Raw genomic sequence first — 72,089 nt, 5'->3', positions numbered from 1 at the left:
GTCTTCCTAGAAGGGCACCAGTCTTATTGGATGGGGGCCCCATCTTTTTTAAAAAATATATTTTTTAGTTGTAGATGAACACAATATCTTTATTTTATTTATTTATTTGTATGTGTCACTGAGGATCAAACCCAGTGCCTCACACATGCTAGGCGGGTGCTCCACCGCTGAGCCACAACCCCAGCTCCTGGGGCCCCACCTTTATGACCCCAATTAACTTGAACTACCCTCCTGAAGGCCCTATCTCCAAGGACAGTTCCAGTGGGAGTTAAGGCTTCTGCATCTGAATTGTGGAGGACACAGGGAGGAGATGATTGAGAAAGGAGAAGAGCCCCCGCCCTTACATAACTAGGGTGCAAGTGCTGGCTGGAGGGAAGTGGAGAGGGTGGAATTGGGGTGTGAAATGAGTAAGAGGAGCAGCGGAGCTGAGCTGAGTCACCTGGTATCTGATCTAGGTCCCTTCGAAGTGCTCAGGCCGGCCGGGGCTTCATGCTTTCAGTGCCTCCTGTAGGAGAGGGCAGGGGGCAGCATTCTAGCTGTGGGGAGAGGGGTCAGGATGAACTGCTATGCGGGAGAGACCCTGGTGTTTCTCTGCCAGCTCTCAGATCTCTTTATTCAGAGACCTTTTCCCTTTCATTAAAAAAGCATGGGGCTGGGTATATGTGGCTCAGTGCTAGAGCACTTGCCTGGCATGTGTGAGGCCCTGGGTTCCATGCCCAGTACTGGAAAAACAAACGTGGGATCATTAATTTATCTGAGGCATGGCAGGTCTCAGCACCCGTTGTAATATGAATGCGTCCTCCAAGGTTTCACGTGTTGGAAACTTAATCTGCAAATTCATACATTAATGATATTTGGAGGTGGGGCTTTGTGAGGTAATTAGCATTAAATGAGGTCCTGAGTTTGGAGCTTTCACAATGGAAGAGAGATCCAAGCCAGCACGCTTGCTGTGTCACACCATGTGATGCCCTCCTCTGTGATGATGGAGTAAGAAGACTTCCCCAGACACCAAGAAGATGTCAGAGCTATGCTGTTGGACTTCCCCGCGCCAGAACTGTAAGAAACAAAGTTATTCTCTTTATAAGCTATCCAGTCTCTGATATTGATATTTTGTTATAGCAACAGAAAACGGACTAAAACAACACCCAAAAGTGGTGCGCCTGTTCCCACGATTGGTGCACTATAATCCATGCACACCCACACCATCATTTACAACTAACCTACATGGATATTTGTGTCTATCCACCTGAAAGAATTAAGCAGAAAGAAAGAGGTGACGTATGTCAAGGAAAGAGAAATGGAAAGAAAATGAAGGGAGAATCACAGAAGGAAAGATGGAAGGCAACGGGAATGCAGAAAATGAACTTCTGGGAGTGCTGCTATGCAGGGATTCATAGCCCCTTTCAGTCCTCAGGTGGCTTGAGGTTTAGGAATCCAGAAGGCTTTACACATAGGCTTGATTCTCTAACTTGCAAGGAATCTGGACCATTTCTCAACCACGTTGCCGTTCTCAGAGCAGCAGGCCTGGCTGAGCAGTCAGGGCCCTAAATCACTGCTGGCAGTGAGCAGCCTAGAGCATCAGCCCAGGATGGCAGACAAACGTTATCGTTTCTACTCATGACAGGCCCCAGAAAAAATAAGGTACACTGCTCTGGGAAGTTAAAATGTTAATTTCCCAAAGCGCACAGCGCACGCGCGCACACACACACACACACACACACACATACACACACATTTAAAAAAAAAAAAAAAAACAGTTCGACAGTCAACTTAGGAAATACCAGATATTTTCTTTTCCTTTGTAAATACACTCACAAGATGCATTATCAAAGGAAGGACTAGAGAAAGCCCTAAATGAGAGGAATAGGGTGGGGGAACCTGTAATTTTGTTTAGGACTTCTGATATCAGACTACACAGCTGTTTAATTTGTCATTGTAGCCAAATTAAATAAAGCCAAGGATGGAGTTGTTAAAACTCCCAGACCACATACATTCTCCTTCCTTGTAGGAAGCATAAATTCTCCTTCTAAGTGATACTTCCTGGAGCAGAGATGGTCTCTACGACTAGATGGCCACCTTCCAAGTCAAGCAATCGCTTCTAAACAAGTCAACCAACGTGCTCTTACTGGCCTGGTCTCCCTGGCAAGCCAACACGTGCCTCCTACCAAGAGTTCAGCAGATAGAAACAAGCTTGTAGGCCGCGTGTCAGAGCTTGGACAAACATAGGTTTTGTTCTTCAGGTTTGTAGTTGTAGCTCGGGGGCTAAAAATTCACTGTTGAACTTTGGGTGAACCTGTTGTGTGTAGCAAGTGTGTGTGATGTGACACAGTTGAAAAGGCATCAATATTCCCGATCTATAAAAATGAAAGGTTTAGGCAGTGCCATTATAGCCTGAGCTGTGTTTCCCCAAAATTCATATGGTAAAAATCTGAATCCCCAGGACCTGAGAATGCAACTGTATTTTTGGAGACAGGACCTTTAAAAAAAGTAGTGAAGGTTGCATGAGGTCTTATGGGTGGGCCCCATCCAATGTGACCTTATAAAAACAAAGACATTTGGGACACACCTATCGTAGACAGAGGGATGACCATGTGAGGATACAGCAAGAAGAAATCATCTAGAAGCCAAGAAGAACCTGCCCCTGCCTTGGTCTGGGACTGCCAGCCTCCAGAACTGTAAGAAAATGAATTTCTGTGGTTTAAGCCACCATGCTTCATGTTTGGCTACAGCAGCCTTAGAAACTCATACAGATGGATACACTCTTCAGAACAAGCCAATGTCCACTCCCTCTTCTTTCTAATATAACCCACTTGTAATAAAATGTCTACTCTTACAGGACACGAAGCAAGGTGGTCTTACTACCCCAGCACACAAGCACAGTGTGAACCATCTAAGCGATTGTGTTTGGCTTATTTCTGTCACAGGGATACACAACCCAACAGGCGTGTGACCAAGTTCAGACCAGAAGGTGTGAGGACAACTTTCCTGGGGGCTTCTAGAGTTTTCTCACTCCTTATGGAGAGACGCTGCAAATACCGGTCTCCTTGTCCTTCTAGAAATATCTGTGTCTAGATAGGCCACCTGAAATTCCTGCAGCTATTTTGTGGCCTAGCAGGGAACCAGCCTGCAAGCACAATTTCCCAGGGATGGCGAAGAGGAGGGAGGAGTGATGACACCTCTCGCTGCTATCTTAGGCAACCTCCAGCACTTCCCACTTTGGGACTTCCAGTGATGGCAGATTAAAAAAAAAAAAAAATCCCTTTCTATTTCAGCCAGTCAGAGGAATTTTCTGTTGTATCCAAAGACATCCAAGCAGATCCTCTGCAGCCCTGCGACTTCCTAAGAGCCGTGTTCCTAAGGCCACAAGCAACAGTGAACATTGAAGGAGAACCCTACAGAGGTTACCTAGGTCACAGCCACATGGGGTACTCTGATACCGCAATATAGTAACAAATGTGTATTTGATCCCCTATTCCTGACACTGGAGCTCCTTTGAAATTCCCTTGGAATTTCTTGGGTGAAAAGAGCAACTTTAGTTCTAATAAGGCAACTCTTGGTGGGCTCCTGGTTGGGGCTGGTCATCGGAAATACCAGGTCATGATTAAGAAGCTTGGAACTTTCGGTCCCACCCTCCAACCTCTGGAGAGAAAAGAGGAGCTGGAGAGTTAATAGTCAGTTGTACCCATGTGATAACGCTTCCACAAAAACCCGACATGATGGGTGCAGAGAGCTTCAGGTGGGGTGAACACGTCTTCCTTGCGGGGAAGTGGCACACACCACCTCCACAGGACAGACAATTCTGCACACAGGACTGTCTGGTTTTCCCCTTGCTACCTTTTCATTTGGCTGTTTATTTGTATCCTTCAGCCTATCTTTTATATTTAACCAATCAGCCTTTCTCCCTGAGCTCTGTGAGCCGTCAAAGAAAATTATCCAATCCAAGGAAGGGTTCAGAAAACTCCAACTCACATGAAGGGCATTTGAAATCATAGGAGGCCTGGACTTGTGATTGGCATCTGAGGTGGGGGGCAGTTTTGGGGGGGGGGGGTTGAGCACTTAACATAGGGATCTGGCACCAACTCCCGATCCACAGTGTTGTAACTGAATGCAGGACACTTGGCTAGCATCCAGAGAGTGGGAACGTTGCTGAGTGTGGGAATAAAACTCACTCATCTGGTGTCTGCAAGTATTGAGAATTCTATGAAAGTTTATAAGGAAAAATGTTTCTACGCAGATTGGGACTATTCTTAGTCCCATTTAAAGAAGGAGCACAGAGGTTAAATAACTTGGTCCAAGCCACTTGGACATGAGGTCAGTATGTGAAACCTGTCAGATGTGTGATCCTTGTCCTTATTCTCTGCCAAAAGCTTGGGGAAAATACCAATTTTCCAATCAGCCAGAAGTCCCTAGAGGCCATGGGAAGAAAATCCGTGGCCATTCAGAAAGCGTCAGTTTAAGATAACTATCTTTTCAGAATCTCTTAAAGTCCTTTAAATTCTAAATTGCTGCAAATTTTTTGGAAAGAGCTGATAAGAAACAAATCTCGCTGTACAATGGATTCTTCATCCACAGCAATGAATCCCCAGCTAATTTCCCCCACCTCTTCTTAAGAGATTGCAGAATCTTCCAAACGAAATGAAATTACACATTGACACTCCTTTCAACAGTCTGAAGGCACATGACCTCAAGAGTAACTTCTTACCCAGAAAAGTGTGACATATTTAAGAAAACTCATGATGGAAGGAAGTTTCCAAAATAAAAGAGAGTTCTGGAAATTTTTAAGGGCAACTTTTCTCAATTGTGGAGGAAAAAGACAAGCTGTTGTCCGGTTGTTTGGACACAAAGGAACTCTTTCTAACTAACTGAAACATGGGGCGTTTATTTGGAGGATACAGGAATATCATAAAGAAGCCAAAAGCAGGAATACCAAAGAAAGTCCTTAGGACCCAAGACTGTCCTCCTGCCTCCTTGCCTTGTTTTTTTGTTTGTTTGTTGGTTTGTTTTCTTTGTTTCTCTATTTTGTCACTCCTTTATGATTCCAGTCCATTCTCTGTTCAACACATGCTCCCATCCCGTCATGACCCAACCTGGTCCCCTCAGATCTCAGTTCCACACATATCATCTGAGGAGGTCAAAACCCACAGAAAATAGTGATAAAAGCCAGTCTCAAAACACCAAAGGTCAAATGTTCTCTCCAATATATGGAAGCTAACCCATAATAAGAGAGGGTAGGGAGGCCAAGTATAGAAGTTCATTGGATTAGATAAAGGGGAATGAAGGGAAGGGAGAAGGGATTGCAATAGTAAGACAGAATGCACTCGACATGACTTTCCTGTGCTCATATAAGAATACACAACCAGTGAAACTCCACATCACGTACAACCACAAGAATGGGATCCTAAATTGGAATGGGTTGCACTCCGTGTATACGTCAAAATACACTCTACTGTCATGTATTACTAAAAACAACAACTTTAAAAAACCTCACAGTAAGCTCAGTAATTCTCTCTGTTACCTGCTTTCAAATGTTCTGGGGAAGGTCTGATGGGACCCCCCCCAACCCCAGCCTCTGAGTGATTCCTCTAAGTCAGTTGTCCACCACTTGCCCAACTGGCTGGGGATGGAGAAGCAAGAATATGTAAAAAGAGCAAGGCTACTGGAGTCCCCTGATGCCCCTGTGGATGAGGACCACAAGGCAGAGCCATGACCCCACCATGAGACTTCTGCTGTACTTCATCTTCAGCCTTTTCTTCCACTGAGAGATTCTCTGGAGAGTTTTAATGATGCCATTGTTTCACCCCACCCACTTCTTCCATTTCTCAAACCCAAATGTAAACAGTCAGGAGAAAGGAGAGAGGGAGGTGCTTGGCCCTGTGCCTCAGTTAGGGAAGCTGGACCCTAGGGTGGTGTTTCCTCCAGGAGAAATATGGGGCAGGAGTGCTATATTGTCTTCTGCCTGCGGGAGGAAGCACAACCCTGGCGGTTTCCTGGACACTTGTCCTCAGTTAATTAGCACTCTCATCATTAGTATCAGCTCAACCTCAAGGTCAAGCCTTACATCAGTGCTGGAGGCTCAGGTTTCTCAAACCCCAACCCTGAATGTATAGCAGGAGCGGAGCAGTACGCTGCTCAGGGCCCTGGCTAAAGTCTATCACCCACCCTGACTACAAAGAGAATTCCTAAAATGGAAAGATCGATGTGATACTCCCCTGCTCCAAGTCCTTCACAGAACCTTCTCTGTGGACATAATACAAGTCTCCCCCACGTGGCCTACAGGTCCCTGCACACACGGCCCAGGACCACCAGCCTCATTTCAAGCCGCTTGCCACAGACACAGCCCACAGCCTGCCCTCACTGAGCCATTTGCAGTTCCCCAAGGCCCACTGTGCTGTCCCTCTTGCTGCACATTTGCTTTACACTCTTTCTAGTGCCTGTGACACACCTCTCCTCCTAGGCCACCAGCAGCCAAGCCCCTGTCCCTGTGGTGGCACCATAACACCAGGATGGAGTTGTTAAGATTCATATCCATCTCTTTCCATTGAGTCATTAAGTCCTTAAAGACCAGGACTCTGTTTTTCTCAGGGGCAGATCTCTAAGGTCAAGGGGTGGGGGTGCTAGTGCATCAAAAAATGTTGGAAAGATGTTGGAGGAAGGGAAGAAAATAGAGACAGACAGGAACCAGCTTGCAGAGAGGGCCCGTGAAACAAAGGCAAGTGGTTAGCAGACCCACCTTCTTCCATCTGCAACAAACCTGAAGGCTTCCAAAGCCCTTCCACAGAGAACAATCTCATCTGATCCCCACACCATCCCTGTTAGGTGAACAGCACTTAGCCCCATTTTACAAGGAGAAGAGACCAAAGCAAGAGAAGTAAAGTGACTTAGAAATGTGTCATTAGGTCTCAGCACCCAGACCCCAGAGGATGCCTTCCTTCCAAGAGGATCCTCCCTGGCCAGCAGGGGTGCACCATGTAAAGATCTGGTGGGCCCTGCAGGGCTGCAGGCGGGCAGTCTCGGGGCCTGGAGAGAGTCCCAGTGCGCACAGCCTGGCCGGAGCCAGAGCCTCCACGCTGCCCAGTCCCGGGCACGGCACAAACATTGCTTTATTCCCGCGTCCAGCAGCCTGACGCCAGCTCAGCTTCCTCCTGGCCCCTGTCTCTGTCCTACATCTGGGGAGACGGTGAATAATCCTTCCTTTCTTTCTGGAGCTTGTTGCCTTCAAGGTATTTATAGACTGCTCCTGGCCCTGCTGAAGCATCTTTTCTCTCTGGTTTAAATTTAGCTGCCTTTGTCTTCTCCCCCTGACTTATCTGCTGATGCCGCCCGGGTTTCCTCTACAGCCTTTGTTCTCCCTCTGTTGGCTCCACATCTTCTTTCATCTGCTGAGCCGAAACAATCTCCACAAAGAGTTTCTCCAAAGCCTTATGTAACTTTCTCCTCCACGCTCAGACCTCCCCAGCAGCCCCCTCTCTGCCCACTTTCCACTTTCTCTTGAGCAGCCTCCACCTTTATCTTCCCTCAATCTGGCCCATTTGCAGAAAGCGAAAACAGAGCCAGGCCGACGTGCACACAGAGCCAGGCTCCAACCACTTCCTGGTCCTCTCTGGGCAGAAGCCACTTTTACTTTTTAAAGCTGCTACTTTGGAAGCTCCTATCCTAGGTCAGAGTCTCACCTCCCGGACTGGATTTGCCTTATGTGCTACAAAGTGTGTCAAACACTGACCCGTCTTTGTTCTTTTGAGGTCCTGAAACTGACTGTAGGACAATCTTGTCTTAGAGCTGAAAAGAACAATTGCTATTAAATGCAGAATAGGAAAGTGCACTGTTTGGCTTCTAAGGATATTTTATAGCTATAAAGTCGATTAAGGTGAAGTGTCCAACTCCAAACCATTCACCACGGGTCTTCAATTCTGTGGCTCCAGGATGAGGCAGGCAAAAAGACAAATCATTAGGTCTGGCCACAGATGTGAGGACCAGCAACATACCATCAAAAGGGACCACCATTGCACATTATCTCACCTTCTGATTCATCCAGAGATGTCAGAAATCTGGACTTTTAAATAATGGAAATTAGTGCAAATTTTTAAAACTGTTTGATCAGAATGCAATACACTGCTCTAGTCTACATATCACCACACACTCTCCCCTTCGTGTGTCGTCCTTGCTCCCCAAAACCTCCACTGCCCAGGCTCTTAGACGAAATGGCCCTGCCAGTTTCATTTAGCATCTCTGTAGTGCCCAGTACTATTGCACCATTTCTATTCCTCTGCTATTCTGTAAACTGGGGACTGAACTGAAATCAGCTCTAACTCGAGCTCCCATTTCCTCCCTGTCTTCTGTGTATGCTTGACAAGACTAATGTTCATTTTCAAAATTGTCTCTCGGAAGATCTCTGATGGTACATCAATCAGGATGAGCTAGGATATGCTGCAGAAACAAATATCATTAAAGTCCCAGTGGCTTAAATCACAAAGTCTCACTGCTGACCTATGCTATAAATCTATTGTGGGTCAATCAGGGATTCTGCCCCAAGCCACTCTGGGACTTAGACTAGTTCCAAATGTTTGCCATCATCATGAGAATAAGTACAACAAATTTTACACTGACTCTTGAACCTTCTCCCTAGAAGTAACGTGCATACCCCTTCTGTTGACATTTCATTTCCCAAAACAGATTGCTTAGCCATATCTAATTTCAAAGGAGGTTAAAAAAAATGCTACTATATCATGGGCCTGAAAGGTGGGAACATGGAAGCATTCGGTGAACAAGACCAAGTCCCTCTTATGGTATTTCCACTTGGGGGAAAGTTTTTAAATTGGTTTTATTCAATAGTTCTGAGTTCATTCATTTGCCCATTTAATAATAATGACTGAGCAAAGCCCAGGGATGGGAATTCTGAAATAAGAACTGGTCTCTGACTTCAGCATCCGTGAGTTGTTGAGGGTACATCCATAGATCCATATCAAAACTCAGAAGCAAGGTACAGCACAAAAAAAAGTGCCTCAGGTGAACACAAACAACGTCCTGAGCTTGGAGAAGGCAGCAAACACAGAAAAAGTAGCATCTGAGAAAATCCTTGGACTAGGGAAAGGTAGGCATGAGCAGGAAGGGTCTTTCCTCTCCTCTCCCCACCACACACAAGTGGCCACACTGGCGGTCCCAAGCTCCATCTCTCCACTCCAATATTTGTAACCACAATGACAGATCAAAAGGATAAATAAGTTCAACTTCCTGCATAACAAGTCCTGTACCAGTGCACAGGAGGCAGGCAAGGACAAACAAATATCACATACAAAGTGACCTTACTTCTGTATGTGGTTCCCAGCCTGGACGGGGACCAATCGCTAAGAATCAAACTTAAGCTCCTCCAATGACTTGCCAGATGACCTTGGGCAAGTCACACCCCATGTGTTTCCTCATCTGTAAAACCTGGATAATAACAGTACCTACCTCAGAGGGTTGAGAAGAAAGCTGAGTATGTTAATACAGGAAGCATAACAGGTAACAGCCGCTGGGCACACGGTGAACGTGGCCTCAGTGGTAGCCGACATCTTCCTCCTGCAGTTAGCATTGGCTCAGTCCATTTGCTGTCTTGTTGTGGGCCCATAGCATTGACTAAGATTCTTTTCCACTGTTCCTTGAAGGGACATTTCATCTACATAAAAACACCAGGCAACAGGAACAGCCCTAGAGCGACCCTGAGCACTAGTCCCCCTGAGCACGAGTCTCCACTCCATCTCTGCCTCATCACCAATGAACCTCCCCTATAAACCTGGTTTCATAGGTATCCCACCCTCAAATACTCTGTGAACATCCATCCAGAGTCACATTCCCATAGGATGTCCCACAGAATACAAATCCCCCAAGATGAACCACAAGGGCACAGAAGAACTGTGTCATGTGCTCTGCATGGGAAACTCCCTCTTGGAGATAAACAAAGCACACAGCAAAAACCTACTTCGTTCCATTTAATCCAGCATTTTCTGGGTTAAATTCTGGCCATCATAATTTTATTTTGAATTTTACACACTTTCAAACCTACAGTGCAAAGACAAGAACTATTTTGTATTCGTCCACTTATCCACAGAAATGAGGATAATGCTTGGGTGTCACAGGCAGAAGAAAGAGTCAATAAATTGAACTGAATTTGTTATGTAACCTTAGGGAAAATATTTCCTCCCTGGGCTTCAGTTTTCCCATTTTTTAAAATGAGAGAATTAGAATAGAGAGTTGCTAAGATTCTTTCAACCTTGGTTACCAGCCACCCTTTCATTAGATGTTTTTTTTCTTTGCCCTCTGCCTGGTCATTATTGAACCTCATTATTTTATTCAAGATAGGAGCAAAGGCAAAACAGTCAACCCCCACAAGGAAGAAGGCAGCAGAATCTCGGATCAAAGCTGACACTTACTGCATGCCAGCCACTGTCCAGAGGGCTTTATAAGAACGACCGCACCTTGTGGGAACAAGCCCATCAGATAAGTACCATTATTAAAATCCTTCTCATTTTAGTAAAAAGACATTGAGGTGCAGAGAGACGAAGCTATTGTTTAAGTAACTACCCAATTGGCAGAGATGGGACTTGAATCTATTTATTTAACTGGATACTCTTAACCACTAGGCTGCACAACCTTCAGGATGGCATAGGGTGTAGGAATCCCATGGAGGAGAGTAAGAATCCCTAAAGAGCTGCTTCATTTCTTCAAGTTGATGCAATCTGATGGCCAATGTGACATTTCTCCGATCCTTTAATTCTCTTACCCTCAGCTTTCATGAAAGCATTTTCCCTGCATTTAATTTTATCTATTATCATCACAATAATAATCATCTACAATACTTCTAAGAAGCTTTTTCATATTAATTATCAGACACGATTCCACACAGGCCACCTAGGGCACACAGAGAAAAAAAAAATTACCGTGATTATTTCACAGTTAAGGAAAATGAGACTCCAGGAGGCAAATAAATTTGCCTGAGACTCCCATACCAGAAATAAACGATGGATCTTGAATTTGAACCCGAAATCTTTGGATCTCAACAAGACAATATTCAGAGATTCCACAGGATCCAGGACATATGGCTCCCAATGTCAACTCCAGGTTCGGAGAGTGGGCAGAGGTAAGTGAAGATATAGGTGTTAACTCAGGCAGAATTGGAGATGTAGGGCCAGGAGAGGAATCCAACTTGACAAGGAAGGAGTAGGTTGGGGAGCAACCCCACTCTCCTTTTCAGTGTTGGTGAGGGAGGGGTACCGCGCATTCAGGATTTAAGGTGATTTTCATGCACCTGCTCTTTTGTTACTTCATTTTCTCCAAACGTTCACCTCTTCAACACGATTCACCTGCCATCTTAGCAACCTTCAAATCATGGACCTGGGATAGCTCATGCATTCACCTACAAACATTCACCAAGTGCCTACAGCATGCCCGGTCACTGCATCAGACACTAGAGACACTGAAATGAGTGAGACATGTACAACGCATCAAAGAAAGGTGTGACTGAGTCAGGCTCAGGAAGATTTGTGGGGGAGGTACTGAGCCTGGATGGGTATGTAAATAGCTCTCTAGAAGGGTTGACATAGGCCAGAGCAAAGGATGGGGTGAGGATTACTTCCCAGGCAGAGGGAACATCATGTGAAGAGATTTGGAATGCTTTCTGATTGAAGCACAGGATGCATAGAGGGGAAATGCCAAGAACCGTATCTAGAAAACAAGGTATGGCCAGATCTAGAAGGGGCCTGAAGTCCAGCTGAAGCCATTGGACTTTGTCTTTCAGGCAGTGAGAGAGCTTTGAGTGTCAGAGGCAGCCTTTCCCAGGAGGCTGGGATGGTTTTGAATGTATTGTTGGCTTTCTCGTCTCATACCAAGTCCCCCCAAGGCTTCAGAAACTAATTCAGAAATTGTCGTTGAAACTAGGAAGGCAAAGATCAAAGAAGAGAGAAAAACAACATTTCTCTGGGTGAAAAGGTAACTATAGCTTGAGGAACAGGGGCACCATGCTGTGGATTCAGGGTGCCCACAGGAGTAGGTAGAGGTCTCTAGCCCTTGCCTAGAGCCCAGGAGGCTGGTAGAGGCAGGTCTTGAAGACAGATCCCCCTCCTCTCCCCTCAGTGTGACTTCGTGTATGGAAAAGGACATGACTACTCATCGGATGTCATTGCTCATGAGATCAGCCACCAGATAAGAAAAGTAATTGAATGGAGGTGGTGAACACCGTGGGCCAAAGCCCAGACAGACCCTCAGAGCGCTCATTCCCCCCAGCCTTGGGGAGTGCTTACGCCGAGTGCTATGCACACACCCGGCACAAGGAGGCAGTGTGGGCCCATGGTCGACCTCAGCCCAGGCACTTTGGAACTGAGAGCTGGGGACAAACAAAGGAGGAAAATGGATCCAGTTAACAAAACCGGGAGGAAAGGAAAGGGAGTATCTACAGCTCTTATAGAAGAGGTCTTCCCCGGGGACATATTCTAATCCAGGAATCCAGTGCCCCCAACATTACTACAGGCCTCTGACAAGCAGAATTCTGACCGTTCCCAGCCCTTGCTGGTTTCCTTGGACGGGCCCTTAATTCCCACTGTACCTGATGGCAGCCTATTTCCCAGTTTCCTTATCCCTGCTTTCCCTCACACACAGGATGCTCAGGCCAGCTCTACTCCCATCCAGGCTCCCCATTTGTACCTCTGTCCGCGCTGTTCTTTCCAACCTCTTAACTTCTTTCAAAAGATCCCTCCTCCTGTTTCTTCTGACCTTACTCATCTTAGCAACACCATGAAGCCTTCCCAGCACCACCACCACTCTCAGCCACCTCGAGAGAGTGAAGCTTCGTTCTCTCCTGCCACCCCCAGAGTATTCTCTGCTGCCTGTTGGCTACCTTGTATGTAGCCATTGTACATATGGCCAGAAACTACTTCCGTGCTTCTGAGGCCATTCCAGATGGGGGCCTTGCTCACAGGAGCTACTCAATGCATGTCCACGAAAAGAGGATAAGTTCTGTCTGGGAAATGGCCAGAGATGTCCCTGCCTGTCGGGTGAATTTCATTTTTCATTTTAGAAAAGCTTCAAGACAGAGGGGTAGATCAATTGGCGACTAGTTAACTAAAGTGTGGTTTGTCTATTCTACACAAAACTGCACAGATCTCTGAGAGAATGAGAAAGTCTGTAAATGCTGGTATGGACAGCTGCCCAAGATATATAATTTCAAAAATAAATTTAAAAATAAAGTGCAAGCTACAGAATAGTATAATGTTTGATGGTAGAAATCAAGGGGGGAAAAAAAACAACAAAATTTTATACACACATATAATTGTACATATATACAAAAACTCTGAAAGAATATATAAGAAATGCTAACAGTGATTCACTCCAGAATGATTAGAGTTGGGAAAATGAAGAGTTTTTTTTTCTTTTTTATTTAAATCCTATGATTTTTTTTTTTTTTTTACTTTTTGCAATTGATCAATTTATTTAATGAATATTTACGTAAGGCATTGCTCAAGGAACTGGGGTACTTGGATATTGTTAAAGGACATTTATTCCTCCTCTAATAATTAAACCAATTTAAATTAAAAGATGGAGTGAGAATTCCAACCTTATTCTCCCACTGAAAACAATGAGAGAATTGGGCAAAATATATGAGATAAATGTTTTCAGGCATACACCATAGGCAGCCCAGGACTGTGATCCTGGAAAGGTGACCCCACAGTCACTGTCTCTCAGACTGGATACACTTCTTTCTATGATGCAGGGAGGGGAGCCCAAAGGGACTGGCCATCTTGCCCAGCCAAGACCACAGACATAAGGCTGAAGCATCTGGAATTTGTAGGGTCAGGTAGCTATGCAGAAGAAGTACCCAGGACACCTGTGGCAGGCTTGGCTGTACATGAAAAAGGCAATATTTTACATAATCCAGCAAAGAGAGTCTCATGAGGCGTAGAAGCCAGATGGAAATACCAAAGTGGAGGAAACTTATTGAAACCTTACACATTTAGTTAAGACCCCCAAAACCCAGGCTTTTAGAAAACAAAGATCATTCCTTAGAGCAAAATCAAGTCTGGCCAAACCAAATAGATTCACTAGCAATATAACCACCTTCCACAATAAAAACCAACCCCCATAAGATTAATTGTCATCAAACAGACTTTATGCAACATATCATCCAAAATGTTCAGTATATGATTTTAAAAATTAATGTAGAAAAAGGAGGATTATGTGAACCATAATCAAGAAAAAAATTTTAAAAAGAAGTCCTGAGATGACCCAGGTGTTGAAATTAGCAGACAGCACTTAAAATAGTGTAGATAGATAGATACCCAAGGACTTGTGCTGGGGATGTAGCTCAGTGATTCAGCACTTGGCTGGCATGTGCAAGGCCCTGGGTTTTATCCACAAAAAATAAATAAATCCAATTTTAAAAATCTTCATAATGAGTGAAAAGTTAGGGAATCACAGGGAAGGAGTGAAAAGTAATAAAGTTAGTGATTCTAGATTGGAAAGGTGTGGTACAATACATCACACACACAAAAAAAAAAAAAACACTGAAACAAAGTAAAATTCTTTTAATGTGCAGAATTCCAGGGACTTATGGGAAGATAGCAAGGCAACTCATATACTTGTAATTTAAGGGGAAAAGAGAGAGTTAGACATTTAAAAAAAGAAAGTAGGAATGACAAATATTTTCCCAAATTTTATTTTTGAAAAGTCAACTTGTAGATCCAAGCAACTCAGCCATCTCCAAATAGGATCAACATAAAGAGAACCTGCTGAAAACTAAAACTTAAAAGAAAAATCTGAAAGCAGTCAAAAAAATAAAGAAAAATAACACAAGTACCAACAGATTGCTCATAACAAACAAGAGAAGCAAGAAGATAGGGGAACAACAACTTAAAATGCAGAAAGAACAAGAAATGTCAGCCCAAATCACATAAACAATGAAAATATCCTTCAAAAATTAAAGTGAAATTAAGTTATTTTTAGGCGAACATAATGTGAGAGAATTCATTGACAGCAGATTTGCACCATCACAAATGCAGAAGGAACTTATTCAAGCTGAAGAAAAACTGTACCAGATGGAAATTTGGGTCTACTAGAAAAAAAAATTTTATTATGGGGTAAATTACATATGTGTGTTTGTTATATCAATAATAACACAGAAGATGGGTCAGGATACATGGCATTTTACTATTCCAAGGTCATAGATTTTACAAGTAATGAAATCTTAATAAAAAGTAGACTTGCTAAATGAAGGATATTTGCAATGCTAAAATAAAATGCAGAGTTATAGTTAATGAATGGATAAAGAAAATGTGGTATATATACACAATGGAATATTACTCAGCAATAAAAGAGAATAAAATCATGGCATTTGCAGGTAAATGGATGGAGTTGGAGAATATAATGCTAAGTAAAGTTAGCCAATCCCAAAAAAAAAAAATGCGGAATGTTTTCTCTGATACAAGGAGTCTGATTTATAGTGAGGTTGCGGGGTGGGTATGGGAGGATTAGATGAACTCTAGATAGGGCAAAGGGGTAGGAGGGGAAGGTAGGGGGCATGGGAATATAAAAGATGGTGGAATCAGATGGACATCGTTACCCTAAGTACATGTGTGAAGACATGATGGTGTGAATATACTCTGTATACAACCAGATATTTGAAAAATTGTGCTGTATATGTGTAATATGAATTGTAACGCATTCTGCTGTCATATATAACAAATTAGAATAAAAAATAAATTTTAAAAAAGCCAAGAGAAATTAAAATGGACTGCTAAATACTTTTTTGATGAATCCAAAAAAAAGCAAGTAATGAAGGAAATGAGACCAGTAGAAACAAATAGAAAACAAATACCAAGAAGATGGATACAAAAACCAACAGTATGATTGAGTATTCTAGTCACAAAGGGACTGAGTCCTCCAGTTATTCAAGAGGTTGGATTTCCGGCATGGCAGAGTAAGGAGAGCAGCAAATCCACTTCCCCAAAAAGCAACCACAAATATACTAAAAGCAAAATTGTCTAAACAACTCTTTCAGAGCTCTGGAAATCAAACAAAGTCATACCCCAAATAAAGTTCTCATTCATTAAAAAATGACTAAATGTTGGGTCCAGATGGAAAGACTTTCTGACATTTGCATTTGGAGCTAGGGCTGCTTTCAAATCCCCCCCTTACCCCATCCATCTGGGGCAACAAGGTTATTGTACCCCAGTGGACTGAAGGTGAGAACCAGTAACTTCACTCTGGAGGGGACCCACTTGGATGGAAATGGAAGGGGAGACGTCGGCCAGGATTGTCAGTAAAAGGAGAAATCTTGGTGGGCGAGCGAGTGTGGAGAGCCAGTGGTTCTTCTACTCCCCGGAGGCTGCTGTCCTCTAGAAGCAAGAAACAGACTGAAAGGAGACCAGAAAGTTAGCAAGGAAATCCAAGAAATAAGACTGTCCTAAAGGAGCGCAGGAAACACTCCATATTTTCCCGGCCGACGAGGACACTGAGCACACACGGGGAAGATACTACATGGCCCCGCTGAGAGTAAGAGCCAGGGCAGACCTGAAGCTGTTGAACCTGGACAATCCACACAGCATGTGGGAGTCTTACCAGAGGGAGGTCCTCCCTACCACCCCACCCCACCCCACGAGGACATCCAGGTCCTAATTCCAGAACCCAAGACTGTTACTTTCAGGTAAAAGGAAGCTCACAGACGTGATTAAGGGGAAGGACCTGGTGAGGGAGAGACACCTTGGATTATCCAGACCAGCTCGATCCAGTTTCGTGATTCCCCAAGCAGGGAATGTTCTCAGCTGGGTCAGAGAAGGGAGATGTGAGGACTCCACCTGCTTCTCTGGCTGTGAGAGGCAGGAAGCAGGCCCTGAGCTAAGGAGTCCTGGTGCCTATAGAAACTGCAAGAGTTAAAACATGGATCCCCCCCCCATGAGACTCCAGGAGGGCAAGGCCCTGCCAACAGGAGCAATGAAAATTCTAGAGAAGTTCATTAGTTGTCTGCAATAAAAATCCATTTGATTAACTTCATAGCAGCATTTGGATGACAGAAGAAAGAGTAAGTAGACTTGAGGAGAAGTTACTAGAAATCATCCAAAATGGAGGACAGAAAGAAAAAAAATAGATACTGAGGAAAGATAAACAGAACCTTTTACTTATTGTCTAGAGCTGCCATAACAAAGTACCACAAATTGGGAAGCAACAGAAATTTATTCTCTCACAGTTCTAGAGGATTACAGTAGGCCTATGCTCCCGGGTCTTCCCCTTGAAGACCTTAGGGGAGAATTCTTCCCCGCCTTTGGACCTTCTGCAGATGCAGGACAGGCAATCTTGGGATTCCTTGGCTTGCAGACTCATCACTCCAATCACATGTCATCTCTTCCCTCTGTACCTCTATCCAAATCCCCCTCTTCTTATAAGGGCATCGACCATTGGGGTTGGGCCCACTATGACCTTGCCTTGATTTGATTTACCTCTGCAAAGATCCTACTTTCCAATAAGATCACATTCTGAGATCCCAGGTAGACATGGACGTAGGAGGGCCATTATTTAACCTGGTAGAGACATCATCAAATATGCCAACACACTGTCAAGCAGTCTCAAAGCAGCACCATGGTGACCAACAGGAATACAGGAGTCCCTACTACAGCTACCATCATTTCATAAATTAGACCAGCATACAGGCAACAATTACTTATGCCGAAGCAAGATCAGTCAGCATGATGTAGGCTCCCAGTGTTCCTAGCTCCACAGGACACCACCAAACCTGAGAGGCCAGATGACAGACAGGTAGCTCAGCAAGTGGATTGCTGCACTATTGGGGAGCCCCCTCTAAACTACAGCCAGCAATTTAATAGACATAGTCAGAAGGCAGTGACTCTACCCTGAGGAGGATCAACATAGAAAGTCCTGTACTCTACTGAAACAGGTGGTAGGTGAGAACCAGCCTGTGGCCTTCTCCTGCAAGTTAAGGAGATGCATGAAAATTTTCTCAAGACAACTCCCCCACCAGCCTGCTTATCTCCCTTCATTACAGTGCTGAAAGGAAATGACACCAAATGGTAACTAGAATTTATCAAAAAAACTGAAAATAAAAAGCACCAAAAAGGGTAACATGGGCAAATATAAAAGACATACACATATATAAAATATGAAAGTGTATCTGTATTTTTCTCTTAACTCTTCAAAAGACACAAGAATTTATAAAGCAGTAATTACAGCAAGGAATTGCTGGATTGTAGTACATAGCGATGTCACACGTGGGACAATAATAGCACAAAGAGGGAGAAGGATATGGGGTTATGATGGAGAAAACTTTCTGTATTTCAAAAAACTTGTTAGTATTAATATGGAGTTTTCATTAATTTATAATGTGATTGTAACCAATTAAGAGCTATGTTATAGTCCCCCAGAAATCACTCAACTGCATTCCAACTGAAATCTAAATTTCATGAAGAGACAGTCGTGTGAACATCAGGGAGAATAGTAGTTGAATACAGGTGACAGTGCCAGAGCCTGAGGTAGGAACAAGCTTGGTTTATTGTAGCCTTCACTGTGCCTGAAGATGTTGTGGGATTGGTGGGGAGGGAAAGGAATCCAGGAGGTATGTGATTGGAAGGTAGATACATGGCTCTGTAAACCAGGTGGACATGTCTACATGCCATGTTATGTGATAAGAGGTGAAGAGAGGGTTTTAAACCAGTTTCTGATATAATGTAATATACATTTTAAAAGAACATTCTCACTTCAGAGGGGAATCTAACGCACAGGACAGTGAGGAGAGATGCAAGGAGGCCTCTTAGGAATTGCCAGGAGAAAGGGGTAATGGGTTAGGTAGAGAATAGCGGAAGGATTCAAGATGGAATTTGGAGGGAGAGCTAACTTGGAGATGGACAGGACTTGGGGTAGGGGATAAAATGGAGAGGAATCAAGGATGACTCCCGGATTTGGAGCTTGAGCAACTGTTTGGCACTGTTTAGGGGAGAGAGAGAGAAGAAGAATTAGAATTGATCAGGGAAGAAGAGGTGGGAGGGGTGGGGTCAGAGTCCTGTTTTAGCTCTGTGAGTTTCACAAGACTTCCCAAACTTCTTAAACTACTTACGAAGTCCAGTCAACAATATCAAGATGACCCCATCCTCCAGAAACTCATAAGTCTAATGGGAAAGAAGAATGAATGCATAAGAATCCAAGAAAATCAGTAGTAATTTGTCTTAAAGATAATAGTGCGTATTCTATGGATAATAGACATGGATAACAGCATGGCTGGGCATTGGCATCTTTGGAGGCTCCGTGGAGCAGGAAGCCTTGGAGATCAGATTCCAGGAATGGCAAACATGAGTTAGCACTCTGGGTTGTCGATAGATTCCAGGCAGAGGGGAAAAGCCTGAACCCCGCTTCTCCAGAAGAGATCCAAGATCTTAGAATTCTTAAGTTCAGCACGTGTGTTAGAGGAGGAAGATGGAAGACCCTGGAAAAGCAGATTAGAATCAAATTTTGAAAGACTTGGAAGGCAGGCTGGGTGATGGGCTTTATCTTGTTACCTAGAATGGATAGGGAGACAGAAAAGAGGCTGAAGGGGAAAAGCGATTGTGTTGAAGGTATGTGACACAGCCACTCTGGAGACGGTATTTGAAAAGTCGAGGTGATGGACGGCCGAGACTGGGGACAAAGAGAAGGAAACAAAAGAGGAAGCCAGCTCCAGGATTGTCCCATAGTCTGGGTGAGGGGTAAGGGAATGAAAGTGAGACACAGGGAGGGTTGGTGATAGGGTTTGGAGATTGATTGGATGTGTGTGTGGGGGGGGGAATCCAAGATAACTCAGAGATCGAGCCTGAGTGTCCGGGAGAATCACAGGGCATGAGCCAAGATAAGGGACCTGGGAGGAGGCACAGGACAGGGAGAAACTGGGAGTGAGTTTGAGTTTCTGTTTATCTGGAAGTGCCAACAGGACATAAGTTTTCAAGGGGAAGTGATCAATCAATAGGTGGACATTCTGGCCCATGTTCCAGAAATGGATCGAACCTCAAAGTAAAGATTCGGAAATCCTTGGCACCTTCAATGATACTTAACTGCGCAGCCGGAGCTGAATTAAATCTTGTACGTAATCACCTCGGTTCCTCAGCCTAATGAGGTGAATATTATTGTTGCCATTTTACCAATGAGACAGTTGACGTTCTAGAAGTTGCTCCACGTTACACACAAACCAAGTGGCAGAGTCAAGATCTGAACTTGTCCACCTGGTGCAGCTCCACACGGTAAAGCCAGGAGAGGAGGAAGGAGGCTGTGGGCTAAAGAGGTGACCTTGATTGAGTCTGTTCAAATGTCCATGGAAACAGTAGGGCCAAGTGGACCTTAGAGGTCACTGGGTATCATTTTCCTAGTTCACAAATAATGGTGTCTGAAGCCCAAGGTCACGATGTGACTTACCCAAGGTCACCATGTGTCAGTAACAAAATCAGGTAAAACCTGGGCCTCCTGACCAGCCCTGTCCTCTTTCCACCACACCCCAGTGCCTCCACCAGACAAGGTATACCCTCATCCCAATGAGGCTCAGACAGGCTTTCCCTTGGCACTTGGTAAAACATCTGAGCTGCAGGGTCTGTACACGGTCCATTCCACCTCTCCAAGTCCCTCTTTATCAGGTTAACGCAGCCCCCAAGCCAAGCTGACACACTCCCTTCTCAGGGCTGTCGTGTTCGCTGGTCCCTCCACCTCAGACCGTCTCATGGCCACTTTCTTCTGATCACTAAGTCCCAGTTAATTGGACAGCTCCTCACAAAAGCCTGCTCCAACCAGTCAACTCAAATGAACCACCCCCACCGATCCCTGCTGTTGCCCATGATTCTCTTTTGTTCACGGGGTTGGTGGCTCTCTCCAAGCGCTTCATCTACTTGGTTGTTAATATTCCGTCTCTGCCTACCAGAGTGGGCCAGAATGTTCAGCAACCTGGACTGTAGCCCCAGAACTTGAAGCAGAATTTTGTAGTGTGGCTGCTGAATGCATTCAGTGGAAGGAGGAAGGGAAGGAAGAAGGGAAGAAGGAAGGACTGGACCCCACGTGTAGACAGAGGAAGCAGGAAGGGGTTCATGCTGTGTCTGTACTCACGAGGGACCCACCACCAGACCAGGCCTCCGTGGATCCCCCACCTCTTCCACCATATATGTCCCCGTGGACTGGGGAAAGACAGAGACCCACCTTCAGAGTAAAAAGCAGAAGACGGGCCTGGACATGTGGGAACACAAGGCCCAGTACCACACGTCTGTCTGCCTCCCTCCCCATCGCTGTCTTCTTATCTACTCCTTCCCCTCTTAATGCCCACCCTGGACCCCTGGCCTGTGGACCATGGCTCACTCCACCTTTATCTCTCCTCTGTGCCCCTCCTCCATCTTCCAGCTCCCAGAAGCCTTTTCCTTTTCATCTTCCCCATCCCCTTATCTCGCCCTCGCCCCCCAGCCCACCCATGGCTGCTTCCCTTTGGCTCTCCAGCTTCTTATCAGATGTCCCTCCCTCCATCACAGTCCCCTTATCTGCTCATCCCTTCGCCCACACAAGCTGCTAATTTTTTTTTTTTTTTTCACTTCTGGATAGAGGCCCACAGTAGACAGCTTGGAGTTTGCATTCCAATCTCTGACAGGCAGGACAGGGGAGTGAATGGCAGGCCCTCAGAGTCAGGGGAGAGGGATTTCCAGCAGCAAACGCCCTGATTTCACGTACAAACCCAGACAAGGGCTTTGGAATCGGCCTCTGCAGCTTGAACCTCTTCTCCACCACACATTGAATGAAAGATGGTAGACAAATCATTCCCACTCCCCTGAATCTCCGTCTGTAGGGCAGGATTTAAGAATATGTCCCTCTGGGGATCCCTGGAGATGGAGCTAACATGGTGCAGGACAGACGTGGGTGTGTTATAGAGGTACTGGGCTCACCTCTGCAGCCATGCCCCTGTATGAATTCTTGTTGTTCCTCCTGCGACCCTCTAAGGAAGAACTTGTTAGCATGGATTTTCTGCAGATGATGGAACTAAGGCCATGGAGAGGGTGAGTGACCTTCCCAAGGTCACAGAGTCTGGCTCTCAGTGGATCTTCTCAGCCTTCCCACCCAGCAACAAAGCTCTCAAAACAGGCAGTAACCTCTTGGCACCCCCCACCCCAAAATTGCCTGCGATGATTCTAAATTCCACCACGCAATGAAGCCTGCAACAGCCTTCCCCCCTCTCCCCATGCACCCCCGGAGCATCTGCCCCGTTGTTCCCAGGACAAAGGGTGAAGGTGAGAACTGATCTCAGAAATGGGAGGGTCAAACTTTTTCCATTAGGACCTCAGGAAATGACTTCAGCAGCCGCTTGGCCGGTTTTCTGGTGTTAATCATTTTCTCACACCCAAGAACCGCTTGCCACCTCCTGAGCCCTACTCTCCCTGACTATAATTAGGGATGTCACCTGGGTGTTGCTGTGGAAAGTGACACCGAGAGTGAGCGCCCTTCGCACACCTGCTCCGGGTGGCAGTGGCAAGCCCAGCCCTGGGCTCAGTTTGCCCAGCGGGAAGCACGGGTGTCATTTCACTGCATAATGGAGCAGCAACAGGCGGCAGGAGCTGTGGATGATACCTTTCGGGCCAGTGCTGGCTGTTAGAGAAAAAAAGATTTGGGGATCATGGGCTGCAACCCGCCCCCTTACTTGTGAGTGAGAAAACTAAAGTCCAGAGAGAAGCGAGGCCTCCCTCAAATCACACAGCACTACCTCATCAGCATGAAAAGCTGGATCTTCTGCCTGCCCGGCCCTCGTTCCCTCCTCCCCACATTTAGGATAGTAGTTCTTAACCTGGGTTCATTTTGTCCACTCAGGGAAAATTTGGTCATGTCACAAGACATTTTGAGGTGCCCTGGAGTCCTTAGAAGGCAGGGGTGCTGCTAAATATCCTATAATGCACAAGACAGCTCTCTACAGCAAAGTCTTGCACACCAAGAATGTCTAAAAACCCTCCAGGTCAAATCCATGGCCACCAGTCACATCAAATGCCCTTTTACAACTGTCCATCTGGTCCTCTTTGGCAACTGTTGGAACTGGGCTACAAAACATTCATAGGCAACATTGGTGCCCATGGGGGACTGTGGAGCCCTGTGACGCCTAAAGAAAATAATTCCTGCCACTGTCCTACCTCTGTGCCTTTGCTCAAGATGTCCCCACTACCTGGGAGGCTCTGCCCTGACCCTGTCTTTCTTTACTTTTTGTTTGTTTGTCTTTGTTTGTTTGTTTGTTTTTAGGAGTGGAGCACTTAGGAGCAGTGGACCACTGAGCCACATCCCCAGCCCTATTTTATTTAGAGACAGGGTCTCACTGAGTTGCTTAGCACCTTTTGAAGAGGCTGGCTTTGAGCTTGCAATCCTCCTGCCTCAGCCTCCGGAGCTGCTGGGATTATAGGCATGCACTGCCATGCCTGGCCTTGACACTGTCTTCATGTACCACATCCCAATCACCCTTCCAGGCCTGCCTGGTTCTGCTCCCACAGGAAGTTGCCCTGGTTTCTCCCGCTGGGGGCCGGGGGCGGGGGGCATCTCTCAGTCTCTGAGCTCCAGCAGCCCTGGAGCAGAACCTCTTCAGACATTCAGAAGAGCTCACCTTGGGTTGTGTGCTAGTGTTTGTTAGCGTTAGGAGGCAGTATAATTCAATGTCCAACCTGGGGGGTCCAGAGTTTGAAGCCCTGGGTTCAAATTCCAGCCACTGTACCTTTGAAAGCTACTAACTACTCTAAGCCTAACATTCTTTCTCTGTAGAATGGGGTTGTGGGTGTTAATAGTGCCTGCCTTATAAGATTGCCATGAAAATATCATTAGTTAATCCATGTAAAGTACTTATCACTATCTCTGACAAAAGCTTGGTGTGTAATAAATGTCATTAACCATCATTACTAGGCAATAATTAGTCTTGTTCCTAACTAGACCACGGTCTCCTTCCCAAAAGGACTCTCTAGCCTTACCCTGATCCCACTGTACCTTAAACATGACCCTGCAAACTAAATCAATTTTTGAAGAACTAAGACAGATAAGAAACGAACAGAGCCGTGATACTTCATTGCCCTAAATCATGGTCACATCCAACATGCATGATCTCCTTTATGTCCAGCTCAAGCCACTGCTTTAAGATGCTGTGACCCATGCTCACAAAGAGGAGAAGAGGGAGGAGAGGAGATCCTGATGCATATGCCACCTGTCTGATCACAAGGACAAACACTTGCAAACACTTAGGTGAGGAAGGAATACCCTACAGCAAGACACTACCCTGTACCAAATCACACCCTGGTAGGCCACTGTCCTGGGCAGCATCATATGATGCTCAGCAGCATCCTTTACCCAGGAAATGCCAGTAGCACTACCACCCTCCACAATAAAAAAAAAAGTCTCTAGGTATTGTTTGATGTCCTCTGGGGACAGTCCCCATTTGAGAAACATGGTCTGGGCCATGTGTTCTCCGTGAGGGCAATATCACCCCGAGGGGACAAAAATTGGTTCTTGGTGGACAAAAAAAAAAATTCTTATTCTCTTTATGTACAAAGTATAGATACAGATGATAGATGGAGATAGAGATGAAAGACACAGATATGTAAGCACAAACAGATATGGGGTACATTTGCAGTGACAAGAATTCGTGGAAGAAAAAGATGAAAGATAAAAATGTCTTTAAAATGTTCTTGGAGGAATGGCAATGAATAAAAGATTGAGAAAATACTGTTCTAGGAAACTTATCATTTTTAGAAAATCACCAGAGTCGAGCCATCCATTGCTAAATGCCTAATAAAAATCTCCTGACCTCTGGACTCAGCCCTGTGTGAGAGATCCCAGGGGAGCCTCAGGCCAGGCCACACAGCTCTTCTGTGTCTGCAGTTTGCAGGTGAAGCCCCGAGGCGAGAAATGTCATTGACGGGACCTGAGTTACACAGCTCTGAAAAGACAGTCAGGACTCCAAGGCAAGACCGCGTGACCCCAGAGAGCCAGTGTTTCTCCAGCAGCCACCCTCCCTGCCCCCTGCAAGCCTGTCATCTCAGCACTGTCATATGCAATCGGTCACATAGCCTTTCCCAGACATGTCCACTTGCTCACTGACACAGGGCCTCCCTTTAGGACCACACTGTAGTTCACGGGCCTAAGAAGGTAATAATGGCTGGTGATCACTGGCTGATTTGATCTCTCCAGGCTAGCTGGCTGTGTTACCTCGTCTGTTCAACCCCCTAAGGTAGACGTTCTCATTGTTGATCTTCTATGGATAACAGAACTGAGATGCACACAGGTGGAGTCCCACTGGCAAGGTAGACATGGACTCGAATCCGGGGCTGGTTCCAGAGGCCACCGCACAGCTACCACGCCAGAGCCGCCCTGCCATCCTCATGCCTTCAACACAGGTACCCAGGCCCAGAGGACTTTAGAATCTTCCAAATAAAGCCATCGGGAGGGCTTCCAGTCCCCATGGGCAATTGCAAGCCCTGCGCTGTTTGTCCATCCGAGTCACATCCAGAAGGAAGGGAAAGCAAGAAGGTGCAAAGGAAATGTGGAAAAGGAGGAGGAACAGAGGGGACCAACAGAGGGGGAAAAGAAAGGGACAGGAATGATGGAGGGGCCTGGAGTGAAGGAAAGAGAACAGGAGAGAAAGGCAGGGACCGGGAGCAGGAGCTCAGGCGTTGTGGGAGGGGAGGGAGAGCGGCATCGCTGAGCTATTTTTATGAACCTGAGAACTTCTGATTTACATGCTTAGCGTCTCTTTGCATATTGAGGTCAGAAGGTCCCAACTCCTCATGTGAGATGGAATAGAATTCATTAATGCTGCCTTCTGGAAGCCTCTTCCTGCACGCTCAGCCTGTTTCTCCCCATATGGAGGGAAAGGATGGGGAGGAGGATCCAATCCATCCAGCAGCCAGGGCTGGACTCAGAGTCAGGACTCCAGCATCACCTCCTCCTCGCCACATCCCAGGGTTAGGTCACTTCTCCTCGGGGGCCTCTGTTTCCTTACCCACAAAAGGAAGAGAAGTGGGCTAGGGGCTCTGGAAGGAGCCAAATCAATCCGTGAAAATCGGCTCATGAATTAATGAGCAGAAGAAGTTCGTATCTCAAAGAGGAATGGAGGGGAAGTAATTAGCAAGGCATCTCAGATGCTTTACCCTTCTACTGGAACTGTGTTAGAAAGAGAGAGAGGGAAGGAGAGACAGAGGGAGGGAGGGAGGGAGGGAGGACAGGCTGACCTCCGCACCTGTCACTTGCATTATTCTCCAGCTGCTCTATGAAGCAGGTACTCCTAAAATGCTCGTTTGTTCTTTGTTGTCTTAATTTATTGGTTCTTTTTAGTATACATGACAATAGAATCCATTTTGTCATAGTTATAAAAGCATGGAATATATCTTGTTCCAATTCAGATCCCAGTACCTCCCCTTCCTCTTCCCTCCCCCCACCCCCTGCAACCTTCCCTCTATTGATCTTTCTGCCATTTAACCTAATGGTTATTTTTTAATTAATTTCTTGTGGATGTACCCAATGACGAGATCCACTGTGGGGTATTCATGTATGTACATAGGAAAGTTATATCAGGTTCATTCCAGTGTCTTTCCTTTCCCATCTCCCCCACTTTCCTTAATTCCCCTTTGCCGACACCATTGAACTTTTCTTCTTTTCTTTTTTACCCTCACCCCTTATTGTGGGTTAGCTTCCCCATATCAAAGTAGACATTTGACCTTTGGTTTGGGGTATTGGCTTATTTCACTTAGCATGAGAGTCTCCAGACCCATCCATTTATCAGCAAATGTCACAAAGTCATAGAATGTTCATTTATAAGTCAGGGAACTGAGGCTTAACCTGGTTACATTATTTTAATCAGCTTTTTAGCTGCGGACAAGAACAATTAGAAGAAGAAAAGTTTATTTGGGTTTTGGGTTTCAGAGATCTCAGTCCACAGACAGCCAACTCCACTGCTCTGGGCCCAAGATGAGGTAGAACATCATGGCGGAAGGGTGTGGTGAAGGAAAGCAGCTCAGGACATGATACCAGCAAGCAGAGAAAGAGCTCCTCTTACCAAAGACAAAATATATACCTCAAAGGCACCCCCCAATGACCCACCTCCTTAGCCACAATGGACCTTTTCATGGTTATCACCCAGTTAATCCTTATCAGGAAATTAATACACTGATAGGTTAAGACCCTCATAGCCCAATCATTTCATCTCTAAGCTTTCTTGCAGTGTCTCACAGATGAGCTTTTGGGGGACACCTCCTATCTAAACCATAACACTCATAGTCATGATATGGAAGGAAGAGAGTGATTTGAACCCCAAGCGATCTGTATATAGTTCCCACTCCCAACTATTCCACTATACTAAGTATCTGGCAAATGCATAGACAATGACAGAGAGCTTGGGCACATAGCTGGGAACAGGAGAGAGAACTCTCTCATGAACCACATTCTCTCTCTCTCTCTCTTTCCCTTCCTCCCCCCTCTTCTTTTCTCTGCCCTTCTCGCTGCACATCTGCTCCATTAACCAGGGGCAAATCATCCTGAGAGGTTGCTCAGGGCTCCTCTGTACCCCCAAACCTTCGGCAAACACACAGCCTTCATTTATCGTGGCGGGAACTCTGACTTCAATTCTACGTAACTTCTCAGTTCAAGTCTCTCCATCAACCAACCAGTTTAACCTCAGTGTTGCTCAGTTCCACTCCTCCAAAAATGGGGTGCTATTTGCCCAGCCCGGCCTGTGGACTAGTTCTTCTTAGATGGCCCCTCAGATGTCCATCCTATTGATCCAGGTTTGGACTGGAGACACAGGGACAAGGAAAACTAACAAGACAATTAGCAGCCACAGGCAAACCAGGAGGGATGGAGGAGTTGGAGGGGATCAAAGGTTGGCTTCTTCAATAGTGGGGTTCACTCTTAAAGATAGTAACCTCAGTTCAGGGCCACCTTTGCTAAAAGGGAGGGTACAGTGTCCAAGCTTGAGCTCTGCTGAAGAGGAGAGTCATCATGGAAACAGAAGAAGTTCAACAGAAAGAATAGGAGACTGCACCCTGAGTCCTTTCTGGAAAATATCTCCCCTGCCTAGCTAGTGCCTGAAGAACGACCATCACAGATGCCTGCAGAGCCTGGTTCAGGTCATTGTCCTTCCTCTGCATGAGCAGCATTAAGGGTGAGCCTGGACATTCTGCTCTGGTAAGAGATTAGGGAGATGACTGGTGATTGTGGGGCAAGCATGTGAATGTCGCAGCAGAAGCCACTGGTTATCTCTCCTAGAAACAGACATTCTATCTGGATTCAGGGCCACCCAGCTAAGCACTATCTTCCCCAACCTTTGCTGAAGCTCCCTATTGACCAAAGCCAATGAGTTAGGGGCCGAAGCCATTGGTCAGCCCCTTGAAAGGGAAGAAGAACCCTCTCCCTGCTCTCAGTCCCTGCTTACTGGACGGATCCAGGTGGCAGTGGAGCTGAATCAGCCACCTTCACCACAAAATGGGATGTACATCCTGATGAGGGCAGAGCAAGAGGACAAAGTCAGAGGCCCAGGGCCACAGAGCCATCATCTCAGCCTGGATCACTCATGTGCACACTGTCACACAGGTGAGGCATCAACTTCCTTCCTAAAGAACAGTGGTATTTGGCTTTCAGCCTTATGTTTCCCGGCCGCAGCTAAAGGTGCCTTTTGTGTTCATTCCCTGGTCATTCAGTAAGCACAGTCCGGTGACCTTCACAGAGAGGAAGAGGGAGGGCCGGGCCCAGGTAGCCTACGGACAGCTCAAACCCCGGCTCATGCTCAAAGGTCTGCTGCCTCTGCTGTGGAGACCTAATTTTCTGATCCCCAAATCAGGATCCATTGTCTGACAAAGGATTTAGAAGGCTCTTTCAGGAACAAGAAGCATTCCAAGGATGCAGTCTTAATGACAACACTTTGGTGTTTGCAGAATATTTCAAACAAGAATAATAACACCAGATGATACTCAAAACCTCAGAATACACAAAACTTTGCTTAGGAAAGACCCACAGTCTATGCTGGCCTGATCCTTCCCTTTTGTCTTTTATTTCCTCTCATATTTAGGGTATTTATCTGGACCATAAAGGCATTAAGTTTGTAATCTCTAGCCGAAATGAATTCAAGTAGAAGGCCACCTGAGGGAGAGGTTAGGCCGCAGAAAACACAGCCCTGACCTTGAGCTTGACTTCTCAGTTCAATCTTCAAAGACAACTTCCCCAAACACCTCCATGCCTCCAGTCCCAGAGAAGAAGTGTCTGTTTGCTTAGGGTTAAACAGATGCCTACTCATGGCTTTCCCAAAGACTGAGGGGGAAAAGGTAGCTGTCCTCCTTGCCTCCCCCAGGAATAAGAGGTGAGCACTGGGAATCATTTTCCCATCAAATCCCAGATTTACAGTGGAGGAGGGCGAGGGTGCCAATGAAGAGTTTTGAAAATGATCTTTGCCATGCAATGCATTTTCCAGGCAGCCAAGAAATGGAAAAGCACCCACTAGACCTGCCTCACCCTCTCAAGAAGTAAAAATGAAGTCAAATAAAACAAGAGTAGATGAATGAGGCCCCAGGGAGAAGCTCTGGAGCCAAGGGAATTTCCTTTCCCACAGAGATATTATCACCAGTAGCATAATTGGATATTCTAGCCTGCCTGTGATTCAGCAAATAAGGAGTCAACAGCATTGAACACCAGTCACAGGGGGGGATATCACCAGGATATGAACTCATCCCCATCCTCTGGAGGCGAACCTTGAAAGAAAGGGATGATGGTAAAGTCCCAGGTGTCATAGCTGGGAAACAGAATTGGCACAGTGGTCTGTCGGTGCTATTTTCCCTAATTTCACACTCTCTGGCAAGATTCCACGGTGCCCTCCTTCCACCTGGATCCAATATGCTCTCTCTAGAAATGCAGTTTATCTTATTACACACCTGAATGCCACTCAGTAGTTCTTGTAGACAGAAGGACCCCTGTTTCTGTCATTACCATCTGGCCACCTATTATGCTTCTCAGCCTTGCTTCCTAAATATACCCCTCCCCAGTATTCCCTGCAAATTTGGCAGAATGAAAAGACAAATCAAAGTGAATCTATCCATACTGACTTTCCATCAGGGAGTACTTTCATATGAGATTCCCCACAGAGTAGGAAAACAAAGGTTTTAGAGACATTATTATGATAAATATTTTTATTATTACAGCTAAGATGTATTATTACCAGGCTCTGGCCACTGTTCTGTTCACTTTATGTAGATTATCTCATTTACTCTTCTTGATCCTCTGGGTAGGGTCACATTAGTGTCCACATTTTTCAGATAAAGAAATGAGACATGAATAATTTGGCCAATATCCCTCAACAAGAAACAGCAGATCCAAGCCTACAATCTCTCTGCAGAACTGCCTCTGAATAAATATGCAGGCTTTTCCCATCCCTCCTATCCTTGGTCCAGACAGGCTCAGGCATAGGCGGAAAAGGGAAGAAAGACTAGCACAGTTTGACAGGACAAAAGATGAGAGACACAGCCTATCTGTGTTGAGGGCTGTCAGATGATAGAAAACCCAGGAACAGAGGCAGCCATCTGGGCAGCTGCAGGTATCCAGGGAAGGCCTATGAGGCAGCAGACTCTCCCCCAGACTACACGGCTCCAAGTATCATGGTTCTGGGTATCGTCAAGGACCAGGCAAAGTGGCAAGTTGTCAGGGATTCAGGAATGGCTCCAACACCAGTATTGGTAGATGGAAGGATGAATGGACAGAGAGAGATGGTACCAGGCTGCTATATCAAATGCTCGGCCACTTATGAGGAGGGGGACACATAGATGGCATGCGCTGGTGCACTATTACCAGGCACCAGACCCCCGGCAGAGGGTAGGTCAAGGCAGCTGATAAACCACTTGCCCTGGTCAGAGTGTTCTCTAAACTTGGACTAGGCTGAACTTCTAGACAGGTGCATGGATGAATCGAGCCAAGGAGGGGTTAGCTAATGTGAGGTTCCACCTTCTTGCCCCTTCTCAATTCTTCACTCTGTAGGGTTTCCAATAACCTGCCTGGTCTTACAAATCATCATTACTGTCATCATTATCATTTATTGAGCATTAACTTTGTGGCAGACATGGTCTGAAATGCCTTATTTTTCTTTCCATTAGACTATGACAATAGATATACACAGTCATATGTTGTTTGGGGTTCTCAGATTGCAAATAACTAACCCATCACCTTGCTCCACTCTTTCCCCTTACCATAGAATCCATGAAGGCCACCTATTTCAGACAAGGCAGGTAAAATAATAATAATAATAATAATAATAATAATAATAATAATAATCCAATTTCCTTTGCACTTAAAAAAAAGTGAGAAATAGATTTTATGGTGTTAAGCCACTAAGTATTCAAGATTAATTTGTTACTGCAGCTTCTCCTAACTAATACACTTCTATTGTGTAGGTTTGTTGTTAAGAACTAAATTCTGCATGCAAGTATTTATAACCCTGCCTGACATGTAGTAAGCACTCCATAAATGTCATCTGCTGTTATTATCATTGCTAGATGACTGAATATTGATGCTAATCCCCAGCAGGCTTGAGGCCTGACCAACACTGGCATTTATTGCCCCAGCATGTATATCCATTTGGCTCCTGTTTATAACAGCACAGAGCTGGGGCTGGACTGCTTCATATTTACAAAAGGTTTTATTGCTTTCTTTAAGAATTATATAACAACCTCAGACTCTCAGAGTTGAAAAGGATCTTAAAGGTCACCCTACCTATCCTCCACCTGGGGCTTAACTCTCTACATTCCTACCAAGGGCTTCTTTAGCCTAATCTGAACACCCAAGGGGTGCACCAGAAAGCTTTACTGCTGGAAAGTTTTGCCTTATGATTTTCTGAATCTATCTCAGCAGCCCATCTCTAGCCAATATATCTGCCTAGTGCATCCATCTTTTGTTCATCCGCTAGCCACAAAATAGCATGGGCCATCAGTCAATTCATTTGGTAAGCAGGTATTGAACCTCTGTCAGCCTCACTGCAACTGTGACCTCAGGAATAATTACTTTGAGTTTTCTATACCCTGTCTATGTAATGGGAGTAGTGATAGCACCTAATTCACAGAGTTATTAGATCAAGAAAGATGAATAGGGCTTTGCCTTTATACAGAGCCTAGCATACAGAGAGCTCAATAAATATGAGCTTATTAGTTTTCATTGCTACTGTTGTGGTTGCAGAGTATTAGAAAATACAGAAGTTGAGCACGTATTTACAAGTCTGATATGTGCTGCAAATGAGAAAGGCCAGGATGCTACAGGAACACTGGATGGATTTGTATTGGATTTAAGTGTTTCACATCAAGTGACCTCTTTTCCAGTGTGAGGAGATGCAGTTGGTTTTGAGGAGACTGTCAGAAAGGCCTGGAAAATCAAGATGAGAAAAGCACAGTAGAGAAGTTACTGGGTCCTCCTTGAAAGTCTGCAAACAGATAATAGCAGGGAGCTACTTGTGGGAGTGACATCAGAACAGAGGTGGTCGCATTGGGACCAGGAGAGCAAGGGGCAGCTCAGGATGCAGAGCAAAGGGTGACCCAGGAACAGGATGCAATGATGCCTGAGACCCACTTTTATGTAGCATGGAGCAGTTCCCAGAAACTTAAAGGAATTGGGTAGGTAAGCACAGTGCACAGAAATCAGACAGGCAGAGATGCTTCGCATCACCTTGAGCCTCCTGACCTTGTCCCTCCTCCAGCACAAGCAAGGGGGACCAGGCCTCCTGGGTGCTATTTGCACACAGCTTCTGAACCACCCCTCCCCATCATGCTGAAGAGGTGGGTGGAGGTAGGGACCAAAGGAATGGCTGCTGGTGCTCAGTCCCACCCCCCGCCATTGTGACCCAGCCTCACCATGCTGTCAGACCCACCAAATGGGGCTCATGGAGCAGGAAATGATGGGCCTGTTTGCTGCTGCTGTTTTATGGATCTCTTGCATTTTCTTCCTGAGAAGAGCCTAGGACAAAGGCTGCCTGTTCCCTGTTTATTTTCTTGGCCTGCTGATTCATTGATCGCCCCTCACATGCCCAGGCTGCAGATGAGATGTGACCAGAAATGCAGGGAGCCCTGGGGTGAGTGGTAGAAGTTCCTCAGAGGGCATCTACCACCCCCCACACACACACTTAATTTCCAATAAAATAGAAAGCACCGCCCTCTCTGGGAAATGGCAAAGAATCCTCTTTAAAATGTTTGGGTTTTTTGTATTTGTTTTCTGTTTGGGATTTTGTCTTCATGATCAAGAAAGAACAATTCCCGTCAAGAGCTAAATCATGAGTAGAAGCTCCCTGACCTGCCAGAAGGCTCTAAGGACATGGGAAAGAGAAGGAATATTTGTGAACTGAGAAGTCTACCCATTGGGCTCCGAGAACTACAAACTGGCACCCCTTTCCAATTGGCCACTGTCCAGCATTCAGGCACAGGACAAGCCTCCATGAGCCTGTTACATGACAGACACTGACAGTCCCCATCTGGTAACCAGCAGAGCTTGTGCCTAGTGATTTTCTGAATCTAGTTGCCTCCACCAACTGGCTGGAGTCCTGATAAAAGCCACTACCTGAGTTTGATTCCCAGCTCCACAAAGCACATCTTTGTGACCTTCAGCAAGCCACTGCACCTTTCTGAGTCTCAGTTTTCTCATCTGTAAAGTGGAGTCAATAATAAGGATCTAATAGGATTCCAGGGAACACTAAGTAAGATGCATATATATAAAAGGCCTAAGTGCCGGGCCCACTTTAAGAACTCCAAACGAGCAGCTATTTATAGTTACAGCTATCATAAACCTGTGTCTGACTATAAAAGACTTGTCCCTTCCAAAGGTAAGAAGGGACCCAGGTGTGTGTCACTCACCAGAGTGTGATTATTCAGCTCCCAGAATTCTAGAGAATATCCCGTAGGAAGACGACAGCTTTGCCTTTCCATGTTATTAGTTCCTTAGACTTATGATTCTCTGTCAAAATCACTTCGTGTTCCCTTTATCAGTAGAGCCTCAAAGCCTGATAAACATCTCCAAAGAGGTGACCCTCTGGCAGGTGGTGCCCTTGCTTCCAGAAGGAGCAGAGAATGTGAGGAGTAAACCATTGTGGTGTGTGTGTGTATATGTGTGTGTGTGTGTATCTGGGCTCTTTTGCATATTCTGAAAGATTCAGCGGAGAGGGTATGCAGCATCTCAGCTGACATTTGCAAACAGCTAAAATGAGAGGTGCCACATTCACCAGCAAGGTCAGAGGACTCGTGCCTGCTAACCTAGAGAGGTGGGAATTGCAGGCAGCAAACAAAAAAATCACACTGCTACTTGGAAAGCTGCCAACTGCTACAATCAGAGTGAAAATAAATAGAAAAGTAAGTCAGGTGTGAATCAGCTGCTCTGGCACTGTGGGGAGGTATGGAACGCTGTTGTCAGCCCCTCTTCTCTTCCTCCTGAGCCCCCCTCCTGCCCAGGCAGAATTCTTGGATATGGTTGCTGCCCAGGATTCTGCTGGTGTCCAGCCATCCCTACTCCACGCCCTGGCTTCTCCTTCCTTCTTCCATGCACTAGGGCACAATCCTGGCTTCTCCTCTCTGCTATGTCTTCCCTAGGGGGCTCCTGGTTTCTCAGGTGTATCTCCTCCCCACACTCCCTCCAGCCTAACTAAGGATACTCATCAATCTAGAACAGAGGTCTCTCTCTGCCCCCAGTTTCCCGTGGCTCACAGGCCACCTTTCCTTGGACACTCTCAGATGAGCCACTCATCCACCAGTTTATGCCAACAAATATCCGATGAGTACCAACCATATGTCAGGCACTGAGTGAGATGCTAAAGATAAAGAAGTGACACAAACCAATGGACATTCAATCAAAAAGAAAGAAAATTTATAGTAAAAATTTTAAATTGAAATTGTGGTGTTTTTGTCAGCTTTTTCATTGTGGCAACCAAAGACCTGACAGGAAAAATCAGAGGAGGAAAAGTTTATTTGGGGCTCACAGTTTCAGAGGTCTCAGGCTGACTCCATTCCTTGGGGCTTGAGGTGAGACAGAACATCATGGCAAAAGAGTGTGATGCGGGGAAGGTAGCTCAAGACATCACACCAGGAAGCAGAGAGAGAGAGAGACTCTGCTCTCCAGGGACAAAATACATACCCTAAAGCAACACCTTCAATGACCCATCTGCTCAAGCCACCTGCTACCTGCCTATGGTTACCACCCAGTTAATCCCTATCAGAGGATTGATTCACTGGTTGGGTGAAGGCTCTCCTAACCCAATCATTTCCCTCTAAGCCTTCTTGCATTGTGTCACCCATGAGCTCTTGGGGAACACCTAATATCTAAACCATAACATGTAGAAAGCAAGAAGCATATAACACAGCCTAAAGTGAACAAAATTGAAGATGAGGGAGGAGAAAAAAAAATTGATTTCTTATAATGTAAGACCACTCTGCATCAGTAGTGTTGAAACCAAGAACTGACAGGTGAACAGGAATCGGGGTGGTGAGATCACTCAAAAAAATGTAGCACGAGGAAAGCTCTCAGCAACTTCTTTACAAAATAATTTGTCTGGGTGGGGGACGTGAAATGGAAGGTCTCCATTTGGTTGATTATCAAGCAGAGGTAAAAGCAGACAGATAGTAGCATTGTGAAAAAAGGATCCATCAGCCAGATATCCAAATAATTATCTAAATTGTCCCAACCCTGACATTTATCACCAGCCCTTCCCTTGGAGGTACATAAGTAGAGAAATAATAAGAAGAAAGTTATTTTGTAATTACCCAGCATGAATTATGACTCTAAGAGGCTATTTCCAGGGGTACTTCAGGGTAATTTAGTTCGACATCACTGGAGTTCAATTTAGCACAACATTATCAGTGCAGTGAAACTCTAGAGCCAGGATTCGCATTGTGGCATTCCTACTGCCTGGCTGTGGACCCTGGGCTCACTGCCCCTCACTGCCGTCTCTGTGTAATGGGAGTGACAATTCCTGCTTTGCCTGCTTCTCGGAAGAGTGGAGGGAATTAAGGCAATCAGTGCAAAAATGCTTTGCAAACTGTCAAGAACGGTTCACAGGAGGGATCAGTCTTCATGCCGGTCACTGAGGTTGAAGGATTTCTTTCGGTGGCACCTGACAAAAGAAAGCATAACTCAAACTGGTTTAAGGGGGAAGTTTTACTAAATAAGAAAAAAAAATCTAGTATTGATTAGCTTTAGGTGATGTTTGATTTAGCAGCTCACGTGGTACCACCCTCACTTTTTTTTTCCTAGTACCCAGGGGTGCTTAATCACCGAGTAATATCCCCAGCCCTTTTTATATTTTATTTAGAGACAGGGTCTTGCTTAGTTCCCTAGGACCTGGATAAGTTGCTGAGGATGGCTTTGAACTTGCGATCCTCCTGCCTCAGCAGCCGGGGCCACTGGGATTACAGGCGTGTGCCACCGCACCAAACGCCATCTCTCACTGTCCTGCTGCCCATACTGGCTTCCTTCATAGGCTAATGTGGTGGCTGCCAGCAGCTTCTAGACCTGTACCATCCCGGGTTCAAACCCAGCAGGAAAGTGAGACTATTTATCCCTCAACAATTCAAGGAAGGTCCTGAACCGGAGTCTTACCAGCTGTCATCAAATTATGTGACCATCTGTGTCCAGAGGATGAGCCACATCTGGGTCACACGCTCAGCCCTTGAGTCCATGGGCTGAAAGTTGGAGGAGGCGGGGGTTGAGGGGGATGGGTCTCTAAAGAAGCCAAGAAAAAGGATGAAAGCAAGTTGGACAACGAAAACAGCAGATGTCCAATCCACCCCCGTATCCTAAATCCCTCCACGGACGACTCCCAGGTCAGTGCTCCGGGACTCAGGATCAGCAGTAACTGAAGGCAGATGTCGTTACCGACTCGAGTGATACACAGCCCTGCTCAAGAATCAAGTCTGGAAGAACCTCGAGCCCACATACAGAGCATTTCTTCTTTCCTTTCAGATCCAGCCTGCTTCTTCCCATGAGGACCTGGACTGTGAGTTCCATCCATTTCTACAGATCTGGAGTCTGTCCATCAGCCAGCAGTTCCAAGGCTTTTCTGTCCCCAACTTCTCTCACGCTTCATATCCTTTGCTTTTACTTTCCCCTTAGGTATCCTATAAAAGATGTGGGGGACACAAAGTGAGATGAATGCTTTGGGTTATTTGGGATGGCAGGGGTCAGGGTGACGGGGAGAACTTCACAGAGAAAAATCAAATGGACCCTTAAGGAATGATTAGGAATTTGATAGAACAAGAGCCAAAGAAAGCCATTCCAGACTCAAATCCTTGCATCCCAAACCATTTTGATCTCTCTTTTGAAGAAAGAAAACTCTTTTCTCACCTCAGAAGTTACAAACCAGTGGCCCACAGACAGATCAGGCTGGCAGATGTGTTACACTTGGCCCACACAGCGTTTTGAAGAATTCCAGTTACTTGCCAACATTTAAAAATGGTGAGATTTTTACATAAGGATCTGGGTCTCCAGCTGCTCTGGAGAACAGGAGCTTTGGCAGCTCTGGACCTGAGCTCCCAATGGGACAACAGTTGCCTGCATGGAGTAGCCACTGCCCTCTGAAGGCAGCAGAGGGCCACGTGTCCTGTGGACCTTGTTCCCTTGTCTCCTGTGTTACCTGCCTAGCTCCTATTGGCATCTGAGCTTGGAAGCCTGTCCCAACACAAACAACTGACCACTCATTCTTCAGCCCAATCCCACCACTGTTATGTATTACATTATGTTCTGCTGTCATATTTTTGTATTATATTAAAATATATTATTACTTAACAGTCTAATTTATTTCCATTACCTCCTTACTTAGAAATCCCTAAGGATTATCCAAAGCAACAGAACCAAGTCTAAATATCCAGGGCATCTAGGTTGATCTCACCCACCCCTTCTCTTCCACCTACCAACTCCAGGTTCCCAAACCCTCTTCACTCAAGGTGCGCCACTGCCTAACCCCCTCCCTGCCCACGACAGCATGTTCTTAATACACATCTGCATCTTCTAAACATCTGGGTCCCTCCCGCTACTCTCCACTGGTCAAACTTCCCTCCATCTGCAAAGTGCAGCTCAGAGGTCAGGTCCTCTGCATCAACCACCCTGACTCTTCTTCATAAAACTGTCCCTCCCTCCCCAGACCTCCCGTGGGTGACATCCCGTCCCAGCCTCATTTCTGCACCTGCCGTGTCTCCCTCTAATTATCTGTTTATGTTGCTGCCTCCTCCACACCCACCCCAGGCTGAGATCCTTGAAAGCAGAAACCGTGACTGATTCATCTTTGTATATTCAGTGCCTTTCTGTATACCTTGGCAGATATCAGACAGTCAATAAACTCTTGTTAAATGAATGAAGAAAGGAACAAACACACAGGGAACAAAATTGGCATGTGTTCATGAAATGTCACACCTCGGCAATTGTAATGAAAGGAATCCTCCCGTTGACGCTCTTCTGTCTCCAAAGAGTTGTTCCCCCTATCTATCTGTATCTCCATAGAAAGTTTCTAATAGATCCTAAGTGAGTTATGAGAGGACACTCATTAAGGGGAGGTCATGCTCCTTTGGTATAGACAGGGAGAGAATTAAGAGTCAGCCTCCGTGTTGGTCTCTGAAATGTCTAGACCTTAGCACCTACAGGTACCAATTCCAGTAAAGCTTCAAGTCCAGTCTGGGCAGAGAGTGTTAGATAAGAGAGATCTAGGATAAGTTATTCCTTCTCACTTAGCTCCAGTCACAGTCAGTGCACTTGCTATTACTGAAGATCCCTAACTCCCTCCTACCTTTGTACTTTCTATTCCCTCTGCCTAGACTCCCCTTCCCCTGTGTATTTATAGGACACACTTAGTCCTAAGATCACATTAATCTTAATAGAAAAGACTACCCTGAAAACCAAGGTGAAACTGTGCCCTGCACCTTGCCACTCTCTACTTTTCTCTCTGCTTAAAGGAGGAGCTATAGCAATGGGGGCATTCGAGAGCAGAGAGAGCCAGGACTCTCTCCCCTCTCCTCTCCATCTCCTGTCTTTGTTTTTGCTTAGTTCCATTCTCTTCCACCCAGACAGGGAAGGAAGGAGGAGCCATGACTCACATCCTTTTCACTGGTAACTTACAGAAGGACCTTCCCCCATGAGAACGTGCAAAGAGAGACGATCCAATTGGTCTGACTGAGCCACCTGGGAAGTGCGTTCTTAGTGGTCATGTCTGACCGGGTCCCGCCCCAGGACTGGCTCTAATGAGGCCTTGTGCATTTGATTCATCCTCATCTATCACTGTGATCTGAGCAAGAAAGGCTCGTGTGACCAGGCATGGGTCACATGCAGACTTGGAGCACAGCCCATCGGAAACAAATGGTTAAGAATAAGAGTGGAAAATCAGGATGCCATCTGTCTCCGAGAGAGGGAAAGCAAACGGGTCCTGGGAAGACCACCCATTAGACAACCGACTAGAGCCTCAGGGAACTCAGAGCACTTGCTTCCATTCTTTATTTATCCCACTGAATTTTAACATCGGTTCTTGTAAATGACTAAGAGTCCTATTCAAAATATCCAACTAGCATGCTGTGTTCTCCAGCCAGGCAGAGGGACCCCTGCTGCAAACCACTGAGAAGACCACCTTGGTCAACAGCAGAACCATAGCCCGATTGGACCTGCCCTTCAGGTGACACTCCTGAAGCCAACGGAGATGTTTAGATGTGTGCCCAGTCCCGTGGTGAGTTGGTAAAAGGACTTATGAGGCCTGGCACCGACTCTCAGCCTCTTTACGGTGTCCCAAACCACCTCTGTGTCCTCACCATCAAGAAAGTAAAGTGAGGGAACCAGAGGAGAGTTGCTATTATGATCCTGGACACTTGGAGCAAGAAGCCAGCATGCTATAGTGTGCAAAGAGGGCTGCTGAGCCTGAGCCACAAAAACCTGGAAAGCAGTGCCTGCCAGACGGCAGGATAGGGAGCAGCCAATGGGAAGGGGAGCTTGCAGCCAGCATGACAGATACCAGAAGGGCTGCAGCTATTCTGGGATCCAGGCAGTGGCTGCTCCATCACCCCGGCCCTTCTAGATCCCACTTCTCTATGGTAGTGGGAAGACCTCCACCCTCTCTCTAGCTCCCTATTGATGTAGGGTCTGGGACCTGAGACTTCTGAGCCAAGCAGTCAGATCCAAGGGAATCATCCCATTAAAGAACAGAAAAGGATTAAATATCATGTCAAAACATGGCAAATGCTTAGTCATTGTCCTTATTGGAACTCTACAGTCAACCCAACCATGCATAACCCATCTGGTCCAAATGCCCCGTGTTACTAGATAAAGAAACTAAAGACCTGGGAGGGGATGTGACTGGCCCCAAGATCTGACAGAGAATTTAAAGGAGAGTCAAGTGCCGCCCGATTTCTCAGCTCAGGACCCCTACCCTGGGCTGCCCAGCATGGGGAGGTGTTGATTCTCATTCTTAGGGCCACCATCCTTCAACCTCATGAGGCCGGTTGAGCTTGGTCCTCCCTGGATGGACCAATTCTTGACCTTGATCCCGTGTTGCCCCCATAAAGGCTATACTATAGCTGCAGGTGTGGCTTCCTACTGCAGCCACACTCGGGACAGCACAGTGCATCCTTGGGCAGCTGCTCTCTTCTGGATTCAGAACCCGGGGCAGCCCAAAGACCCCAGCCCTCCCCCTCCTCCAGTCCACAATGGGCTGGGCCCTCTCCGCTCTCCAGGCCAAAAATGTCTCTCAGGCAAAGACATCTGAGCCCCAGAGCCCCTCCCCGAGAGAAAACTAAATAAAAGGATGGGCAAGAAGTCAATTCCTTCCGTTCTGCTCCTAACAGGTCCCCACCTCCCTTCCACTGTCTCCAGCTTCTCTGCCTAGGTGGACAGCAGGGAGTGTTTTGTGCAGCTCCACCTTGCTCTCCCTGCAAGAGGTTTGTGGTTAGGAGGCACATAGACCAATCAGAATCTGGCTCTGCCATTAACAAAGTAGGAGACCTGGAAATACCTTACCTCACCTGCCTGTTATTGCGACTGTAAAATGTGGGTCAAGATGGGGCTTGAATGACATAAAGGATTTGGCTCCATGCCTAAGGTACAGTAAGCACCGGTGGCTTTCAGTGGTGGGACAATAGCAATGCCCCCACAACATGGGGCAAAAGAGGACATCACTGTAGCCCCCTCCCCCACCGTCTTCTCTGCTCCTCTCAGCCCCAGTCAGGTGTCTTCCCTAATTGCTTTCATATCTCCACCCCCCACCCCCACTCTCTCTCTCTCCCTCCCTCCTGGGGATCTAACCCAGAAACACTTTACCACTGAGCCACATGCCCAGCACTTTTTTTTTTTTTTTTTTTTTGAGACAGGGTCTCACCAAGTTGCTGAGGCTGGCTTTGAACTTGCAATCCTCCTGCCTTAGCTTCCTGAGTCGCTAGAATGACAGGCATGCACCACCACACCCAGCTTATTGCAGACATTTTAAAAGATGGCACAGGTTAAACACTGAGCACAAGGTAAATGTTTGATGAGTGACAGTCATAAGCTTTTCCACCAGCTACCTATTTCCTTCAGCAAATCGCCCAATTTATCTGGAGCTCAGTGACTTTTTTTTTTTATAAAATTGTGATTTAAAAACAAAGGAAAAAGAAACACCATCCTCTGCAGGGCTGCCCTAAGAATAAGACAAAACATTCCACGTGCAGTACTTAACCTCATGTCTGGCTCCAAAAGGAGCTCAATAAATATTAGCTATGCATCAACTGCCCAGCGGCAGGGAGCCAGAAAGTGACAGCTACAGCTCCAACCAAGAGCTTGTGGTTCCGATCCAGAAATGCCTGGCAAGAGAGATAATGACAGGAAAGGAACAAATCAGCCATGGTGGCCTCACAGCCACAGGCAGGAACAAGTCATCCCACATGGGACTGCTTTTCTGTGCCTAATCTAAGAGACAGACAGTGCACCTTTATCTATGTGAACAGGTAAAAGAGAGAGAGAGAGAGAGAGAGAGAGAGAGAGAAGGGCCTGGGTCACAGAGGTGGGTATGACCTCATTTAGTGCCAGGGTATTTCCAGGCAAAGTTCCGATTGGCAAGACTTATTGAAATTCCTCCTATAAATAGGTCCCACTTCCCAACCGCCTCAGAAGGAAGCCTGCTGCTCTTCCCAATTCCTGCCTCTCACCTCCTCTTCTGTAGTCCCTGAAACTCTCCTTTGCCGAAAATCCCAGGGCAGGAGATGGGCTCCCTCCCACCATCCTCTTCCCACAGTCCTGAGCCTGCCTGGAAGAAGGCACCTGCACTAAGCAAATGATGGAGAGGCATGACTCAGAGCCCGTGGTTGGGAACGGGACCAGGTCAGTGGTCTGCCCATGGAGTCGAGGGACTGCTGGGCACCTCTGGACAGCATCAGAATCCTAAGTGGAAGCAGCTGGAGAGGGCCCAGCCTTGTCAGACACCCACGAAGGAGCTAGACAAGAGGGTGCTTTGTGAGATCAATGCACTTAGGACAGACACCACACCTCAGGGCCAAAGAGGAGCTCAGAGCAAATACACTCAGCAAATACCTGGCTTTCCTGGGGACATCTTCTCCCATCACTTTTATTTAGAGATTGTATGTACTCGTCGTGCATGACATGATGTTTGGATACATGTACACACTGTAAAGTGATGAAATCAAGCTGGTTAACAAATCCATTATAAAGTAAACTAATTTTTCCTGGTGAGAACACTGAAGATCTACTCCCTTAGCAATTCCAAGTGTGCATTATTATTAATCATACTCACCATGCTGAATAGATCTCCAGAATCTATTCACGGTTATCTAATCGAAACTTTGTACACTTTGACCAACATCTTCCTGTCTACCGTCCTGACCCTTCTCCTCTCTGCTTCTGTAAACTTGACTTTTCCGCATGACACACATAACTGAGGTCACGAAGTATTCGTCTATGCTTGGCTCATTCCAATTAGTGTAACGTCCTCCAGTTTCATCCATGTTGTTTCAAAGAATTTCCTTCTTTTTTTAAGGTTGAGTAGAATTCAGTGTGTGTGTGTGTGTGTGTGTGTGTGTGTGTGTGTGTGTGTGTGTGTGGTGTGGCATTCTGTTTAGCCATTCTTCTATTAATGGACTCTTAGGTTGGTTCCATATCTTGGTTATTTTGAATGATGCTACCCTTCAAAACGTGGGAATACAGGTAAGCCTTCAACAAACTGATTTTATTTCCCATAGAATAGCCTTGCTTTCTCTTCCTATGTTGCCCTGTATTCTCCCTTTACAGCACTTTGTACCCTTGCAGTGACAAAAATCTGTCTTCCTGCTTCCCTCCTCCCTGAGCAGAGACTTTATCTGCTTTGTTGCTGGCTGCATCTCCAAAGCTCAGCATGTTGTCTGGTGCACAGTAGGGGCTTAATAAATATTTAATAACTAACTTATGAAAAAGTCTCTTTCTGACTTCCCCTTAGGTAAGGATGCAAATGAGATGCATGGCCAGCTGCTCCCGGTCCCCCTACCAGAGCCTACATGTATACAGGTCAAGTAGTCAGCCTTCAAATTTAGCAAGTCCCAGTTCCACCTCTTATTAGCCATGAAATCTCAGGCAAATTATTTAACCTCTGCCCCCATACCCTGATTCATTTTTCTCCACAGCATTTTTGATCTGCCAAATATTCGTGTGCTTACTTGTGTGTTTATTGTCTGCCTTCAAACAGAAATGAGCACCACTTTGTTTTGTTCATTGCTAAACAGGAGGGGTAATCAAAATATTTAACAACCCAGCATCAAGGATACTGAGCAATTAGAATAGATATTGGCCCTGTAATTCTGGACATTGTATATATACCTCAGATGGGCTTGGCATATAATAGGTTCTCATTAAGTGTGTGTTAAACATATGATAAGCCAGGCCTGGTGGCGCACACCTGTAATTCCAGCAACTTGGGTGGCTGAGGCAGGAAGATCTTGAGTTCAAAGACAACCTCAACAACTTAGTGAAGCTCTAGGTAACTTAGCAAGACCCTGTCTCAAAATAAAAAAATAAAAATGGCTGGGGATGTGGCTCAGTGGTTAATCACCCCTAGGTTCAATCCCCAGTACCAAAAAACAAAAAAACAAAAAAAACAAAACAAAAAACCATGAATGAATTTGAATCATTCTCTCTTTATCCTCTTCCCTTTCTGCCCCGTGGTATTTCTGAGAAGCTAAGGAAGTGTCTATTTTCTGTGGCCCCCAGTATCTCTCTCTACACATAGCAAGATGTCTGTGCTCCAGGACCTCGAAATGACCGCATCTGCTGTTTCTACCTCCAACCATGCTAGAAGTGAGTGATAATACCTAACAATCAGCAACTCAGGTTTTTTGCCAATGGAGACAATTCTAAGTCTAGTAACTACCTGGGGCTTGCAGGTCAACAGCAATGACTCTGAGAAAGATTTGACCAAGAGAATATTGGGTGACAAAGGAGGTTCTCTCCACCCACCTTTCATTTCTCTCCATACCTCCCAACAGGGAAGGCAGCCAGGACTGGGAAGAGAACAGGAGACCCCTGTCAATCGCATCATATATGAATGCATCTGATCTTGAGACAGGCAATCCTGAGATTTTCACCCACCTCTCTGCATGCCCCCTTGCACACACACACACACACACACACACACACACACAGTGTGAATACATTCACACATCCCCATGCACCTATGTACACTATGTGGCACTCAGGCATGCACACACACTTACACACACATGTGCATACACACATGAATGCACACATGTGTCTCTGAAGTGCATAGGATGCATGCAGGATGTCACAGCCAATGCCAGAGGATTGTCAAGCAGAAGCAGGAAGAAAACATCAGAAAGCTCAAGAACAGGACAAGGGATCTGGGAACCAAGGAGCAGAAAGAGAGTGGGAACTGACCACAAGAAAAAAGGACAACCTGCAATCATTGCCCGAAGAATAAGTGCTGTTATTTGAGTGGTAGCTCCATGCTTGCCTCTACCAACTCCCTCCCAAAATAATAATAATAATAATAATAAAAAGAAGAATTGACCTGTGCCAGATGCTATGCTAAACGCTTTGTGTGGTTAATAAACCCATGTCAGGTATTTTGTCACTATCACTATTATTATTGTTGCTCTAAAGACCGTGCTCATAACTAATGTGTTAGGTAGCTTCCCGACATATAATCCTGCCTCCCAAATTCACTCAAGACATTTCAGAGTTTGAAACAGAAGGCATCCAATTCACTCTCATGTAATGACACTAATAGGAATGACCAGGCCATTGAGCTTTTATAAAGGAACTGTACCAGATATTGCCTCTTTCAAAACTCTCAGTGGCCCTTTGAGGAACTGGTTAAGATAATGTCCATTTTTTTCCTTTGGTCTTTTTAGATATACATGGCAATATAGTGTATTTTGACATATACATACATGGAGTATAACTTCCCATTCTTGTGCTTGTACATGATGTGGAACTACATCGGTTGTGTGATCACATATGAACATAGGAAAGTTATGTCCAGTTCATTCTACTGTCTTTCCTATTCCCATATGTGTATATAAGCCACATTTTCTTTATCCATTCATCTGGTAAAGGACACCTAGATTGGTCTCACAGCTTACCTATTGTGAATTGAGTTGCTATAAACATTGATGTGGCTGCATCACTGTAGTATGCTGATTTTCAGTCCTTTGGGTATAAACCAAGGAGTGGGATAACTAGGTCAAAGGTGGTTCAATCTCAGGTTTTCTGAGGAATCTCCATACTGCTTTCCATGGTGGTTGCACCACTTTGCAGTCTCACCAGCAATGTATGAGTGAACCTTTTTCCCCACATCCTCACCAACATTTATTGTTACTTGTATTCTTGATAATCGCCATTCTGACTAAAGTGAGAAGGAATCTCAGTGTAGTTTTAATTTGCATTTCTCTAATTACTAGAGATGTTGACCATTTTTTCATGTATTTGTTAACCATTTGTATTTCTTCTTCTGTGAAGTGCCTGTTCAGTTCCTTTGCCCATTTATTGATTGGGTTATTTGTTTATTTGGTGTTAAGTTTTTTGAGTTGTTTATATATCCTGGTAAGTAAGACCCATTTTAGAGATGAGGGACTTGAATGGTAAGGATTTCATGAGCCTGGGGGCACACAGCCAGTGCCTGGGAATGCATTTTTGCTCAGAGTTACTTTGTTACTGGGTTCTCAGGCTTCCTCACAATATCACACACCAGGATGCTACTGTTAATAATGTTATCCTTAATATTTCTTTTATATGAATAATATGTTTGCTTTGTACCCTCTGTTGCTGAATGGTGGACATTTATATTATCTCCACCTTTTAATCATCATAAATACCCATACGATGAATATTTTATAATGAACTAATCTCTAATTGCCAGGTCAAAGGGACAAGCAATTTCCTAAGAGGGACTACACCAATTCACAGCACCTCCAAGGGTGTAGATGATCTGATTCCCCATACCCAGCTCAGGAATTTTTACAGGTAGATTTTGTTACTAACTTAACATATTATGCTTTCTATTTTATTTTTTTTAATATTTTTTAGTTGTAGAGGGACACAATGACTTTTTTTTTTGTTTAATGTGGTACTGAGGATCGAACCCAGTGCCTTCCACATGCAAGGAAAGCACTCTACCACTGAGCTACAACCTCAGCCCTGTGCTTTCTATTTTCATGGATTCAACTGCTAGCAACACTGTGCACCTTTCCGCATGGCTGTATTAGCTCTCCCTTGTGTAAAAAATTACCACAAAGAATGGCTTAAAACAGCACCTATTTATTAGCTCATAGCTTTGCAGGTCAGAAGTCCTGGCCCAACATAGCTAGGTTTGATACCCAGGGTATCACAAGGCTGTGATCAAGCTTTTGGCCTGCAGCATGCTTATCTGAAGCTTAGGCTTGGTCATCTTCCAAACATATCCAAGTTGTTGGCAGAGTTCAGATCCTTGCAGTTGTAGAAACAAGGTTCCCGTTTTCTTACTAACCATTGGCCAGGGATCATCAATCTTAGCAAATAGAGGTCACTCTTGAAAAGAACTTGAGTCCTTCCCATGTGCTAGCTAAGGAGGATATCCCTTGAGTCAAATACCTCTTCAGAAAGGCCATGCCCTTTTTTTCGGGGGGGACTATTCATTACCTCTATAATTAAAAAAGAAAAGTGTTGAATATCTACTCTGTTCCATGCACAGCTCAAATGCTGGCTCCGGTTCTAATTAGCTGTTTTTCTTTCTCTTTCTAATTCTTTTTTTAAAAAATTTTTAATTTATTTTAATTAGTTATACACGACAGTAGAAAGCACTTATATGCTTTGATATATCATACATAGATGGGACATAATTTCTCATTTTTCTGATTATACATATTGTAGAATCGCATTGGAAGGCTATGCCCCTTTAGAGGCTCACCAAATTACATAAGGCCCACCTGGGTAGTTTCTGTTCCGACTAGCATGAAGTCAACTCATGTGTAGCCTAATCAGAGGAATGACACCCCAGCATATTCACAGGTTCGACCCAAACTCAACAAGCAGGTGGTCATCTTGAGGACTGTATTAGTTTCCTATTGCCACTGTCACACATAGCCACAAACTGAAACACTTTAACAATAAACTTACCATCTCACAGTTCTGGAGATCAAAAACCTCAAAGCTGTTTCTGGGTTGTCCCAGTTCTAGAGATTGCCCACATGCCCCGTCCCCTGCCTCTGCCTCCAAATCCAGCAAAGTAACACCTTCAACCTCTGCTTCCATCTTTACCTCTCCTCTTCTGACCCTTCTGGTAAGAATTACATTTGTGGCATTTCTCTATATATTTTGCATGCATTATTTCAGATACTTAAGTATACATCCATTTTTGCATCGCCTTTCTTTCCTTTCTCTCTTAATTCATCACTTCTTGCCCAGTAAAACCCTGTTGTCTCTTAGTGTTGTGTTTGACAAGAGCCATCTAGAGATGTTGACCATTTCACACTGTCCATTTCACCAACATCGGAAAGACATCTTCTCTGCCCTGCTTGGATGAATGTGCTGCTCTGTTCTCTGCCTGGTGAGTTTTCTGTTATTGTGTCTTCTTTCTTTCTTTGGACCGTTTGGAATTTTTACAATGTGGAGAAAATGAAATATGGAACTTCATAATGTGTCTTACTCCGAGATTACTTTCAATGTTGTTTTATTTCCCTATTTTTTTTTCAAGTTCTGTCTTCTGAGAGGGGGAATGACGTGGGGAATGCACAGTGTATCCATGGTCATTTTTCAAAACCTAAGTATTGAATAAGGCCATTGAGTGATTTTTCAGACTGTGATACAGTTTGTAATCTTTTTGTTAGATGAATCTACCATCTTTACTCTCAAGCATCTCCCAACAGAAGCAGCAGCAGCAGCAGCACCTTGTTAACACCAGCTACACATCCCTGGGTTTCCCCCAGATGGTTTTCACTACTAGTTCACCAGATTCTACTAAAGGCCTCATTAAGTTACGATAATGTGGAAAGAGAGTTATTTTTCCCATTCTTAATCCTTCCCAATAAGAGTAGAGATCAGCTTTCCATTTCTTCCTCTATGTTCACTCAACTAAGGTTTCATAATTTTCCCTGAATAAATTTCTTCTGTGGCAGATTAAATTCATTCTCGTGTCATCAAAGGTATTCTGTCACTGTTACGACTAATTTACCATGTGTTCAGGAAAGCATAATAATGAAAATGATATTTCAACTCATTTCATTTTCTACAACTCGCTGATTAGTTTATGTGCACATTCCCAAAGTGGTATATACTTGAAAATTGCAGTGTCCTTAATTTGAAAGAGACCCTAAACACTGGGCACAGTAGTGCATGCCTATAATTCCAGTGGCTGGGTAGGCTGAGGCAGGAGGACCACAAATTTGAGGCCAGACTCAGCAACTTAGCAAGACCCTAAGCAACTTAGAAAGACCCTGTCTTAAAATAAAAAATAAAAATGGTTGGGGATGTAGCTCAATGTTAAAGCACCTCTAGGTTCAATTCTCAGTATGAAAGAAAGAAGGAAGGATGGATCCCTGAAAAGTCATGAAATCTCATAATTCATTACTTTGCTAGGATTCAAAAGGAAGCCACTTCACTAGGATTCAAAACTAATTCACTCTTTTCCATTCTCCTGCAAGACTACTGTATAGGAGGAGAAAGCCACTTTACAAAGGGAAGTGGCCAACCAGTCCAGTGTCTCAGTGTAGATTTGTTGATATTTACACATGTAATTATTCTCTTTGCTGAGTATTAAAAAAAAAATGACCTCTACAGTAGCTACACTTAAGACGTTTGAGCAAGGGATAGTCTAAGCTGAGTTCAATATTTCCCAAACCATGGCCCACTAGAAACTATTCCCAATATTAATAGCTCTGATAAACAGAAGCAAGAAGAGGAGAAGAAGTAAAATCAGGGGAAAGAAAAGGGAAAATGGAAAAAGAAGAGAAGAAAGAAAAACAGAGATCCAAAATGAGCTTAGGAAAAGCTGTTTTTCATTTCCTTCATTTCCCGATGCTCTCGTTAATGATTTGCTTTGTGACCATTCACACTTTAAAGCCCCTGAGAAATCTTCCAAGGAGTAAGTTTGCTTTGTTTTGTTTAATTCACTGCTTCTCAAACTTATTTGAGAACATTCATCTTTCTCATGGCACATAGTATACCGTGAAACACCACTTTGGGATTCATAGAATCCTTCTATGAGTCATAGAATGATTAAAAGTAGAAAGTCATTTAAAACATTTCTACCTCGTTGAATCTCCCTTTTACAGGGGATATTATATGCAATCATAATGTTCTTGAATCAGGGCTTCCTGTAGGTTTGGCAACTTATCTCGCACAAGAACGCATTAAAATCATCTGCAAATGTGATATTTTCCTTTTCTCATTCCCTTTTCTCCTCTCTGGCCATTTGGTACAATTTATTGGTTTTCCTTTATGCATAACTATTTCAGCAATTCTGTCCTCTGCTATTCATTTTACTTTTTTGTGATTTAGCAAACCTATCTGTAGTCCTCACTATGTACTGCTCAGAGTAGCTTTATTAATAACTGCTTGTGCCTGAAATAACCCCATGAGTTAGGTGCCATTATTACTATCCCATTTCACAGGTACAAAAAAGGAAGTTTCACATGACAATGAGATATTCTTGCCTAGATCCTATTCCTTAAGGAAACTGTCACTAATGTATTTTTCTTCAGGCATAGTATTGGTTTTAATTGTAAATATGAACTTAGTATCATGTAAAGGAAGAAAATCACCTTTCTTTCTTATTTGTTTTAGTCAACATTAAAAATTGAATTGTACTGAACACTTTTCATAATTATCTTTCATAATTTGTCTCCACTGAAACAAGTGTTTTCTAGCATCTTTCAGTTAGTAAAAGAAAGATGCTCACTTTACTTTTCTGAGGCCAACAGTCTTCAGTTACAGTTGGATTCATTGTTTCAATGTGATGAAAGATTTTATTTCTAAATTCGCTCCTTTCCTTTCTCTAATGGGGGAGGGGAAGCAAATGGCATTTTTTCCTCAGTCAATTCAGTAGGTGAATATTGATGCAGAGGCTACCAGGTTACTCTGCACTAGACACTGTAGAACATGAAAGGTCAAATTTCCCATAACATGAGAAAGAAGGGCCAGAGGAGCAGTTTTCTAGAACCAAACAGGGAGAGGAATTTGAGAACGCTGGAAATTTCCAGAAACTGTGGAAATTCCTGCTTGTTAAATTCTATGACTCTATTTGGGCTCCCCCCACAATAAAGACTTCACGTATTACTTAAATGAAAGAGGCCCCAGGTCAGCTGACTGGCAACCAGAGGCAGTGTCAGCGCCATAGTGGATTTGTCCACAGCCATCTTCTTAGCAGCTATAACCCCATCATCTGGCCAATTGCCCAACACACAGTGAGTGTTCACAAAAAATGAGCCCACTCTTTGATCAAACCCACTAGCCAGTTGTTAAAATACAGGACAGCAAAAGACTTGTTCAACAGATCGGAGGAAAAGAGGCATTTACGAAAATACCACCCTCATATGAAGCCAATCTGGAGATGGGGGAGGGGAACAGGAAGCTTGGAGGGAGCAGGACAACAGAAGGAATCCCTGGGGACTGCAGAAAGAAGAAAGGACCGTGAGGTTGTTGGTAGCCTTCAGTCCCCTAGAGACATGTCCAGGTACCCCCAACCTGAACCAGGCAGTTGGTCCTTTGCTTCCCAAGGATCCTGCAATCTCAAGCCAAGGAGAAACTGGTCTATGCCACACAAAGGTCATATCCCACAGAGAGCTCATGGGGTCAGGATTTAGGGACAATCAAGGAAAAAAAATAGGTTTCCTCAAGAAAAGCCTTCAGCCCATCACCTGGTCCTGGAGACCACAATACATTCAGACCCAGAGAAACAGATGTCACATAGCAACTCAAGAGACAGCTCCCGTCCAGTGAACATTGAGTACCACCTACATTTCTCTACTTTCTTCCCATTCTTATTTATGTCTTCAGTTTCAACCACCCTTTTGCTTTCCCCTGCTCCATTCCAAGCTCTCTCCATTTTCCCTTTGGGGTCTACCTCGTCCGTCTTGGATTCTGAATTCATCCGTGGCCCCTACTCTGACTTCTCCCTGGGGCCTTTTGTCCTCTCTCCCAGTCTGCTCCTCTCCCCTGCCCCTGTCCCCAGGCTGCCTACCCTCCGCTCCCTTTCTTCCCTTTGCCCCATCACTAGGATCCTGTGGGTGGCTGTGAATTCTGCCTGAGTACTTCGTTCTCTCCTCTCTCATCTTGGTGGGGTCTATAGCCAGTTCTCCTGTTGCTCAGAGATGTGGAGGCAGTTGCTAAGAAACAGTGAAACGTCATTACCTGGCCCTCGAGGAAAAAAAAGGGGTAGCGAAAAAGGGAGAGAGGAGGGGGAGGGATGCAGGGAGGGGGAGAGAGCGGGAGGGAATGGGGAGGGAGGGGAAGACCTGTCTCTGGCGGAAGCCACAAACCCGGGCAGCCTCAGCACCAGCTGAGTTTCAGAAAGCAGCATTCAGATTCTGTGAACTTTCTTCTAAGCATCCTCTTTCAGATTCCCCTTGGGGGTAAAAGAAGGGGCACAGGGACCACAGGACGGGAAACCACAGAAGATGCTGGCCTGGGATCCAGGAGACCTGGAAGAGGAGAGCCGGGGGAGGGGCAGAGCCGAGTAGGCAATCTGTTCTGGAGCCAGCCAGCGAGCGAGCGGGGATTCCAGGAGGAGAGAGGGAGACCCGTGTCTGCTGCAGATTGATGGCTGTGTCCTTGGAACAGAGTGAGTAGGCTCCCGAGGGCCTGTGGGAGTGTAGCGGGAGACCTTAGGGCTCAGACAAATGAGTCTGAATAAAGGGGCTCCAGGGTGGTTTCCCAGCGAGTGAAATTGAGACTGGAAACAGTGGGAAGAGAGGGTGGGAAGAGAGGCAGAGCCGGAAAGAAGGGTGAGGGGAGGACAAGTGAGGACAGATGGTGGGTGAGGAAGAAGCCGGGGCCACCCAGGGATGGGGTGGGCAGCTGGGCGAGGCCCTGGTCCACCCTGCTTCTCCATCCCTCGGCCTGACCAAGTGAGGGTGTGGGCTCAAGCTGGGGGCAGGGAGCGGGAGAGTGGAGTGTTTGTAGAAAAGGATGCTGGGATTAGGGGTGGACATGGGGGGGGTGAAAGGTGGTGGGGCACTCTGGGGAGGGGGCTCTGCATGGGTGCGTGTGCAGAGGGAAGAGGGACAGAAAACTGGGGAGGCGTGAGCCTCGGCCACTGCAAAATATGAAGGAGTCACGGAAGAATTGTGTGTGTGTGTGTGTGTGTGTGTGTGTGTGTGTGTGAGAGAGAGAGAGAGAGAGAGAGAGAGAGAGAGAGAGAGAGACAGAGAGAGAGAGAGAGAGAGAGAGGGAGGGAGAGAGAGAGAGAGAAAGGAGAACGGTGTTAAAAGTGTTTGAAAGGGGTGTGCAAACAACCACAATGTGGATGCATGTTTTCTCAGGGAGTTGTTCAAGGGTGGGGTGTTTGATGCTGATGGGGGCGGAGTTGTGAGCAGGAAAAGAAATGCATCCAGCCCTGGACAGGCAGGAGGGTGGCTGGAGGTCGGGTGGGGAAAGTTAGTGGGTGACTCCAATGTGAGGCTGGGCTCTGAGTTCACCACCATCCACAGCTGAAAGAGAGTAAATAGAGAACTTTACGGCTGGGGGGGGGGGTCAAAGAAGAGAGAAGGGGATGGGTGAGGTAGGACAAGGGCAAAGGATGGGGGACTAGCTTGGAGGGCCCTGTTTCTCTGCCTGAGTGCTCTCCTTGTTGACAGAGTGGATTCTGCCTCCACCTGCTGAATGCGGAACCACGAGGAGGCACCAGCTTGGAGAAGGAGCCAAAGCTCTCCTAGCTGACGCCTAGTCGTGTACCTCTAGTACCCATGGCTCTTTCCAGCTCTGGTGACCTGGGCCATGGGTGTTGTTTGGGATCCTCCTCACCATGAGGAACAAAGAGCATCCCTGGGGATTCCAGCAGCCACTGAGGCTAGAGATTCAGACTTTCAGAAGGCCCATGGAATCCTGCTTCCTCCTGGGCTCCCTTCCCGAAGCTCCTACCCCAGGACCTCCTGGAACTCCACCCTGCTGGACCACAGAAGAAACGACCTCTGAGACATCAAATGCTGGAGGCCCAGGTGCAGCTCTGACTTCCTAATCAGTCTCAGACCCAGACAGGGCTGAGGTTTCCTTAGAAGAAGTGCCAGGACCTTTAAAGGGCACCTTTCATCTCTCCCTCGCATCCCTCCCACCTCTCAGACCTAGCACCAAGAGGAAGCACCCCACAGACATGGGTGAGAGGGGCACAAAAGACCTGCAGGGACCCTCCCAGTACCTGCTGACAGCAGCTCCAGCTCCATCCTGCTCTCCTTTCTTTCTCCAGTTTTGATCATCTTTTCAGACCCTGGGGGACCTTGGCTGGGTTTCTTGCCCCCTAGGCTCCAAAGGGGACTTCCTGTGGCTCTTGGGAAGTCCTTTGGTGCTTAGAGGTCCCCAGGAGACGTTTGGGCCATGATACCATGTGCTCAGACGCCCCACTCTCAGGACCCAGGCCTCTGATGTAGCCGCCGTCCTGCACACTGACTGTGGGATCCACGGACACCAGCCTGATGGGCTCCCTTCGGCACTGCCGCTGCCAGCTACCCAAGATGGGTGACACCTGGGCCCAGCTTCCTTGGCCTGGACCTCCCCAACCAGCCATGCTGCTGGTCTCCCTCCTTTTGGCAACTGGAGTGATGCGCTCAGATGCGGGATCCAGCTGCCCGGTCCTTTGCACATGCCATAACCAAGTTGTGGACTGCAGCAGCCAGCGGCTATTCTCTGTGCCCCCAGATCTGCCGAGGGACACGCGCAACCTGAGCCTGGCCCACAACCGGATCTCGGCCGTGCCGCCTGGCTATCTCACATGCTACATGGAGCTCCGGGTGCTGGATTTGCGCAACAACTCTCTGATGGAGCTGCCCCCGGGCCTCTTCCTCCATGCCAAGCGCTTGGCACACCTAGATCTGAGCTACAACAACCTCAGCCATGTGCCCGCTGACATGTTCCGGGAGGCCCACGGGCTGGTGCACATCGACCTGAGCCACAACCCGTGGCTGCGCAGAGTCCACCCCCAGGCCTTCCAGGGCCTGGTGCAGCTCCGAGACCTGGACCTCAGCTACGGGGGCCTGGCCTTCCTCAGCCTCGAGGCTCTCGAGGGCCTGCCGGGGCTGGTGACCCTGCAGATTGGGGGCAACCCCTGGGTGTGTGGCTGCACCATGGAACCCTTGCTGAAGTGGCTGCGGAACCGGATCCAGCGCTGTACTGCCGGTAAGGGACTTGGCCAGACAGGGCCACCGTGGGGAGTGTCTTGTGTGTGCCCTGGTCCCTGCTTGCCTCTTGGGCATGTGCTCTTTCTGTCCACAAGTTTTTTTGTTGAATTCTTGGAGAGCATGAGAAGTGCTGGGGACCCATCCCCTCATGAAATAGAAGGCCCCTCGCCTCTGTGGCAGCTACTACCTAATGAGGCAGACAGAGAGTAAACAAGGGGGCATAACTGAGTGCAGATGACATTTAGGGGGTTTTCACCGTGATTTAAGAATTTGGCCTACAGCATCTCTTCCAAACCCTTTTTTTTTATGATCCCCATTTTACAGGTGAAGAAACTGATTTAGAACAATGAAGAGGCTTGCCCAGAGTTGCTCATTTAGAAAGTGGTAGGGCCCTAGATAAAACTCAGTTTTCCCTAACTTCTAAGCCTACTACTGGACCAGGCTGTTTTTTAAGTTGGGAGTGCTGGGAAAATCCTAAGAAACAGCCATGACCAACACTATTTATTTGAATACTTACTGTCTGCCAGTCCCTATTCAAATATGTTACATGTTTGAGCTTCTCCTATCTTCCCGTGAGCCCTAGTGAGGAAAGGAGGAAACCAAGGAGGACAGGAGGAAACCAAGACACAGAGAGGTTCATTTGCTTGCTCAAAGTTACACAGTTCCTAAGTGTTGAAATCAGGATTCTGACCCTGAAAGTCTAGCTGTCCTCTGGCCCAATCCCAAGAGTCAGATTCTGGACTAACAGAGCCCAAGTTCTGGACTGGTCAAGGGTCCTCAGCGGAGGTTTGGGCATGAGGCCTGGGGAAGGAGCTGAGATGTGGCAATTTAACCCATCAGTCCCAACCGGAGAGTGGATTGGAGCCTGGAAGGAGCCCAGGCATGCAGGTTTGATGGGTCCTGGTGTCACCCAGTGGTGTCCAAGCCTGGCCCAGAGGCAGGAAAAGTTCAACAGTGGCCTCAGCCTCCAGCTCTCCTGTGTGACAGCCCCGAGCCTAAGCCCAGGCGCCCAGCAGCCGGATGACAAGAATCACTTGGGCCCCATCCCAGGATCCTTCCCAGAATCTGGGCTCTGCATATTTGGGGGAAGTGAAGCTAAATGAGGTAGGAGGAAGAGGAGGACTCCTCAAGAGCCCAAGACCAAAATGGTGTGGGGGCGGGGGTGCAGGTCACGATTCCAGTGTTTCCACAGAGCTGTGGGAGGAAGTTCTCCCGGATGGAAATAGCTGGGACTGAGACCGGGGGCTGATGGGGGCAGGAGGGGCACCTGCCTGGAGTCATCTTCCCGCCAGCTCAACCTCTGCCTTCCCTCTCTCTCCTGCAAACTACGACAGAAGGGGCCCTTGGGGTGCTCAGCTTCCACGGGGCTGGGAACTCCTCTTTTACTGGGATCTCGGAAGCCCCTGTTTCCCTAAAGAAGTCCAAACTCCCAACAAGCAGGAGAGAGCTCCAAGATCTCCTCCGTGTAGCCCCACACAGTGGTACAGGGGAGGGACCGAAGCTCCATAAAGGGAACAGTGACACAGATCCACAGTGAGGAAATAAACAGGCCACGGCTTGAAACCCAGACCTCCTGATCCTCCACAGAACACGCATACAGCACGCCACTCCCACCAGGTCTCCTCTTGGGAGCAAAACCTTGCCAGGACAGGTAGAACGAGGGATATCTCCCTTTAAGTCTTTTTCTATTACTTTCTCCCTTTTTCTTTATGGGATTTTTCACTATGATCCATGTTTTTTGTTTGGAAAAATTTAAACAGAAGATGTAGGGGAGTTATTGGGATACAATCTGACTTCAAGATTGGTCCCTTGACTTAATGAAGAGCTTTGTCAGCCCCCAGCCCCCCTGACCCGCATCCTGTGTAGTTTACTGGTTACCCTGGGAGTCTTCTCCAGCTGGTCTTCCTCCCCCAGTTCTTCTTGTCTCAGTATTACTATACCATCATGGACCCAATAGACTTTGGGTTCAGCATCTTCCCGTTTCAGAAAAGAGCTTCTTTGCAGATCAACTCCAGACCCAATCCTGACCTGGGCAAGGTCTGGAGTCCCTTGCAAACAGACTACAGGAATGACTCAATCTGGGGTGTGGGGAAGCTTTCCTTCTCCACCCAAACCTGATCTCCCATTTCTAAGGATAATGGTGCATATCCATATGTCAGAAGGATCAATCTGAGTCCATCATTTTGTTCTCTGCCCTCAAAAACTGCAGGATGAAAGCAAAACATTTATACACCCTATAATTTAAACACCCTATAATTTAAAAAAAAAAACTTTTTCGCATTGACTCTCAGAAAAATCAAGGAAACTTCATGCCTCTTATAGAGGCAGGACATAAGAGCCAGAAAAGGGGGAAAAACTTGCCCAAGGTAAGAACTCAGTTAATATTTATCCCCTGAACAAAAGCATGTCCAGCTGCTCTGAAGCTGGGGCTGAGCACTGCACAGCACAGCAGACCTTGCCTGCCACTCTTACTTCTAAGGCAGAATGAGATAAGACCATTGACAATCATCATGCATTTATAAAAGTGACCCTGAAAGGAGGAGGCAGGACCTTCAAGGCTGGAGAGAATAGTAATCCCACAGAAGGAGCAGCCACTCCTGAGTGCAGAATATGACCCCCAGGACCCCTAAGAGACACCGATCTTCAATCATTTAAAAAGCTCTCACTTTCATAGAGCTTACTGTGTACAAGGAATGTACCGTTTGTCTATGCTAATTCACTGAATCCTCACTTACAACCCCAGGAGGTAGATACCTTTAATATCCTCTCTTGACAATTGAAACCAGGATACAGAGGGGTTAAGTAACTTACCACCATCACACAACTGATGAGAGGTGAAGAGGGGATTTGAAGCCAGGCTGACATCTCCAGAGCCTGTACTCCTAACCATGTATTCTGTGTATCTGGAAAAGCCACAGAGATTAGTAGAAGGACCCAAGGCCTTGTAATTGGACAGAGCCCTGCCATCATTTCACAAAGATTTATTGAGCGCTTTCTATGGTGGGGACACTATTCAGAAGCTGAGGACACTACAGGAGGGGCTTATATTCAAGGAGGAGGGAAAGGCAATAAACAAGCTGTCAGACAGTGAAAAATAGCCTGGGAAAAAATCAAGAGGTGCGACAGGGAGTCTAGGGGAATATAGAGTTGCTATTTATACAGAACCCTAAGGCTACACCACTAAGGTGGTATCAAGCAAAGTCCCAGAGGAAGCGTAGGGACTGAGCTGAGTCAAGACCCCGGAGAAAAATCCCGTACAGAGACAAATACAAAGGTAAGGGGACATGCTTGGGGTTGTGGAATAACAATCAGAGGCACATGCAGCCCGAGCAGAGTGAATAAGAAGCAGAATAGAAGCTCTGTGCGAAGCTGGGAAGCCAGGGGAAGGAAGGTTTAGGCAGAGAGTGACATGACAAAGCATCACTCCTCTGAGTGTGTAGAGACAGAGACGAGTGGAGGCTACTGTAAGAGACCAGCTACCCGACGAAAGCCCAGCTCTGCATCAAGAGCACCTACAGCACTTTTGACAAATCACTAAACTCTCCAAGCAGCGGTCTTTCACATCAATACAAATAGGTATGAAAATGTCTTGAGGATTGTTAAGGAGACCAAAGAAGATAGGCAGATTATTTGGCACATGGAAGAAACGCGATGGCTTCCTTTGTCCTGGGAGGGGTGGGATCTCTGCAATCCATTCTCCCCCCCCCCCAGGAGCCTCACCCTCCCTGGGTTCTGTTTTGCAGATTCTCAGCTGGCTGAATGTCGGGGTCCCCCTGAAGTGGAGGGTGCCCCCCTGTTCTCACTCACCGAGGAGAGCTTCAAGGCTTGCCACCTGACTCTGACCTTGGACGATTACCTCTTCATCGCATTTGTGGGCTTCGTGGTCTCCATCGCTTCCGTGGCCACCAACTTCCTCCTGGGCATCACAGCCAACTGCTGCCACCGCTGGAGCAAGGCCAGCGAAGAGGAAGAGATTTGACGTAGGTGCCTGTCATCCCTCCATGCTGCCGACTGCCACTGCTGTTGACCACTGGTCACCCTCCCCAGCTGCCCACTCTGGTTCCATTGTGCCCTGTCCACCTCAGCCATGGTTCAGACAAGTTCTGGAAAACTTCATGTGAGCATCTCTGTCCACTTTGGGCCAGGCACTGTACTAGGAAGTGGGAATGTAAAGATGACTCCAACTCAGTCCCTGCCCTTGAGGCATGAGCTTTGAGTAGAGGAGAGAAATCCAGAAACTTTCCCTTTATGACAATACATCAGTCCTCTGTGCACATAGTTATGGACGCCCAGAGGACAAGCCAACCGAGTCCAGGGAGAATTGCAAGAGTGGACTGATTTGTGAGATGGGTCATCAAAAAGTATCCACTGTGTCAAGTAGACCAAGAAGGGTGGACATGAGCAGATGACAGAGGTCAGGATACTTGTGGAATACTGAGAGCAGTGGACCATTCCTTGAGGTGTTAGCGTACACAGGGGTGTGGCACAGGGCCCAAACTTTCCCTCTGACACCCAACCTGTCTGCTCTCACTGCTGCCAACCATTGCCCCTGGGGAGCAAGAATGCCTCATGCCAGCCCCTTGGCCTGCTCCTACCAGCAGCTACCAGGTGAGACCACTTCCCAGGGACTGCCCCCAATATTATGCCACCAACTACAGCCCGCTAGTGAGGCCTGGGCAACAGGCTAAGGATGGACACCCCCAGTGCCTGTCCTCCTACACCTGTCTTCTGCCTCTCACTCCGTCTTGGTTTCAGAAGAGGAAGGCAGGATGCCCTGGAACTGGGCACCAAGAATCCCGTCACCCTGAGACCCTAATTCTGTGACTGTTCTTGCCGTGGTGCTCACACCAAGGGAATCCCACCAGGAAAGTTCACGGTGAGCTACAGACCCATAGCATGACAGCCCCCAGGGCTGAAGGAGGACAAAGGCACCACCGTCGTGACCACAGGAGGGTTTGTATTTTCTTCTCAGCAACTCGTCCATGGAAGCATTAGGGTAGGAGAGCTATTGGTTACTGAGCCCTCACCAGTGTTAGGCACTGCGATGTGGTGGTCTCTCCACAAACAGCTCCCTTTAGCACACGCAACGGTCTTTGGAGGAGAACAGTCCTTGTTCCCATTTTACAGATGAGGAAATGCAGGCTCAGAGAGGTTAAAGTCGTGTGCTACTTCATGATCAAAACGAAGTCTGTGCTCCTGCTGCTGCCCCATCCAAGTTGGGGAAGAGCACAGTTCCCTCCAAAGCTACATGAATTCGAACTCAAACTGTGCTGACAACATGGCTAAAAGGGCCAGGCGTTCCTCCGGGAACTTTCGTATCTATTGACTCATTTATTTCAATTCTCAGTAGCAACACTGCCTGGTGGGTGTCATTATTTCCCTTCTTCTGATGAATCCCTTGTCGATGGCTGAGTCACTTACCGACGGTTATCGGATAAGCCCTAGAAGGAAGGTGAGAGCCAGCCCCGTTCAGGGAAACGAGATCTAATCAGTCAATCAAAAAAATCAAGTGACTGTGCAAAGCACAACTCACGTCGTCACTGTCGCCATCTCCATCCAATCACCAGTTTCATCGGCTTCATCATGAATCTCCCCCAGAGAGTTCGGCACTGGATGGTTCAGGAAGTGCTTTTGCATCTTTCTCCTTGACTTTTCACAACCCTGTGCAGGAAGCAAACCAAACACCAATAATCCCATATTGCAGATTGGAAAACAGAAGCTCAAGATGGGTAGGACTTGCCTAAATGGCAAGGTTGGACTCAACTCCAATATGGTTCTCTCTCCAGTGCTCTCCCAGGTACTCGGGAAAGAGAACACCTTGGCGGTCTGGAAGGTGAGGCCCTGGGGTTCAGCAGTCATGAACGTGCTAGTTTTTGTGGCCTTCGTGGTCTCCATCACTAGTAAATCAAGTCAAATAAAGGGACAGATCAAGATATGCTCCACAGTGAAGCACATCGCAGCCTTTTATGTATACAGGTAGCACAGGTAACACTTAAACAGGAGATACCTGCTTTACAAAGTGCCAATAAAGCATTAGATCTGTTGTGTAAAAAGTATGGTCTTTGGAAAGCAGGAAAACAAGCTGTACTATCCACTCCTAATGAAATCCCGGTGTATTGTATATCAGGAGGTACCAAGAGAGCAGCAAAAACTATAGGTGGGAACCTTTGCAGAATGGGGAAATTTTAAAGCACAATCCAACATGTGGGCACAGCTGGCCAGGGTGAAAATGAACATAGGGGCTTTCTACCTTGCCCTTAGTCCCAGCAGGTTTTCATCATCCCAAACTCTTGGTAGCCCTGAAATGGATTAAGGAGGACATATCATCTTCCAAGAAGTCTCCCACCATGCATCTGCCCTGAGCTAGTCAAATCAAAATAGTCCCTATGAACTTGAACCTGTGTCATCTGGGTCTCACTTATACCATCTGAGGGAGTCCTGCCCCTCTGACATCTGAAGCAAAACTGCGTCCTGTTCTCTCCTTCCACTATGGCCAAGGATGGTGGACTTAAGTTGTTCCTCGGTCAAGAACAGCTGAAAAGTATTTGGAGAAGAACTTTTAGAAGTAATGGTCATGACCAAATAGTTAAGCTTCTCATAGAGGAACACCGTAGTCATCTATAATAATCTCCTGGGGACTGTGGTTTGCTGAAATATAGTTAATATATTTTAAGATATGTACTTTTTTCTCTTTTTTTTTTTTTTTTGTATAGTGCTAATGGTGTCTTTTGCAAGACAACAAATGTCCCTTGAGAAAAAATGTCCTTTCTAATGGGACAATTTGATCTCCATTAGTGGTAAAGCTTTCTGAGCTGCCTACATGCTTCCCCAGCTGCTGGGAGGTCCCCAGTTAACTAAAGTGCGATGAGGAAAATAATCAACCTCCCTACTAGCAAGGAATTCACCCACCACCACCATCCTCTTGTTCCAGCAGAACTAAACTTGTAGAAATAATCTACAAATTCTGGTTGGAATTATTCCCACACCCCTGATGACCTCAAACATTATTGTGTCCCCATAAGGTTTGATGCAGTCAGTTCCACTCTGGCTGACAGGTAGAAGATCTGTGTCTGTCTGTCTTTCTATACAGTCCTACATATGCTTGTGGTCCTTCTGGAATTTGGATTTAACTCTCTGACACAGCTTGCTCACCCATCTGGCTGCTACATTGTTCAGTATACAAAGAGGAGAGCCAACCAACTTTGAAGTGGATCTGGCTGCTCCAAAAGCATACTAGAAAACTCTGGTAGAGGCATCCTTAGAACCTAACTCCTCTGTCCCTGCTTCCCTCTGTTTCTTCTATCACGGACCTACATGAAGGGTCATGCTGGGCCTGAGGATATCAAAGCTTAATGAACCAACTATGATGGTCAAGGTTGGGCCAAGAAAATTGTTCCTCCATGAAGGTCCCACATCCATACCATGCCACTCTAACTCTGTCACCTCCAATGACCTTCAAACAAACTCTCACCTCCTTTTCCATTCTTGCCAGAATTCCCAAGGAAGCTTGCCAAAAATAGATCCCCAGAGATGCTAGAGAGTTTCATGACCTCTTTCAAGGAGCTAAGTACATACAATTTAAACAGACGGAGACAGGCCTTTCTCCTCAACCATCAGACCGACAGCCCCCACGTTCTCTGTAGGCATCATTCCTGACATTCCAGTGGTCGAAGAGCAGGGGACGCCATTGTCCATTCCTTGAAAGGACATCTTCCCAAAGCTAGGGAGACTTGTCTGCTCTTCCCACCCCAGAAAGAGGTGAAAGGGAAGTAAACGAGGCAAGTTGCAAGGTCCTTTTGTAAATCACCATCACATTTGCCACAGCACTGGTCGGAGAGTGGGATCCACAGAGCTCCCGGTTTTCCCAAGTGCTGCTATCTGGAGGTGGGAGGGATCGGGAGGGAACAGGTTCCAGGGAAGATACCAACCTTTGTATGGAGATGATTTTATAACCATGCACTTTTGTAACTGTGAAGAATTTTTCATAAATGTACATTAATAATAAAGAGTGTATAGTTTAACAAATTGTCTAAAAAGTTGTGAAGAGGAGGGAGAGGGAGGGAGGCAGCAAGAGAGACAGATAGGAACTAGGTGGAACCCAAAGAATGAGTGCCAAAATATACATCCAAAAGGTCTATGGGGAGGGAGTAGATGAGAATAATTAGGAGATGTGCCAACCACGAAGGGGCCTGTGTGGGAGTAAAAGAAACATTACAGAAGCATATTTCTACCAGGCAAAAAAAAGAATATGCATGTGTCTGTATGCACGTACCCCTGTGTGTAGGCATATTTTGGTATCTGAAATTACACAAAGAAGAGAGCATATGTTTTATACATGTTGGTGTTTGCAGTTTGGGTCATCTATAAAACACGCCAAGGCAAGTGGGTGTGCCTGCCTAATTAGCACCATTGAGGAGCGTGTGCCAGGAAAATGGCCCATGCCAGCACCCTGGGCAAAAGGACACTAACTCAGGTGTATAGGTCAACCAGGCATCTAAATGCCTGGTGTGGGGGATGGACAAGCCCATCATTGGTGTGAATTAAGTCTCTATTCTCATAAACTAATAATGAATGGAAAGGATTCTAAATCTCCTGAGCCTTGCAAATGTTGCCCACACACCATCAGAAACGAGATGGCTTAGCAGTGTCCTTGGGAACAGGGACAGAATAAAGGAGGCAAGTATACTTCGGTAAGTACAGTGGCAGCCATGTTTACCCCAGCACTCTAGAAAGGACTCTCAACAGGAAGTCACTCCAAGCAGGAGGTGGCCAGGGGCAGGAAGAGGTTCCCTCCTCCAAGAGAGATGTCAATGTCACTCTATTCCTCCCACTCCAATTGCCACAGGGTACCAAGGAATACTGCAGTCACAGAGTAAAGCCACTAAAGGGGACACAGATGCTAACTCAGAACACTCAAGTAAACAGAGAAAATCCCCAATTATAATCAGCATTTTCTAGAGTAGGTTGAGAGGGAGGCAAAACCCTTCCCTTAAAGGTAAATATTTAATAGAGACTATACTGGAAAAGTTCAAAATCAAAAAAAAAATAAATAAGAGTCCTGAGATAAGCAGACATCTCACAGCAAACTAGACCTTGGATAGCTCATTCACTGTCTCCTCCAATGTCAAGCATATACCTAGCACCTGATAATGATGTTGATGATGATAACATTTATTGAGCACTTACTGTTTGCCAACTGCCAGGTTAAACACTAAGCATGGAGTAATTCACTTAATTCTCTCAAAAAACAAGTGCTATCATTATAACCAGGTTACAGACAAAACAAGTGAAGTGCAGACAGGTTAATATGCACAGAAGGTCACACAACTAGTAAGTAGGAGATCTGGGGTTGGAGAGTCAGTAATACTGGTTGTGATTGACTTCAGGAGATAAGAACAACACAGGACATTTTTTTAAGTTCCAGTCTCAAGTAGCAATAAACTTCTTGCCACAAAATTCTTCTACAGCTACAGTTTCCCTTCAGTATCCATTGGAATTGATTGCAGAACTTCCCCTTGATGCCAAAATCCCTGGGTGTTCAAGTCCCTAAGATAACATGGTGCAGTATTTACACATAAGACATACACATCCTTCTTTATACTTTAAATCATCTCTAGATTACTTATAGCACTTAATGCAATATACATGTTATCTAAAGAGTTATTATACTATATTGTTTGGGGAATAATGACAAGGAAAAGAGTCCATGTGCACCCAGTACAAGAGCAATCTCTTTTTAATATTTCCAATTCACAGTTGCTTGAATCCATGAATGTGGTATCTTCAAATAAGGAAAATCAAGTGTACTTGGTGAAAGAAAATTGAAGGGTAATAGATATAACAAAAATATTCTGCATGTTTCATTGAACGTAACTTTGATGACTCTTTTGGTCAAAATAGGCTAATTGTGATAATAGATGAAACAAAAATCTCAACAGGATAAAGATGTGTTTACTAGGTTATTTAACACACAATAAAGGCTTGTTTCCTGTTCATATCACTCTCTATTCCCCATGGTCATTCAGGGATCCAGGATCCTTCCACCTAGTGACTTTGCCGTTCCTGAGTCCACAGAGTTGTCCCCTGGATTCCCTGCAGTGAGGAAGATATTAAGGGAGACTTAGAAGGATCAAAACTGCAAACACTGTACATCAATTCCAGACATATTTCATTGGCCACAACTCAGTCTCATGATTCCTTTCAACTAGCACCACACCTAGGAGGCAAAGAAAAGACTGATGAACCCCACCAGTTTTTAACAGTCTGCAGTCACCAAGTGCTCTTTTCACTTTTCTTCCACATTTTTTCCTCCCTCCAGGGTCAAAGCTCAAGATCGCCAATTCAATACTTTCTATTAGATCTCCTGGCAAGCCAGTGACCTATGAACTGAAAAGAAAAGCTATTGGGCTGAGGTTGTGGCTCAGCAGTAGAGCACTCACCTAGCATGTGCGAGGCCCTGGGTTCGATCCTCAGCACCACATAAAAATAAATAAAATAAAGGTATTGTGTCCAACTACAACTAAAAAATAAATATTTAAAAAAAAAAAAAAAGAAAAGGTATTTTCCTCCATACACTCCCACCCACCCAACCCAAAACAAGATGGTAACACAGGGATACAGTAGCAGCAAATTAAAACCCTGATTTGGAACTGGGGAACCACATATAGTCCATAGCAATTCTGAAACTGCTACAAGAACATTTTAAAGGCCTAAGGTTACCCAGTTGGGATTGCCCAGTTTGGTTACTCAGTTTTTACAGTCAGCCCAAAATTTGCTTTAGGATACAACAGTTAAAAGTTTTTTGAATCCCAGCTTCACAGTTTCTTAGCAATTTACTTCTCTACAACCCATAATAAATTTCTGTTCTATTTACTTTCTCTAAGTTCCATATCTCAGAACACATAAAAAAAATTATTTCCAAAACAAGTATCTGTAAGTCTACTTTGACTCTGCTTTCTTTCCAACCTTCTAGCTTTAACAGCAATCTTGCAATGATCTGAAACAGTAGACAAGGCCATGGTCTTATTTTTGGCTCTTTCCACTTGGCTAACTTGCTTTAATTGACCATTTTTTAGGGAACCTCTTTGTTCAAAGTCTATTTTAATTCTATCTCATCATTTGAGTCTAAAACAGTCTTTCAGATTTTTTATATCAATTTTTTATTTTCTCTCTCTTCCTTTTAATTTCTACTTTTCTGTTGGGATGTAGGTACTGAGAATTGAACTCAGGGGCACTTTGCCACTGAGAGATATCCCCAGTTCTTGGTTTTGTTTTGTTTTGTTTTGTTTTGTTTTTTGAGATAGAGTCTCCCAAAGTTGCTAAGGCTCACCCCAAACTTGTGATCCTCCTGCCTCAGCCTCCCAAGTTGCTGGGATTCCAGGTATATGCCACACGCCCAGCTCCTTCATTTCTACTTTTAAGTTGCTTTAAAACTAACTAAATTGGATCCATTTGAGCTAACACCAAAAATGTTTTAAAACCAGTTATGCAGCATGAATGGCATTGGCATCAAAGGAATGAATCCCCTTTATTGAAAATGGTCATTGTGATAAGAAAGGAGGGAAAACTATCAAGCTGAAGAGTTAACCCAGAGCATTCAGATTCCAGAAAGCAAGACTGCAGAGATCTGCCATTGGAGGGATTGGTAAGAGGATGGTGGTGAAGAGACTACCTGAAAAAAATATATATAGGATTATATTGTTTTGCTGGCCACTACCCTCAACCCACTGGACATGGATGGTAGAGATCATAGATCAAAAATGTCACAGAGTTGCAAGAAGAATACTGAAGTGTGTCCTCTCAGCTTTACCCACGGAACCATTCAGGAGTGCCCAGCATGAAGTCCTACAAAATACATAATAATGCGACTGATTTTTACAAAACTGAGGATTCTATTTCTACAGCTGGTTCGGTATCCAAAAGAAGTCCTGTATGTGTAAATTAAAACCTAAAGCTATTTAAATGGTTGATGCAGGAAGATAAGCTAACCAAGAGTTTTAGATTCTAGTATGTTACAGTTTGGATATGAGGTGTCCACCCCTCCCCCATATTCCCTGTGAGTGCAGGAATATTCAGAGTTGAATTGATGAGACTGTGAGAGCTGCAACTAATGAGTCATTCCTAGTTTGAATGGACTGACTAGGTGGCAACTATAGGGACGTGGGGCAAGCCTGAAGGAGGTGGGTCACTGAGGGAATGCCCCCAGAAGGGTGCATCTTCCCTGTGGCCCCTCTCCCTGCTCTCTCTGCTTCTTGACCTTGACCCTGCTTTCTTCCACTGTTGCCCTTCCACCATGATGTACTGCTTCACCTTGGGCCAAGAGCAGAGCAGTCGGCCTTCTATGGACGGAGACCTCTGAAACCTTGAGTTCCAAGTAAACTTTTCTTCCTCTAAGTGGTTCTCATGAGATATTTTGGTCACAGTGAAGCAAAACTAGCTAACACAACATATAAAAAAGCAGTTAATGGCTTCACTTATTCAGGCACATAACCCAAGCATTGGGTATCTGGTGGTGAGCAAGATAATGTTTCTGCACTTTCGAGCCCACTTTCTATGTAAGGATAGGGGTAAGAGGGTAGGGAGTAGGGATATATCAGACAATAAAGAAAAAAATCATAATTCCAGACATTTATAGATGCTGCAAAGGAAGAAAGAGGGTTGGGGGTGAGGTTGAAAGAATAGGTCCAGTTCAAGGGAGTCTTTTGTGGGATCTGATCAGACATTATATTTTGGGTAAAAGAAACCCACGTGTTTTAGTCAGTGTTTCTGCTGCTGTGACCAAAAGACCAGACAAGAACAATGTTAGAAGAGGGATTTTATTTGGCACTCATGGTTTCAGAGTTCTCCCATTACTCTGGGCCCAGGAAGAGGCAGAACATCAAGACAGAGGAATATGGTGGAGGAAAACAGCTCAGACATGACACAATCAGAAAGTAAAGAGAGAGCGAGCGCTCTCTGCAGACTCAGGACAAAATATATACCCCAAAGACGTACCCCAATGACCCACGTCCAGCCACACTGTACCTGCTGACAGTTACCAGCTAATCCTTATCAGTAGGTTAATGCACTGCTTGGGATAAGGCTCTTATAACCCAGTCATTTCACCTCTGAACTTTCTTGCATTGTCTCACACATGAGCCATTGGGAGACATCTCATAACGAAACCCGAACCCCATGGGAGAGTTTTCAGCAAGGGAATGACATGATCTGATCATATTTCTCAAAGACCATTCTGGATGTTTTAAGGAAAATGTTCAAAAGATGGGAAAGAATGTAAATTTGGGTCCCAGGGAGGAGCCCTGTGCCATGAGCTCTGGGGGAAGATGTTTTGAAAGGCTACCAGTGTTGACATAAATAAGGAGAACTTGAGGCTGTATTCTGAAGGCGCGAGCAAGGGACCTGCTGAAACATGGGATATCAAGGGAGAAGAACAAAGAAGTAATCAAAAATAACTCCCCATTCTCCTTTTCTCTACATCAGCTACAACTGTGCTCAGCCAGACCCACAAAGGAAAAAAAAAAAAAAAACTATGTCAATTCTATGGAAAAAAATAATGCCAACAGACAGTCAACAATCAGTAAATCAGAAAACCCTGATGAGTAAGTTGGAAGGCAGAAGGAGGAAGCAGATAAAAAAACATAATGTCAGGAAACAGGCCAAATCGGAGGACTCGGAGACGGGAGTAGTAAAATCGGAACATACAGCCTTGGTTTAAAGAGTCTGCAGTACCATTCCCAATGTCCCAGTGGGTGTTAAACAGAGCAATGAAGCCCCAGGAACTGGAATCTGAGGCAAGTAATCAGCAGCATTTCCAGCAGAGATAGCACATCCTCTGTGATGTGCTGCAGGCAGGTCATCAATCCAGAGCCATGTGTCATAGAAGGAAGGTACAGTATCCCTCAGCTGTGGCCCAGGAAGCAAACCCAGGAAATAAATTATATTCAAGATGAGCCCAAATAGGTTTGAAGTAGGAATATTGTATAGAACCATATTAAAGAAAATGGGAATGAATGGCTTGTCCTGCTCTGAGCTGAGGAATGGCAGGTGATGATGACAGGCTGGGCCTCTCAGGGTGGTGCTAAGACTGTGAATATACAAAACCACCTCGATGACTGTGCACTTCTATTGCCCCACACACTGCTCCGAGCACTTTGCTTGCAATATCTCATGCATGTCTCACCACCACCCTGGGGGAACGGCTACCACGGAGAAGCACAGAACGTACTTAAGGGCATGCACTAGGAATCCACATGGCCTGGCTTCAAGTCCCAGCACTGCCACTTGCTAGCCAGATGACCTTGGCCAGGTGACAGCATCTATGTGTCCGAGGTTTTTCTGATCGTAAATTTGAGTGGATCCAGGAAGTATTTCACAGGGCCTCCGAGAAGAGGAAGTGAGGTCCTGTGTGGACAGTGCTTAGAACAATGCCTGGCACGGAGTGATATTCGATTAGTGATAGTGACTATTACCGTCATCCTTCTTTTATAAGGAGAAAACTAGAGGTGGAGAGATGTTTACATAAAGCCTAACATCACAGAACTGAAATACGACAAAGCCCTAATCCTCTTCTGTCCTCCAGATCCAGTGTGCTAAGCCACTGTCCTATACCAGATAGCCCACCTTGGTGAGCTGTCTCCAAACCTGGGACCAACTGAATCTTGCCTCTAGTATTCATATCTCTTGAGCAGTCTATGGTCGCACTGAATGTGGCTGGCCCAGTGGCTCAATTTGACCAAACAATGGTGGCAGAAATGAAGGTAGGCCAGTGCCAGAACTAGTCCTTAAGAAGGCCTGGCAGCTTCTGCTCTGTGCTCGTGGGAGCCCTGAGCCACTGTGGAGGAAGTTCGATCCACAAAGCGTGTTGGAGGGTCCACCTGGAGAGAAAAGAGACTCAGCCATTCAACTGTGCCAGTTGAGACCAGCTTCCTGGCCATCCCCGCAGGCACCAGAAATATTAATGGATAAAGCATGAAGATTCCAGCCCTCACCACCCTTGACTTCTTCCCATGGAAGACCCTGAACAAGACCAGCAAAAGAACTGTCCAGCTAAGCTATAGTGGGGGTCAATTTATTTATTGTTTTAAGCCTCTATGTAGGGCTCTTTGTTCACCAAAAATACATGACTTAAACACTAGTCCACAAGGAAAAGATTTATTGGGGACAAAAATGTGTGAGCAACATCAGGCTGAAATCCAGAGTGACCATCCTATTTTAGAAGCAAGCTGTAATAGGGTAGTCATCCACGCTCTGGAGTACCACCGTGCAAGTTCAAGTCCAGACATTACCACCCACTAGCTAAATATGATGCTCATTATCTCAATATCATGGGGGATGCTACCTATCTCCCAGTACTGTAGCAGTGACTTCATGATATAATCCTCACTAATGAGCATGGAATAGCACCTGGCACATAATAAGAAATCAACAAAAAAGTAGCTACTATTTTTTTTATTATTAGGAATATTCTTATTCTAAATGTAGTGCAATTGGCCAATGCAAGGAACAGGTATTGAAATCCCTAGGTCCTGATTCTGACTTCTCCAAGAAGGTTGCTGCTGGAATTTTGCATGATTTTCTTTTTGCGTTAGGCAATCCCAGTGCCCGATATTGCGAAGATTAGTAAAAGAGTTTGACAAAGGCAACAAAAATTAATGAAGAAGAGAAGATCACAACATTTCTCATACTGGTCTCGGAAAACACAGGAGTCTCAAGCAGTCTCTTACACAATAGCATTTGTCATAGAGAAATGTCTTATAGCAGGCTTTTTTTTCCCCCAAAGTGAAAGTCATTTTCAATGCAGGCATGTGAGGAAGTAGTATGAGACTTCTTGCATGCAAAGAAGGTTAAAATTCTGTCTCACCCTTCAATAGTGGAAGCAATTGAGCTCCCAGAAATAATGAACTCCCATAAATAACACAGCAACCAAGGAAAGCACAGAAGCAAGACCGAGCCTGTGAATTAGAGAGAGGAGAGCAGCTGTACCACGGTCACTGTTTTGATGACTAGATGAAGAAGTAAAGCTTCCCTTAGACATAAAGGTAAAGGTTCCTTTAAGCAAATGACAAATCAATAATCAATCCCTTCGAGGAAGAAATAGACACGCTTAAGAGATGAGATCTCAGGACAGAAGACAATCCAGGCTGGTCAGAACAGAGTCACCAGCCACCAAGATGGAAACTATCACCAGACCCTCAGTGAGGTGAAACTAGGCACCATCTTTCCAGCCTGTTGTATATCCTGTAATGCTTCATCAAAGATGTGTACTCCATTGGGATTCTATCATTCTCGATTCCAGCAGAGACTCTCCCTGTGGACCACTGTGATATGCAAATTTCCAAATTGCATGAGACCCTATCTGAGTCTGAGGATTCTGCTGCCTCAGAATTGGCACAACCGAAGGTCTGTCTGTAAGTGCTACAAGTTGCTCAAGTAGGCCGGTAATTAAAGAAGGCAGCTGCTGTGGTGTGGAAAAAGCCCTAGGTCAGAATTCCAGAGAGGTACCCATTTATTCAGCGAATGGGTACCTCCACCTTCAGCAAACACTTGCCAAGGCCCTGTTGTGAGGCAGGGAGATGTTTAGGTACATGAAGGAACACTAAAGACCAAAGAAATGGAGTTCTCAGTTTCGAATTTTATCCAGAGTGCCTAGCACAGGACTGGGCATGCATCTGGCTTTCCACAAATGTCTGTTAAATCAAATTAAACTCGCCACCAGCTTACAAATCAATTTCCCTCTCTGGGGTTCATATGCTACCTCTTTTTTTTTTTTAAGTGGATTAGAGCCCTAAGTCTCAAACTTTAACATGCATAAAAATTCCCTGGGGATCTTGTTAAGGTTTGGGTCTGAATCAGTCGGGCTGGCTGGGGAAGCCTGGAAGTTGCATTGCTAACAAACCTCCTGCATCCGCACTTTGAAAAGAAAGGAATCAGATGATCTCTCGGGGAGTGATCTGGGACACAACGGAGGGGTCTTCCAACTCAGTGGAGACTCCAACTCTGGAAGGGAGCAGAAGATAAGGGAAGGGGGCTGGGCATGCTACCTGGCAGGAATCCAGGAAGTTGGTAGAGGCTTCTTTCTCCCTGAAGCCAGCAGGAAAAGCCCACTCCTTTGTCACAATGCTCAAACAAAGCATGTGGTGTCTGTAAAAAGAATCAGTATTAATTTTGCTGGCTCTGAAGGCTCTGTCTCTTAATGATTCTTCCTGTTTTTCTCAGTCCAATCCAAGAAAATGAGAAAACAGTCCTAGTGAAGGTCAGCTGAGGTCAGAGAGGTCCCTGGAGAGAGCTGCTTTCAGCCCACACTGG

At 45.7% G+C, this 72,089-nt stretch overlaps 1 protein-coding gene and 1 long non-coding RNA gene across 2 annotated transcripts; one reads left to right on the top strand and one right to left on the bottom strand.

Annotated features, from left to right (window-relative positions):
- Positions 1-34,822: 34,822 nt before the first annotated feature.
- LOC144377029 (uncharacterized) lies at positions 34,823-57,689 on the bottom strand. Its single transcript, XR_013437565.1, has 3 exons — positions 57,597-57,689; positions 36,577-37,094; positions 34,823-36,091 (listed from the first exon to the last, which is right to left on the bottom strand). It is a non-coding gene; the product is annotated as an uncharacterized LOC144377029 (long non-coding RNA).
- Lrrc55 (leucine rich repeat containing 55) lies at positions 51,907-62,810 on the top strand. The gene is made up of 3 exons (XM_005331599.4): positions 51,907-52,237; positions 53,253-54,783; positions 58,529-62,810. Exons 2-3 carry the CDS (start codon positions 54,084-54,086, stop codon positions 58,762-58,764), a joined length of 936 nt encoding a protein of 311 aa, XP_005331656.1. The 5' UTR covers positions 51,907-52,237; positions 53,253-54,083; the 3' UTR covers positions 58,765-62,810.
- The last annotated feature ends 9,279 nt before the right edge of the window (positions 62,811-72,089 follow it).

This window comes from Ictidomys tridecemlineatus, chromosome 4, assembly GCF_052094955.1.
Source record: "Ictidomys tridecemlineatus isolate mIctTri1 chromosome 4, mIctTri1.hap1, whole genome shotgun sequence".
Classification (NCBI taxonomy): domain Eukaryota; kingdom Metazoa; phylum Chordata; class Mammalia; order Rodentia; family Sciuridae; genus Ictidomys; species Ictidomys tridecemlineatus.
The sequence above is the reverse complement of the archived record's forward strand: the minus strand, read 5'-3'. Positions and strand labels throughout refer to the sequence as shown.

What these genes read in the sequence shown, in the direction of transcription:
- Lrrc55 (XM_005331599.4), top strand. Translation starts at nt 54,084, where the DNA reads ATGGGCTCCCTTCGGCACTGCCGCTGCCAGCTACCCAAGATGGGTGAC. An exon ending in GATCCAGCGCTGTACTGCCG is followed by an intron (nt 54,784 to 58,528) that starts GTAAGGGACTTG and finishes TCTGTTTTGCAG; the next exon opens with ATTCTCAGCTGGCTGAATGT.